This window comes from Triticum aestivum, chromosome 7A (genome assembly GCF_018294505.1).
Source record: "Triticum aestivum cultivar Chinese Spring chromosome 7A, IWGSC CS RefSeq v2.1, whole genome shotgun sequence".
In the NCBI taxonomy this organism is placed as follows: Eukaryota; Viridiplantae; Streptophyta; class Magnoliopsida; order Poales; family Poaceae; genus Triticum; species Triticum aestivum.
The window spans coordinates 9422085-9494173 of record NC_057812.1 but is presented as its reverse complement, the minus strand read 5'-3'; the positions used below and the strand labels follow the sequence as shown (position 1 = coordinate 9494173).

The 72089-nt window shown below is 45.2% G+C and overlaps 1 protein-coding gene and 1 pseudogene across 1 annotated transcript; one reads left to right on the top strand and one right to left on the bottom strand.

The window, feature by feature from the left end:
• Nucleotides 1-40144: 40144 nt before the first annotated feature.
• LOC123152760 (BTB/POZ domain and ankyrin repeat-containing protein NPR1-like) lies at nt 40145-59633 on the top strand (annotated as a pseudogene).
• A 6213-nt stretch (nt 59634-65846) lies between these two features.
• On the bottom strand, nt 65847-68573 carry LOC123150979 (homeobox protein BEL1 homolog). Its single transcript, XM_044570775.1, has 4 exons — nt 67892-68573; nt 66889-67295; nt 66597-66657; nt 65847-66475 (listed from the first exon to the last, which is right to left on the bottom strand). Exons 1-4 carry the CDS (start codon nt 68399-68401, stop codon nt 66002-66004), a joined length of 1452 nt encoding a protein of 483 aa, XP_044426710.1. The 5' UTR covers nt 68402-68573; the 3' UTR covers nt 65847-66001.
• Nucleotides 68574-72089: the final 3516 nt, after the last annotated feature.

The window sequence follows — 72089 nt, the reverse complement described above, 5'->3', positions numbered from 1 at the left end:
GATAAAAGGAAGAAATTACAAACATAGGAAGATCAGTTTCCAGTGTAACAAATGTAGGTAAGGGAAGATTCATTTTCTGGAACTAGGAAGAGGAAAAGAAATATCGTTGAAGGGACGAATTGCCAAATGAATGTAACTGTGAAGCTAGAAGATGCAAAATGGCATGTTGTATCCTTATTTCTTGAGCATAACCACAGTCTTGTGAGTTCTCCATCATTGGCAAGGTTCTTCATGAGTCAAAGACATATGAATGAAGCCTTAGGAGACACAGCTTACTGGTTTGACAATCGGTTTCAGCAATGTGCCGGCAGTCGGCAAAAATGGAAAACCTGCAGAGCTGCTGATCTACACAGCCGTGTAGACGAGGGCGCTATTAATTGTGGGACTTAGCAGGGGCATTGGTGCAGCCGTCCTTGGGCTTGCACGGGCGATCTGGCGGCTAGCGCAGAGGTGGGAAGGCGGCGCCGGGATGGCGAAGGACCTGGGGCAGCACACGGCGTGGAGGATGGAGGGGCCTATGGTCTATGGATTAAACGAAATGACAAATCCTTGACCAAAATTACCACTCTGTCCTCAAGCCAAATTCTGTACTGATCTATATCAACCATTCGATCAGCCTAATACTACTCATCATATTAAGTAGTATGATGTATCGTAAAGAATCTCTAAATTTATGCATTTTTATGGCATGTTTGGCACCATAGGAATGACGCGATCTTCGCAAAAGGTAAAGTGAAAAATTCCCATTCTGCTAGATTTTTGCAAAACTACCCAGTAAACCTACGCATGATTGAAAGTGGAAATGCAGAGAACGATGGTAAAGGGAAAAGCCCTGTCATTAAACTGCCAAGAGTGGAACAACGGGGCCATACTAAGGAAAAGGATTGGCAAAAGCCTGGTCTAGGATGGGCCAAGGTCAATGTTGATGGAAGTTTCTTGGAGAAGAGTTGCAGTGTTGCGTGGGGAGCTGTGGTTCGAGATCATCATGGAAGAATTATTTTACCTACCTGGGACTATATCCTGCGATGCAAAGGAGCACATTTCACAGAAGGTGCTGCTTGTCTTGAAGGACTACGAAAAGTGATGTCATGTACTGACCTCCATTTAGTTGTCGAGACAGACAAACAACTCGGTGGAGAAGGTGCTCGACCTCGCATGTGTGGATAGATCGGAAATTGGAATGATTCCGAAGGAATTTCATGTCATCAAGCATGGAAATGGAGAAGTTAAAGTTTGTCAAGTAGATAGAAAGGTCAATAGTTTAATTAGTTCATAGTCTTGCCCAGCTTCACTACTAAGGAAAACCTTATACACAGAATTTTAGCAGCAGCGAGGTTTAAAAACAGACGCTACTGCTAATTACCAGTAGCGAGCTTCAGAAGACCGCGCTACTAATAGCCCAGTAGCAATAGCGCTCTAGGTCGAAAGAGCGCTACTACTACAATTGCCACGGCGTTGCCTCCAAGCTAGATATAGTAGTAGCGCCCTTCTCCTGGACGCGCTACTGCTAAAGTACTTAGTAGCAGCGTTTTTCTTCAACACCCGTTGCTGCTAAGTATCATCCCTTCTTGCAACTAATTAAGTTTAGTCCCATACTGCTAAGAGAACAAGGTGTTTACCACCTTAAATATGTTACTTCTCAAACTATCTCGAGCACTTGGTTTTCATTGAACTGTATGTGTAGGATTTGTGGCTGCAATATGAATCTTCACCTGTGCCTATACAGGTACGGTGAGGATTCATATTGACTATTTAGATTCTACACAAAAAGATCAATGATGACCAATGTATATTTTTATGTTTTTACATGCTTAGCCTTAGCAGTAGCATTTTTCAGGACAAAGTGCTACTGATATTGGGCTTAGCAGTAGCGCGCTCCCTGTACCCGCGCTACTAGTACAGCAAAAAAAAACACGCGGCCCTGCCCCCCGCACGCTCATCTCTCAATCGTCCCCCTCCGCCCGACGCCGGCAGCTGTGGTTAGGGTTTCTCCTCCGCCACTGCGCGCCACCGCCACCGCCGCCACAGGTAATGCTCCTCCCCCTCTCACCGCCCCTCTACTGCTCCTCCACCCTCTCGCCGCCCACTCTGTCATCGCCCGCGAGCTCTGGTCGGGCGCCTTTGGCCGACCGCCCTCGATCCCCTCGCCGGCCGCTATCCTCGCCCCCTCTCGTACGAAAGTCACCGGCCTTCCCCTCGTCAGCACCCCCGACCGAGGTCACCATGCCACCCCCTCCTTGTCAGCACCCCCCGAGGGCTGCCCTAGCTAGATGCAGCGAGGGCTTGCGAATTTCATATGGATAACTAGATGCTTTTGTTTTTCTGTAATAAGTTATTTGTTGCAAAATGTAGGTGCCAATTTAGTTGAAATGCTTTGGTAGGTGGTATCGTGATCTGCTAGATGTTGGTTTTGATACAAGTATTTAGTTTGCAAGTGCTAAGTTAATCCCAATTAAATTTGCCACTTATTTTTTTAATCAGTTATCTTAGGAAATAGGGGCCAAATTAGATGAAATGTGTCTTTGTAGGTGGTACCTTGATTTGGTAGAAATTTGTGAAAAGTTGGTTCTATTCTAGAAGGTGTTAGTAAGCTAATTGAGAACTTGTTGGATGTGAGTCTTGTTGGCTGATTTGGCATTTGCCTGCTAGCTGTTGGTTCTATTATAGAAGGTGTTAGTAAGTTAATTGAGAGCTTGTTATTTACTTTTTGGGATCGGGTTCCACTATGAAAATATAACTGAGGAAGAACCAAAAATATCACATGCTACTGTTTTTGTTTCTTGTGAAGTGGATCATTAATCCTTTGCTCATATTTCTTTAGGAAAATGGCGCCACCACCACCACCACCATGTCAACTGTGCAAGTCAAGGTGCGCCAGTAGCCTTGCAACTGGCAAGCTATTCGGCATCTACTTCCAGCTGAGTTTTCGTCATGTGGCGGTAAGAAATTATATGAAATGTAACAACTATTTTTATTTTTAGTGTTGGCATTACTGCATTGTGTCATTTTGCTTTTTTTTACACAGATCGTCCCATGCAATGTGAGGTTGAAATTCAACAAGCTGACAAGAGACACTGTGACATTTGAGGCACCTAGGGGGGCGTACACTATGGAGGTCGAGAAAGGACGCAATATGTCGCAGATTGGAGATGGATGGGCCCGTTTCCTCGCCCGCATGCGTCTTACTGGTGGTGAGTTGATCAGCTTCTCCTTCAGAGCAAAAAGACCCAAGCTGGCTATCATTTATATCAAACTGGTGGAAGATGATGAAGATAAAGAAGATGATGAAGATAATGACCCACTCGATGAAGATGATGAGGACCCACTTCATGAAGCCATCGTAGCTCAAAGAATGAGGTTGAGCAAGGAGGAGGTGTGCAACCTATGGGACATAATTCCTCCACGTGATGACTTTGTCGGGGTGCCATTCGTGACCTGCCTGACAAGTACCATGGTCGATCGGCATGATATGGTATGTTATACTTACAAATGCAAATTACCGATGATATGCTTAGTGTAGAGTCCAATGATATGTGTGTGGATCTAGTCGATGATATGCTTTAGTGTAGAGTCCGATCACATGCTTATTAGTGTAGAATCCAAGGAACTATTAATAGTGTAGATAATCCATATATACTTATTAGTAGAATTCATGCTTAGTACAAATGTGTAGTACTGTGTCTTTTGATAGTGTATAAATCTATACTTAATAGAAATATTTTGCAAAAGTATGTGCGAGGCTATTTATTAATTGATATGTTTTTCTTATTCAGAAATTGCCAAAGAGACTATCTGTGAGTTGTGGTATCGAGCCTGATGAAGAAGGCTCAGCTGGACTACGCCTTACCACAAGGGGCTCCGTCACCACCTGTACTTACCGCATGGACACGGACAGTCGCACACACTTAAACTCGGTTGGATGAAAGAGATTCCTCGTTGGCAAGAATCTGTTGGGGATCGTTGCAGAAATTAAAAAATTTCTACGCATCACCAAGATCAATCTATGGGGAGACTAGAAACGAGAGAGAGGGGAGTGCATCTTCATACACTTGAAGATCGCGATGCGGAAGCGTTGCAAGAATGCGGTTGATGGAGTCGTACACGTAGCGATTCAGATCGCGGTTGATTCCGATCTAAGCGCCAAACAACGGCACCTCCACGTTCAACACACGTACAGCCCAGGGACGTCTCCTCCTTCTTGATCCAGCAAGGGGAGAGGAGAAGTTGAGGGAGAGCTCCGGCAGCACGACGGCGTGGTGGTGGAGCTTGCAGTTCTCCGACAGGGCTTCGCCAAGAACTACGGAGGAGGAGGTGTTGGGGAGGGGGAAGGGCTGCACCAGGGGAAGGGTGCGGCTGCCCTCCCGCCCCCTCACTATATATAGGGGCAAGGGAGAGGGGGCCGGCCCCCTCAGATCCCATCTAGGGGAGGGGCGGCGGCCAGGGAGGGGAAACTTGCCCCCCAAGCTATTGGGGAACGTAGCAGAAATTCAAAATTTTCCTACGTGTCACCAAGATCTATCTATGGAGAAACCAGCAACGAGGGGAAGGAGAGTGCATCTACATACCCTTGTAGATCGCTAAGCGGAAGCGTTCAAGTGAACGGGGTTGATGGAGTCGTACTCGTCGTGATTCAGATCACCGATGATCCTAGTGCCGAACGGACGGCACCTCCGCGTTCAACACACGTACAGCTCGACGATGTCTCCCACGCCTTGATCCAGCAAGGAGAGAGGGAGAGGTTGAGGAAGACTCCATCCAGCAGCAGCACAACGGCGTGGTGGTGATGGAGGAGCGTGGCAATCCTGCAGGGCTTCGCCAAGCACCTACGGGAGAGGAGGAGGTGTCACGGGAGGGAGGGAGGTGCCAAGGGCTCAGGTATAGATGCCCTCCCTCCCCTCCACTATATATAGGGGCAGGGGAGAGGGGGGAGGCGCAGCCTTGCCCCTTCCTCCAAGGAAGGGGTGCGGCTAAGAGGGGGGAGGAGTCCATCCTCCCCAAGGCACCTCGGAGGTGCCTTCCCCCTTTAGGACTCTCCCCTTTTTCCTATATCTTGGCGCATGGGCCTCTAGGGGCTGGTGCCCTTGGCCCATGTAGGCCAAGGCGCACCCCCTACAGCCCATGTGGCCCCCCGGGGCAGGTGGCCCCACCCGGTGGGCCCCGGGACCCTTCCGGTGGTCCCGGTACAATACCGATGACCCCGAAACTTGTCCCGATGGCCGAAACAGGACTTCCTATATATAAATCTTTACCTCCGGACCATTCCGGAACTCCTCGTGACGTCCGGGATCTCATCCGGGACTCCGAACAACATTCGGTAACCACATACAAACTTCCTTTATAACCCTAGCGTCATCGAACCTTAAGTGTGTAGACCCTACGGGTTCGGGAGACATGTAGTCATGACCGAGATGTTCTCCGGTCAATAACCAACAGCGGGATCTGGATACCCATGTTGGCTCCCACATGTTCCACGATGATCTCATCGGATGAACCACGATGTCAAGGACTCAATCAATCCCGTATACAATTCCCTTTGTCTAGCGGTATGGTACTTGCCCGAGATTCGATCGTCGGTATACCGATACCTTGTTCAATCTCGTTACCGGCAAGTCTCTTTACTCGTTCCGTAACACATCATCCCGTGATCAACCCCTTGGTCACATTGTGCACATTATGATGATGTCCTACCGAGTGGGCCCAGAGATACCTCTCCGTTTACACGGAGTGACAAAATCCCAATCTCGATTCGTGCCAACCCAACAGACACTTTCAGAGATACCCGTAGTGTACCTTTATAGCCACCCAGTTACGTTGTGACGTTTGGCACACCCAAAGCACTCCTACGGTATCCGGGAGTTGCACAATCTCATGGTCTAAGGAAATGATACTTGACATTAGAAAAGCTTTAGCATACGAACTACATGATCTTGTGCTAGGCTTAGGATTGGGTCTTGTCCATCACATCATTCTCCTAATGATGTGATCCCGTTATCAACGACATCCAATGTCCATGGTCAGGAAACCGTAACCATCTATTGATTAACGAGCTAGTCAACTAGAGGCTTACTAGGGACATGGTGTTGTCTATGTATCCACACATGTATCTGAGTTTCCTATCAATACAATTCTAGCATGGATAATAAACGATTATCATGAACAAGGAAATATAATAATAATCAATTTATTATTGCCTCTAGGGCATATTTCCAACAGTCTCCCACTTGCACTAGAGTCAATAATCTAGTTCACATCGATATGTGATTAACACTCAAGGTCACATCCCCATGTGACTAACACCCAAAGAGTTTACTAGAGTCAATAATCTAGTTCACATTTACCATGTGATTAACACTCGATGAGTTCTGGGTTTGATCATGTTATGCTTGTGAGAGAGGTTATAGTCAACGGGTCTGAACCTTTCAGATCCGTGTGTGCTTTACAAATCTCTATGTCATCTCCTAGATGCAGCTACCACGTTCTATTTGGAGCTATTCCAAATAACTGTTCTACTTGGAGCTATTCTAAATTGTTGCTCCATTATACGTATCCGGTATCTCTACTCAGAGCTATCCGGATAGGTGTTAAGCTTGCATCGACGTAACCCTTTACGACGAACTCTTTTACCACCTCCATAATTGAGAAAATTCCTTAGTCCACTAGTTACTAAGGATAACTTTGACCGCTGTCCTGTGATCCATTCTTGGATCACTCTTGTACCCCTTGACTGACTCATGGTAAAGCACACTTCAGGTGCGGTACACAGCATAGCATACTGTAGAGCCTATGTCTTAAGCATAGGGGACGACCTTCGTTCCTTTCTCTCTATTCTGCCATGGTCGAGCTTTAAGTCTTAACTTCATACCTTACAACTCAGGCAAGAACTCCTTCTTTGACTGATCCATCTTGAACACCTTCAAGATCACGTCAAGGCATGTGCTCATTTGAAAGTACTATTAAGCGTTTTGATCTATCCTTATAGATCTTGATGCTCAATGTTCAAGTAGCTTAATCCAGGTTTTCCATTGAAAACACTTTCCAAATAACCCTATATGCTTTCCAGAAATTCTACGTCATTTCTGATCATTAATATGTCAACAACATATACTCATCAGAAATTCTATAGTGCTCCCACTCACTTCTTTGGAAATACAAGTTTCTCATAAACTTTGTATACACCCAAAATCTTTGATCATCATCAAAGCATACATTCCAACTCCGAGATGCTCACTCCAGTCCTCAGAAGGATTGCTGGAGCTTTGCATACTTATTAGCATATTTCAGGATAGACAAAACCTTCCGGTTGTATCACATACAACCTTTCCTCAAGAATCGTCGAGGAAACAATGTTTTGACATCCTATCTGCAAGATTTCATAAATAATGCAGTAATTGCTAATATAATTCCAACAGACTCTTAGCATCGCTACGAGTGAGAAAGTCTCATCGTAGTCAACTCCTTGAACTTGTCGGAAAACATCTTAACGACAAGTCGAGCTTTCTCAATGGTGACACTTACCATCATTGTCTGTCTTCCTTTCAAAATCCATCTGTACTCAACAGCCTTACGACCATCAAGTAGTTCTTCCAAAGTCTACACTTTGTTTTCATACATGGATCCTCTCTCGGATTTATGGCCTCGAGCCATTTATCGGAATCCGGGCCCACCATCGCTTCTCCATAGCTCGTAGGTTCATTGTTGTCTAGCAACATGACTTCCAAGACAGGATTACTGTACCACTCTGAAGTAGTACGTATCCTTGTCACCCTACGAGGTTTGGGAGTGACTTGATCTGAAGTTTCATGATCACTATCATAAGCTTCTACTTCAATTGGTGTAGGTGCCACAGGAACAACTTCCTGTGCCCTGCTACACACTTGTTGAAGTGACGGTTCAATAACCTCATCAAGTCTCCACCATCCTCCCACTCAATTCTTTCGAGAGAAACTTTTCCTCGAGAAAGGACCCGATTCTAGAAACAATCCATATTGCTTTCGGATCTGAATTAGGAGGTATACCCAACTGTTTTGGGTGTCCTATGAAGATGCATTTATCCGCTTTGGGTTCGAGCTTATCAACCTGAAACTTTTTCATATAAGCGTCGCAGCCCCAAACTTTTAAGAAACGACAACTTAGGTTTCTCTAAACCATAATTCATACGGTGTCATCTCATCGGAATTACGTGGTGCCCTATTTAAAGTGAATGTGGTTGTCTTTAATGCCTAACCCATAAACTATCGTGGCAGTTCGATAAGAGACATCATGGTATGCACCATATCCAATAGGGTGCAACTATGACGTTTGGACACACCATCACACTATGGTGTTCCAGGCTGTATCAGTTGTGAAACAATTTCCACAATGTCTTAATTCTGTGCCAAACTCGTGATTCAGATATTCATCTCTATGATCATATCATAGATCTTTTATCCTCTTGTCACGACGATCTTTCAACTTCACACTGAAATTACTTGAACCTTTCAATAATTCAGACTCGTGATTCATCAAGTAAATATACTCAACATCTACTCGAATCATCTGTGAAGTAAGAACATAACGATATTCACTGCATGCCTCAGCACTCATTGGACTGCACACATCAAAATGTGTTACTTCCAACAAGTTGCTATCTTGTTCCATCTTACTGAAAACGAGGCTTTTCAGTCATCTTGCCCATGTGGTATGATTTGCATGTCCCAAGTGATTCAAAATCAAGTGAGTCAAAACGGTCCATTTGCATGGAGTTTCTTCATGCATATACACCAATAGACATGGTTCGCATGTCTCAAACTTTTCAAAAACGAGTGAGCCCAAAGATCCATCAATATGGAGCTTCTTCATGCGTTTTATACCGATATGACTTACGTGGCAGTGCCACAAGTAGGTGGTACTATCATTACTATCTTTTGGCATGAACATGTGTATCACTACGATCGAGATTTAATAAACCATTCATTTTAGGTGTAAGACCATTGAAGGTATTATTCAAATAAACAGAGTAACCATTATTCTCCTTAAATGAATAACCGTATTGCGATAGACGTAATCCAATCATGTCTATGCTCAACGCAAACACCAAATAACAATTATTTAGGTTTAACACCAATCTCTTTGGTAGAGGGAGCGTGCGATGCTTGATCATATCAAGCTTGGAAAAACTTCCAACACATATCGTCAGCTCACCTTTAGCTAGTCTCCGTTTATTCCGTAGCCTTTTGTTTCGAGTTACTAACACTTAGCAACCGAACCGGTATCTAATACCCTGGTGCTACTAGGAGTACTAGCAAAGTACACATTAACACAATGTATATCCAATATACTTCTATCGACCTTGCCAGCCTTCTTATCTACCAAGTATCTAGGGTAATTCTGCTCTAGTGGTTGTTCCCCTTATTACAGAAGCACTTAGTCTCGGGTTTGGGTTTTACCTTGGGTTTCTTCACTAGAGCAGCAGCTGATTTGCCGTTTCATGAAGTATCCCTTCTTGCCCTTGCCCTTCTTGAAACTAGTGGTTTCACCAACCATCAACAATTGATGCTCCTTCTTGATTTCTACTTTCGCGGTGTCAAACATCGCGAATACCTCAAGGATCATCATATCTATCCCTGATATGTTATAGTTCATCACGAAGCTCTAACAGCTTGGTGGCAATGACTTTGGAGAACCATCACTGTCTTATCTGGAAGATCAACTCCCACTCGATTCAAATGATTGTTGTACTCAGACAATCTGAGCACAAGCTCAACAATTGAGCTTTTCTCCTTAGTTTGCAGGTTAAGAAAGTCATCGGAGGTCTTATACCTCTTGACATGGGCACGAGCCTGAAATCCCAATTTCAGCCCTCAAAACATCTCATATGTTTCGCGATGTTTCAAAAACGTCTTTGGTGCCTCAACTCTAAACCGTTTAACTGAACTATCACGTAGTTATCAAAACGTGTATGTCAGATGTTCGCAACAACCACAGACAACGTTCGAGGTTCAGCACACTGAGCGGTGCATTAAGGACATAAGCCTTCTATGAAGCAATGAGGACAATCCTCAGTTTACGGACCTAGTCCGCATAATTGCTACTATCAACTTTCAACTAATTTTTCTCTAGGAACATATCTAAACAGTAGAACTATAGCGTGAGCTACGACATAATTTGCAAAAACCTTTTGACTATGTTCAGGATAATTAAGTTCATCTTATGAACTCCCACTCAGATAGACATCCCTCTAGTCATCTAAGTGATTACATGATCCGAGTCAAACTAGGCCGTGTCCGATCATCACGTGAGACGGACTAGTCATCATCGGTGAACATCTTCATGTTGATCGTATCTTCTATACGACTCATGTTCGACCTTTCGGTCTCCGTGTTCCGAGGCCATGTCTGTACATGCTAGGCTCGTCAAGTTAACCCTAAGTGTTTCGCGTGTGTAAATCTGTCTTACACCCGTTGTATGTGAACGTTAGAATCTAACACCCGATCATCACGTGGTGCTTCGAAACACGAACTGTCGCAACGGTGCACAGTTAGGGGAGAACACTTCTTGAAATTGTTGTAAGGGATCATCTTATTTACTACCGTCGTTCTAAGCAAATAAGATGTATAAACATGATAAACATCACATGCAATCAAATAGTGACATGATATGGCCATCATCACTTTGCTCCTTTTGATCTCCATCTTCGGGGCTCCATGATCATCATCGTCACCGGCATGACACCATGATCTCCATCATCATGATCTCCATCATCGTGTCTTCATGAAGTTGCCTCGCCAACTATTACTTCTACTACTATGGCTAACGGTTAGCAATAAAGTAAAGTAATTACATGACGTTTAAGTTGACACGCAGGTCACAAATAAATAAAGACAACTCCTATGGCTCCTGCCGGTTGTCATACTCATCGACATGCAAGTCGTGATTCCTATTACAAGAACATGATCAATCTCATACATCACATATATCATTCATCACATCCTTTTTGGCCATATCACATCACATAGCATACCCTGCAAAAACAAGTTAGACGTCCTCTAATTGTTGTTTGCATGTTTTACGTGGCTGCTATGGGTTTCTAGCAAGAACGTTTCTTACCTACGCATGAACCACAACGTGATATGCCAATTGCTATTTACCCTTCATAAGGACCCTTTTCATCGAATCCGATCCGACTAAAGTGGGAGAGACAGACACCCGCCAGCCACCTTATGCAACTAGTGCATGTTTGTCGGTGGAACCGGTCTCACGTAAGCGTACGTGTAAGGTTGGTCCGGGCCGCTTCATCCCACGATGCCGCCGAATCAAGATAAGACTAGTAACGGCAAGCATATTGAACAATATCGACGCCCACAACTACTTTGTGTTCTACTCGTGCAAAGAATCTACGCAATAGACCTAGCTCATGATGCCACTGTTGGGGAACGTAGCAGAAATTCAAAATTTTCCTACGTGTCACCAAGATCTATCTATGGAGAAACCAGCAACGAGGGGAAGGAGAGTGCATCTACATACCCTTGTAGATCGCTAAGCGGAAGCGTTCAAGTGAACGGGGTTGATGGAGTCGTACTCGTCGTGATTCAGATCACCGATGATCCTAGTGCCGAACGGACGGCACCTCCGCGTTCAACACACGTACAGCTCGACGATGTCTCCCACGCCTTGATCCAGCAAGGAGAGAGGGAGAGGTTGAGGAAGACTCCATCCAGCAGCAGCACAACGGCGTGGTGGTGATGGAGGAGCGTGGCAATCCTGCAGGGCTTCGCCAAGCACCTACGGGAGAGGAGGAGGTGTCACGGGAGGGAGGGAGGCGCCAAGGGCTCAGGTATGGATGCCCTCCCTCCCCTCCACTATATATAGGGGCAGGGGAGAGGGGGGAGGCGCAGCCTTGCCCCTTCCTCCAAGGAAGGGGTGCGGCTAAGAGGGGGGGGAGGAGTCCATCCTCCCCAAGGCACCTCGGAGGTGCCTTCCCCCTTTAGGACTCTCCCCTTTTTCCTATATCTTGGCGCATGGGCCTCTAGGGGCTGGTGCCCTTGGCCCATGTAGGCCAAGGCGCACCCCCTACAGCCCATGTGGCCCCCCGGGGCAGGTGGCCCCACCCGGTGGGCCCCCGGGACCCTTCCGGTGGTCCCGGTACAATACCGATGACCCCGAAACTTGTCCCGATGGCCGAAACAGGACTTCCTATATATAAATCTTTACCTCCGGACCATTCCGGAACTCCTCGTGACGTCCGGGATCTCATCCGGGACTCCGAACAACATTCGGTAACCACATACAAACTTCCTTTATAACCCTAGCGTCATCGAACCTTAAGTGTGTAGACCCTACGGGTTCGGGAGACATGTAGTCATGACCGAGATGTTCTCCGGTCAATAACCAACAGCGGGATCTGGATACCCATGTTGGCTCCCACATGTTCCACGATGATCTCATCGGATGAACCACGATGTCAAGGACTCAATCAATCCCGTATACAATTCCCTTTGTCTAGCGGTATGGTACTTGCCCGAGATTCGATCGTCGGTATACCGATACCTTGTTCAATCTCGTTACCGGCAAGTCTCTTTACTCGTTCCGTAACACATCATCCCGTGATCAACCCCTTGGTCACATTGTGCACATTATGATGATGTCCTACCGAGTGGGCCCAGAGATACCTCTCCGTTTACACGGAGTGACAAAATCCCAATCTCGATTCGTGCCAACCCAACAGACACTTTCAGAGATACCCGTAGTGTACCTTTATAGCCACCCAGTTACGTTGTGACGTTTGGCACACCCAAAGCACTCCTACGGTATCCGGGAGTTGCACAATCTCATGGTCTAAGGAAATGATACTTGACATTAGAAAAGCTTTAGCATACGAACTACATGATCTTGTGCTAGGCTTAGGATTGGGTCTTGTCCATCACATCATTCTCCTAATGATGTGATCCCGTTATCAACGACATCCAATGTCCATGGTCAGGAAACCGTAACCATCTATTGATTAACGAGCTAGTCAACTAGAGGCTTACTAGGGACATGGCGTTGTCTATGTATCCACACATGTATCTAAGTTTCCTATCAATACAATTCTAGCATGGATAATAAACGATTATCATGAACAAGGAAATATAATAATAATCAATTTATTATTGCCTCTAGGGTACATTTCCAACACAAGCACTACTAGGGAAAAGGCTAGCAGCAGCGCGGGTACCCGCGCTACCAATAAGGCGCTACAGCTAACTCTTAGTAGTAGCGCTACCTGTACCCGCGCTACCACTATTGACTATAGCAGCAGCGCTTTTCAGGAATGCGCTGCTATTACTTAGCTGAAGCGATTTCCCGGTCCAGCGCTACTGTTATATCTTTCACCATTTCCCCATTCCGGCTTCGATAAACTGCAATTTCCAGATAGTAGGTACTACTAGATATCAATTTCATAAAGCATTATAGGTACCAGGTAGTACTCCCTCGGTTCGAAATTACTCATCGTGGTTTTAGTTCAAATTTGAACTCAAACCACGACGAGTAATTTGGAACCGAGGGAGTACTAGATAACAATTTCATATATACTCAACATGAATCCTCAAGCAGTACAAGGTGACATCGACGACAATCATCATATTTAGTTCTATATGATATCGACGACGATCATCATATGTAGTTCTACATGATATCGACGACGATCATCATATGTAGTTCTAGATGATATAGCCACATACACATATGTAGTTCTAGATGATATCGACGACGATCATCATCCTCAAGCCTGGGCGGTGGGTGTTCCTGATAGTAATTAGGATGGCCTGTCTAGCACGAAGATTCTTGCCAACGAGGAATCTCTTCCACCCAACCGAGTTCAAGTGTGTGCGACCATCTGTGCCCATGCGGTAAGTACATGTAGTGACGGAGCCCCTTGCGGTAAGGCGTAGTCCAACTGAGCCTTCTTCATCAGGCTTGATACCACAACTCACAGATAGGTTCTTTGGCAATCTCTGAATAAGCAAAACATATCAATTAATAAATTGCCTAAGCATGTGATCAGACTCTACACTAAAGTATATCATCGACTAGATTCCACAAAGCATATCATTGGACTCTACACTAAGCATATCATCGGATTCACTAAGCATATAATCAGATAATTTGCATTTGTAAGTATAACAATAAAGCATATATATATCATCAAATTACTACATGCAGTACGTATAACATACCATTTCATGTCGATCGACCATGGTACTAGTCAGGCGGGTCACGAATGGCACCCCGACTTGGGTCTTTCTAAATCACGAATGACAACCAGCTTGGTTCTTTCTGCTCTGAAGGAGAATCTGATCAACTCACCACCAGTAAGACGCATGCGAGCGAGGAAACGGGCCCATCCATCTCCTCCAATCTGCAACATATTGCGTCCTTTCTCAACCTCCATAGTGTACGGTCCCCCAGGAGCCTCAAATGTCATAGTGTCTCCTGTCAGCTTGTTGAATTTCAACCTCACATTGCATGGGACGATCTGTGTAAGAAAAGCAAAATGACACAATGCAGTAATGCCAACACTAAAAATAAAATAGTTGTTACATTTCATCTAATTTCTTACCGCCGCATGACGAAAACTCGGATGGAAGTAGATGCCGAACAGCTTGCCAGTTGCAAGGCTGCTGGTGCACCTTGACTTGCACAGTCGACATAGTGGTGCTGGTGGTGGCGCCATTTTACTAAATCAACTAAATCAAAATGTTCTAAATCAACTAGCCTACTAAATCAACTAAATCAACTAGCCTACTAAATAAACTAAATCAAAATGTTCTAAATCAACTAAATCAACTAGCCTACTAAATCAACTGAATCATATCAACTAAATCGACTAAATCAACTAGCATACTAAATCAACTAGCATACTAAATCCACTACCATACTAAATCAACTAAATCAAAATGTTACATATGAAAGCCTACTAAATCAAAATGTATCAGGAAGGAGGGACAAGGAGGGGCGACTCGAGGAGGGAGAAGATAGTAGGACGGAGGAGGAAGGCGGAGCGAGGAGGGGCCGACCGGCGGCGAGTTGAGGGAGGACGGATCGAGGAGGAAGGCAGAGCGAGGAGGGGGAGGCCAGCGGCGAGTGGAGGGAGGACGAAGGAGGAGGCCGGTACCGAGTCCAGCGAGGAGGATGAGGCGACAGCGGCGCAGATCGGGGGAGGGGCGACGGGGGAGGACCGGGGGCGCGGGGGGTGAGGTGGAGACCGTGAGTGTGTGTGAGTGTGATCTGTGGATGAGGCTATAGTGAGATCTGTAGTTAATTTAGCAGTAGCGATTATTGCCTGAATGCGCTGCTGCTACGTTACGTAGCAGTAGCGTTGTCTATTTTAATGCGTTGCTGCTATAACTGGCCTCGCGGCGGCGTCGTGGGAATTTTAGCAGTAGCGCCGCTTGGAGTGCACGCGCTACTGATAAACTTGTTTCAGCAGCGAGTTTCCACAGACTGCGCTACTGCTACTTAGCCGCAGCGCCTGATTTTATAGCGCGCTGCTGGTAAGATTTTGTGTATAGGCTTTTCCCTAGTAGTGAAGCCAAGGGGGGCGCCCCCTTTAGGGTTTCCCCTCAACCCTAGGCGCATGGGCTCTAGGGGGGAATGGCGCCCAGCCCACTTAGGGGTTGGTTCCCCTCCACATACAGCCCATAGGGCCCTCCGGGGTAGGTGGACCCTCCCGGTGGACCCCCGGAACCCTTTCGGTGGTCCCGGTACAATACCGGCAAACCCCCGAACACTTCCGGTGACCGTATGAGGACTTCCCATATATAAATCTTCACCTTCGGACCATTCCGGTGACCGTATGTGATCGCAGTCGGCACGCTACCTCTACATCTACCTTCGGGATTAATATTAGACCTAAATAATTGTTATTTGGTGCCAGCGTTAAGCATGAACATTATATCTGGATCTTGTTTGATGCGAGATGGTTATTCATTTAAATCAGAGAATAATGGTTGTTCTATTTACATGAGTAATATCTTTTATGGTCATGCACCCTTAAAGAGTGGTCTATTCTTATTAAATCTCGATAGTAGTGACACACATATTCATAGTGTTGAAACCAAAAGATGTAGAGTTGATAATGATAGTGCAACTTATTTGTGGCACTGCCGTTTGGGTCATATCGGCATAAACCGCATGAAGAAACTCCATACTGATGGACTTTTGGAACCACTTGATTATGAATCACTTGGTACTTGCGAACTGTGCCTTATGAGTAAGATGAAAAAAACACCGTTCTTCGGTACTATGGAGAGAGCAACAGATTTGTTGGAAATCATACATACAGATGTATGTGGTCCGATGAATGTTGAGGCTCGTGGCAGATATCGTTATTTTCTCACCTTCACAGATGACTTAAGCAGATATGGGTATATCTACTTAATGAAACACAAGTCTGAAACATTTGAAAAGTTCAAAGAATTTCAGAGTGAAGTTGAAAATCATCGTAACAAGAAAATAAAATTCCTACGATCTAATCGTGGAGGAGAATATTTGAGTTACGAGTTTGGTGTACATTTGAAAATTGTGGAATAGTTTCGCAACTCACGCCACCCGGAACACCACGGCGTAATGGTGTGTCCGAATGTCGTAATCGTACTTTACTAGATATGGTGCGATCTATGATGTCTCTTACTGATTTACCGCTATCGTTTTGGGGATACGCTCTAGAGACGGCCGCATTCAGGTTAAATAGGGCACCATCAAAATCCGTTGAGACGACGCCTTATGAACTGTTGTTTGGCAAGAAACCAAAGTTGTCGTTTCTGAAAGTTTGGGGCTGCGATGCTTATGTGAAAAAGCTTCAACCTGATAAGCTCGAACCCAAATCGGAGAAATGTGTCTTCATAGGATATCCAAAGGAAACTATTGGATACACCTTCTATCACAGATCCGAAGGCAAGACTTTTGTTGCTAAATTCGGAAACTTTCTGGAGAAGGAGTTTCTCTCGAAAGAAGTGAATGGGAGGAAAGTAGAACTTGACGAGGTAAGTGTACCTACTCCCTTATTGGAAAGTAGTACGTCACAGAAACCTGTTTCTATGACACCTACACCAGTTAGAGAGGAAGCTAATGATGATGATCATGAAACTTCAGAACAAGATACTACTGAACCTCGTAGATCAACCAGAGTGAGATCCGCGCCAGAGTGGTACGGTAATCCTGTTCTGGAAGTCATGATACTAGATCATGATGAACCTTCGAACTATGAAGAAGCGATGGTGAGCCCAGATTCCGCAAAATGGCTTGAAGCCATGAAATCTGAGATGGGATCCATGTATGAGAACAAAGTATGGACTTTGGTTGACTTGCCCAATGATCGGCAAGCAATTGATAATAAATGGATCTTCAAGAAGAAGACTGACGCTGACGGTAATATTACTGTCTACAAAGCTCGACTTGTCGCAAAAGGTTTTCGGCAAGTTCAAGGGATTGACTACGATGAGACATTCTCACCCGTAGCGATGCTTAAGTCTGTCCGAATCATGTTAGCAATTGCCGCATTTTATGATTATGAAATTTGGCAGATGGATGTCAAAACTGCATTCCTGAATGGATTTCTGGAAGAAGAGTTGTATATGATGCAACCAGAAGGTTTTATCGATCCAAAGGGAGCTAACAAAGTGTGCAAGCTCCAGCGATCCATTTATGGACTGGTGCAAGCCTCTCGGAGTTGGAATAAATGCTTTGATAGTGTGATCAAAGCATTTGGTTTTATACAGACTTTTGGAGAAGCCTGTATTTACAAGAAAGTGAGTGGGAGCTCTGTAGCATTTCTGATATTATATGTGGATCACATATTACTTATTGGAAATGATATAGAATTTCTGGATAGCATAAAGGGATACTTGAATAAGAGTTTTTCAATGAAAGACCTCGGTGAAGCTGCTTACATATTAGGCATTAAGATCTATAGAGATAGATCAAGGCGCTTAATTGGACTTTCACAAAACACATACCTTGACAAAGTTTTGAAGAAGTTCAAAATGGATCAAGCAAAGAAAGGGTTCTTGCCTGTGTTACAAGGTGTGAAGTTGAGTAAGACTAAATGCCCGACCACTGCAGAAGATAGAGAGAAAATGAAAGATGTTCCCTATGCTTCAGCCATAGGCTCTATCATGTATGCAATGCTGTGTACCAGACCTGATGTGTGCCTTGCTATAAGTCTAGCAGGGAGGTACCAAAGTGATCCAGGTGTGGATCACTGGACAGCGGTCAAGAACATCCTGAAATACCTGAAAAGGACTAAGGATATGTTTCTCATTTATGAAGGTGACAAAGAGCTCATCGTAAATGGTTACGTTGATGCAAGCTTTGACACTGATCCAGACGATTCTAAATCGCAAACCGGATACGCGTTTACATTAAACGGTTGAGCTGTCAGTTGGTGCAGTTCTAAACAAAGCGTCGTGGCGGGATCTACGTGTGAAGCGGAATACATAGCTGCTTCAGAAGCAGCAAATGAAGGAGTCTGAATGAAGGAGTTCATATCCGATCTAGGTGTCATACCTAGTGGTCCAATGAAAATCTTTTGTGACAATACTGGTGCAATTGCCTTGGCAAAGGAATCCAGATTTCACAAGAGAACCAAGCACATCAAGAGATGCTTCAATTCCATCCGGGATCTAGTCCAGGTGGGAGACATAGAGATTTGCAAGATACATACGGATCTGAATGTAGCAGACCCGCTGACTAAGCCTCTTCCACGAGCAAAACATGATTAGCACCAAGGCTCCATGGGTGTTAGAATCATTACTGTGTAATCTAGATTATTGACTCTAGTGCAAGTGGGAGACTAAAGGAAATATGCCCTAGAGGCAATAATAAAGTTATTATTTATTTCCTTATATCATGATAAATGTTTATTATTCATGCTAGAATTGTATTAATCGGAAACATAATACATGTGTGAATACATAGACAAACAGAGTGTCACTAGTATGCCTCTACTTGACTAGATCGTTAATCAAAGATGGTTATGTTTCCTAACCATGGACAAAGAGTTGTTATTTGATTAACGGGATCACATCATTAGGTGAATGATCTGATTGACATGACCCATTCCATTAGCTTAGCACCCGATCGTTTAGTATGTTGCTATTGCTTTCTTCATGACTTATACATGTTTCTATGACTATGAGATTATGCAACTCCCGTTTGCCAGAGGAACACTTTGTGTGCTACCAAACGTCACAACGTAACTGGGTGATTATAAAGATGCTCTACAAGTGTCTCCAAAGGTACATGTTGGGTTGTCGTATTTCGAGATTAGGATTTGTCACTCCGAATATCGGAGAGGTATCCCTGGGCCCTCTCGGTAATGCACATCACATAAGCCTTGCAAGCATTACAACTAATGAGTTAGTTGCTAGATGATGTATTACGAACGAGTAAAGAGAATTGCCGGTAACGAGATTGAACTAGGTATTGAGATACCGACGATCGAATCTCAGGCAAGTAACATACCGATGACAAAGGGAACAACGTATGTTGTTATGCGGTCTGACCGATAAAGATCTTCGTAGAATATGTGGGAGCCAATATGAGCATCCAGGTTCCGCTATTGGTTATTGACCGGAGATGTGTCTCGGTCATGTATACATTGTTCTCGAACCCGTAGGGTCCGCACGCTTAAGGTTTTGATGACAGTTATATTATGAGTTTATGCATTTTGATGTACCGAAGTTTGTTCGGAGTCCCGGATGTGATCACGGACATGACGAGGAATCTCGAAATGGTCGAGACATAAAGATTGATATATTGGAAGCCTATATTTGGATATCGGAAGTGTTCCGGGTGAAATCGGGATTTTACCGGAGTACCGGGAGGTTACCGGAACCCCCCGGGACGTATATGGGCCTTAGTGGGCTTTAGTGGAAGAGAGGAGAGGTGGCCAGGGATGGGCCGCGCGCCCCTCACCCCTAGTCCGAATAGGACAAGGAGAGGGGGGCGGCGCCCCCCCCCCCCCCCCCCTTCCTTCTCTCTGTCCTCTTTCCCCCTTCCTGAATCCTATTCCAACTAGGAAAGGGGGGGGGAATCCTACTCCCGGTGGGAGTAGGACTCCTCCTGGCGCGCCCTCCTCCTGGCCGGCCGCACCCCCCCCCCTTGATCCTTTATATACGGAGGCAGGGGGCACCCCATAGACACAAGTTGATCCACGTGATCATATTATTAGCCTTGTGCGGTGCCCCCTTCCACCATAATCCTCGATAATATTGTAGCGGTGCTTAGGCGAAGCCCTGCGATAGTAGAACATCAAGATCGTCACCACGCCGTCGTGCTGACGGAACTCTTCCCCGACACTTTGCTGGATCGAAGTCCGGGGATCGTCATCGAGCTGAACGTGTGCTAAAACTCGGAGGTGCCGTATTTTCGGTGCTTGATCGATTGGGCCATGAAGACGTACGACTACATCAACCGCGTTGTGCTAACGCTTCCGCTGTCGGTCTACAAGGGTACGTAGATCACACTCTCCCTCTCGTTGCTATGCATCATCATGATCTTGCGTGTGCGTAGGAAATTTTTCGAAATTACTACGTTCCCCAACACTCATCGGATGAACCATGATGTCGAGGATTCAATCAATCCCGTATACAATTCCCTTTGTCCATCGCTATGTTACTTGCCCGAGATTCGATCGTCGGTATTTCCTATACCTCGTTCAATCTCGTTACCAGCAAGTCTCTTTACTCGTTCCGTAATGCATGATCCCGTGGCTAACTCCTTAGTCACACTGAGCTCATTATGATGATGCATTACTGAGTGGGCCCAGAGATACCTCTCCGTCACACGGAGTGACAAATCCCAGTCTCGATTCGTACCAACCCAACATACACTTTCGGAGATACCTGTAGTGCACCTTTATAGCCACCCAGTTACGTTGTCACGTTTGGTACACCCAAAGCATTCCTATGGTATTTGGGAGTTGCATAATCTCATGGTCTAAGGAAATGATACTTGACATTAGAAAAGCTTTAGCAAACGAACTACACGATCTTGTGTTATGCTAAAGATTGGGTCTTGTCCATCACATCATTCTCCTAATGATGTGATCCCATTATCAATGACATCCAATGTCCATGGTCAGGAAACCATAACCATCTATTGATCAATGAGCTAGTCAACTAGAGGCTCACTAGGGACATGTTGAGGTCTATGTATTCACACATGTATTACGACTTCCGGATAACACAATTATAGCATGAACAATAGACAATTATCATGAACAAGGAAATATAATAATAACCACTTTATTATTGCCTCTAGGGCATATTTCCAACAGTATCTTCGTGTTGGACAGGCCATCCTAATTACTATCAGGAACACCCACCGCCCAGGCTTGCGGATGATGATCGTCGTCGATATCATCTAGAACTACATATGTGTGTGTGGCTATATCATCTAGAACTACATATGATGATCATCGTCGATATCATCTAGAACTACATATGATGATCGTCGTTGATATCATATAGAACTACATATGATGATCGTCGTCGATATCACCTAGTACTACTTGAGGATGCATGCTGACTATATATGAAATTATTATCTAGTGCTCCCTCCGTTCCAAATTACTAGTCGTGGTTTTAGTTCAAATTTGAACTAAAACCATGACTAGTAATTTGGAACGGAGGGAGTACTACCCAATACCTATAATGCTTTATGAAATTGATATCTAGTAGTACCTAGTATTTGGAAATTGTAGTTTATTAAAACTAAAATGGGGTAGGAAGCGTGGGGGGGTGATGAAAGATATAGCAGTAGCACGGGGCTAGGAAAGCGCTACAGCTAACTAATAGTAGCACGTTCTAGAAAAGCGCTGTTGTTATAATCAATAGTAGTAGCACGTGTATAGACCACGCTACTACTAACAGTTAGCTGTAGCGCCGTAGTAGTAGCGCGGCTGCCCACGCTGCTGATAGCCTCAAAACCCATGCTACTACTAGGGTTTTCCCTAGTAGTGCTTGGGCGTAGAGACTTGCGTGGTGGTGTTATGTAAGGACAATGCCTGCGTGTTGAACGTGGCCTTGCAAGATTGTAAGAGCAATTTTTTTCTTTTTTAATTAATACAACTCCCTATTTAAGAAAAGAAGAAGGCGGACAGTTGATACATGCACAACAAACAAAAGCATATAAATGCAGCACCCCCCCCCCTAGTAGAAAACAGGGCTTTGGTCCAGGTCGGGTCAGCCCATTAGTCCCAGTTTAGTCCAGAACCGGGACCAATGGGGGCACTGGACCCGGTTCGTGAGCCCAGGGGGCCGGCCGGGCCACGTGGGCCATTGGTCCCGGTTCATCTGGACCTTTTGGTCCCGGTTGGTGGGACGAACCGGGACCAATGGGCCTCGCTCCTGGCCCACCACCATTGGTCCCGGTTGGTGGCTTGAACCGGGCCAAAGGCTCCCCTTTAGTCCCGGTTCATGCCACCAACCGGGACCAATGAGGTGCCTATATATACCCCCTCGCGTAAGAGCAGAGCACACTGCTCTGTTTTTTTGTGGCCGAGGGGGAGAGGGCTTGGTGGTGCTCTAGCTCACCTCCTATGCACACAAGGTGTTCGATGGAATGCCCGAGCCACAGTACTTAAGCTTTCTCCTCTCCAAGCTCGACCTCCAAGCTCCATTTTCCACAATATTTGTCTAGGTTTAGCGGTTCGTCACGCCCCGACCCCGTCTTCACCGCCGTCGATCACCCGCGTCGAGCTCATCGCCGGCACCACCGTGGTGAGCCTCTTGTTCTTATCTTCTTTCTGAAAGGAAAAATATTTTTACTTGTATGTTTACATAGATACTTGTATTATTTTCTTACTTTTATTATTGCATCTTATATAGTGCGATGGTTTTGGTATCCGCCCCCATCGGCCCTCGTCCTGTCTATGATTCGGATGTGGTATATATATTATCTTTATAACTATTGGTTCATTTATTGTTTATGAAAATTATGCCGACCAACGTGACATAGATTTTATTTATGTAGGATGTATGTGAATCGGATATGCCAACCGACCCTATTGTCGAGAGGTTAAATTTAGTTGAAGAAGAAAACAATTTGTTGAAGGAAAAAATAAAAAAATTGAGGAGGAGAAGATGATATTGGAGTTGCATGTTGCGGATATCGTCGATGATCACAAGATCAAGATGGATGCAATGCGCTTGAAGATTAGAAAGATTAGAAAATATGCCATTCATACCGAGGCTTGGTATCATTATGCCGTTGGATCAATTGTTACCTTGGTTGAGATTATGATCGCATTTGTTTTTGCATTGAAATGTTTTACATAGTTTCAATGTATGGTTTAATTAATCAGATGCTCTGGAGAGCTATATGTTGTTAGATGAGAACTATGTATGCACTTTGGTTTTAATGTGATGATGAAATCTATCAATTTGGACACTTAATTATATATAATGCACGCAGATGAACCGGCAATGGATGTACGGTGACAGACACACCTGCGAGTACATTAAGGGCGTGCATGAGTTTCTCGATGCGGCTGAGGCAAACAAGCAGAATGGTTTTATGTGTTGTCCATGCACTGAATGTGGGAATACGAGGTCTTACTCTAATCGGAATATCCTTCACTCCCACCTGCTTTACAAGGGTTTCATGCCACACTATAATGTTTGGACGAGGCACGGAGAAATAGGGGTTATGATGGAAGACGGCGAAGAAGAAGAGTATGATGACAACTATGTGCCCCCTAAATACGGTGATGCTACAACGGGGGGAGCTGGTGAAGATCAAGAGGAACCAGACAATGTGCCCAATGATGCTGCAACGGGTGAAGCTGCTGAAGATCAAGAGGAACCAAACGATGTGCCCGATGATGATGATCTCCGCAGGGTCATTGTCGATGCAAGGACGCAATGCGAAAGTCAAAAGGAGAAGCTGAAGTTCGATCGCATGTTAGAGGATCACAAAAAAGGGTTGTACCCCAATTGCGAAGATGGCAACACAAAGCTCGGTACCGTACTGGAATTGCTGCAGTGGAAGGCAGAGAATGCTGTGGCTGACAAAGGATTTGAGAAGCTACTGAAAATATTGAAGAAGAAGCTTCCAAAGGATAACGAATTGCGCGACAGTACATACGCAGCAAAGAAGGTCATATGCCCTCTAGGATTGGAGTTGGAGAAGATACATGCATGCCCTAATGACTGCATCCTCTACCGCGGTGCATACAAGGATCTGAACGCATGCCCGGTATGCGGTGCATTGCGGTATAAGATCAGACGAGATGACCCTGGTGATGTTGACGGCGAGCCCCCAGGAAGAGGGTTCCTGTGAAGGTGATGTGGTATGCTCCTATAATACCACGGTTGAAATGTCTGTTCAGAAACGAAGAGCATGCCAAGTTGATGCGATGGCACAGTGAGAACCGAAAGAAAGATGGGAAGTTGAGAGCACCCGCTGACGAGTCGCAGTGGAGAAAAATCGAGAGAAAGTACTGGGATGAGTTTGCAAAGGACCCAAGGAATGTATGGTTTGCTTTAAGCGCGGATGGCATTAATCCTTTCGGGGAGCAGAGCAGCAATCACAGCACCTGGCCCGTGACTCTATGTATGTATAACCTTCCTCCTTGGATGTGCATGAAGCGGAAGTTCATTATGATGCTAGTTCTCATCCAAGGCCCTAAGCAACCCGGCAACGACATTGATGTGTACCTAAGGCCATTAGTTGAAGAACTTTTACAGCTGTGGAATGGAAACGGTGTACGTACGTGGGATGAGCACAGACAAGAGGAATTTAACCTAAAGGCGTTGTTGTTCGTGACCATCAACGATTGGCCCACTCTCAGTAACCTTTCAGGACAGACAAACAAAGGATACCACGCATGCACGCACTGTTTAGATGACACTGAAAGTATATACCTGGACAAATGCAGGAAGAATGTGTACCTGGGCCATCGTCGATTTCTTCCGACCAACCATCAATGTCGAAAGAAAGGCAAGCATTTCAAAGGCGATGCAGATCACCGGAAGAAGCCCGCCATGCGTACCGGTGATCACGTACTTGCTATGGTCAATGATTTACACGTAATCTTTGGAAAGGGTCCCGGCGGACTAGCTGTTCCGAATGACGCTGAGGGACACGCACCCATGTGGAAGAAGAAATCTATAATTTGGGACCTACCCTACTAGAAATACCTAGAGGTCCGCTCTTCAATCGATGTGATGCACGTGACGAAGAACCTTTGCGTGAACCTGCTAGGCTTCTTGGGCGTGTATGTGAAGACAAAAGATACACCTGAGGCATGGGAGGACCTGCAACGTTTGCATGAAAAAGACGACATGCCTCCAAACCAGTATAAAGGTCCTGCCAGCTACGCTCTTACGAAAGAAGAGAAAGAAATCTTCTTTGAATGCCTGCTCAGTATGAAGGTCATGACTGGCTTCTCGTCGAATATAAAGGGAATAATAAATATGCCAGAGAAAAAGTTTCAAAACCTAAAGTCTCATGACTGCCACGTGATCATGACGCAACTGCTTCCGGTTGCATTGAGGGGGCCTCTACCGGAAAACGTCCGATTAGCCATTGTGAAGCTATGTGCATTCCTCAATGCAATCTCTTAGAAGGTGATCGATCTAGAAATCATACCAAGGCTAAGGAGTGATGTGGCGCAATGTCTTGTCAGTTTCGAGCTGGTGTTTCCACCATCCTTCTTCAATATCATGACGCACATCCTAGTTCATCTAGTCGACGAGATTGTCATCCTGGGGCCCGTATTTCTACACAATATGTTCCCCTTTGAGAGGTTCATCGGAGTCCTAAAGAAGTATGTCCGTAACCGTGATAGGCCAGAAGGAAGCATCTCCATGGGCCATCAAACAGAGGATGTTATCGGGTTTTGTGTTGACTTCATTCATGGCCTTAAGAAGATAGGTCTCCCTAAATCGCGGTATGAGGGGAGACTGACTGGAAAAGGCACTCTTGGAAGTGACTCAATAATATGCAGGGACGGATATTCTTGGTCTCAAGCACACTACAAAGTTCTACAGAACTCTACCTTGGTGACCCCGTATGTCGATGAACACAAGAACAGTCTGCACTCCAAACACCCGGAGCAGTGCGACGACTGGATTACATGTGAACACATCAGGACTTTCAGCAGTTGGTTGGAAACACGTCTCAGAGGTGACAACACTGTTTGTGATAATTTTTACTTGTTGTCCAGGGGACCATCTTTGACTGTATTGACTTACAAAGGATACGAGATAAATGGGAATACATTTTACATGATCACCCAAGATCAAAAGAGCACCAACCAAAACAGCGGTGTCCGCTTTGATGCAGCAACCGAGAGCGGAAAGGACACATATTATGGTTACATAGTGGACATATGAGAACTTGACTACGGACCTGATTTTAAGGTCCCTTTGTTGAAGTGCAAATGGGTCAATCTGTCAGGCGGCGGGGTACAGGTAGACCCACAGTACGGAATGACAACAGTGGATCTGAAAAATCTTGGGTACACTGATGAGCCGTTCGTCCTAGCCAATGATGTGGCACAGGTTATCTATGCGAAGGACATGTCTACCAAACCGAGAAAAAGAAAAGATAAGGAAGAGAATACATCATACGATGAGCCAAAGCGCCACATAGTTCTTTCAGGAAAAAGGGACATCCTGAGAGTGGACGGCAAGACAGACATGTCTGAAGAGTATGAAAAGTTTCATGAAATTACTCCCTTCAATGTCAAGGCTGACCCAAGCATCCTGATAAACGATGAAGATTATTCATGGTTACGGCGCAATAAGCAAATGACACAAGCGAAGAAAAAGTGAACACTTTCTCCCGCAACTATTATGATACCATGCCAACTTTGTAACACACGAGTATGCTATGCCAACTTTTCCAGAGTTCATTTGAAAACTATGAATTTAGGTCGAATTTTCTCTACTTGTGATTCACACAAATTTCAAAGAATTCAAATTTTAACTATTCAAATTTGAAAACTAATGGCACTAACAAAAAGTTTATAATTTTTCTAAAACTAATGGCACTAACAGAAAGTTTATAATTTTGCTGACCTAAAAGCAAAAAGAAATAAAAAATAAAGCAAAAAACAAAAGAAAATAAATAATGTAGAAAACAAAACAAAAAATCTGGAAAACAACAAAAAATAGCAACAATAAGTATTTTTTTGTCAATAGAAACAAAATAAAATAAATAAAGCAACAAAGAAAACAAAAAAACTAAAAAAGTGTTTTCAAATTTGAAAACTAATGGCACTAACAGAAAGTTTATAATTTTTCTAAAACTAAAAGAAAAAAGGATAAAAAAAATAGAGCAAAAAACAAAAGAAAATAAATAATGCAGAAAACAAAACAAAAAAACTGGAAAAAATAGCAACAATAAGTATTTTGTTGTAAGTAGAAACAAAATAAAATAAATAAAGCAACAAAGAAAACAAAAAAACAAAAAAAGTGTTTTCAAATTTGAAAACTAATGGCATTAACAAAAAGTTTATAATTTTTCTAAAACTAAAAGCATAAAGAATTAAAAAATGAAGCAAAAAACAAAAGAAAATAAAATAAATAAAGCGACAAAAAAACAAAAAAAGTGCCACCTACTGGGCCCCCATGGCCTGAATACGACTAGAAACCCATCCAAGGGCCAGGATTCAGGCCCGTAGGAGGCCCAGTAGGCCCACAGGCATAGCAGTGACAATTAGGCCCGTAAGTCTGCAATGGAGAGAAGCTCGAGAGGGGTGCGGCAGTGGGGCTTATAAACCACTGTGCACCCCTCTCAACTAGCGAGGTGGGACTAAACTTTCGACGCCGCAGCAGCACAAGGCCTTTGGTCCCGGTTGGTGGCACCAACCGGGACTAAAGGGGGCATTGGTCACGGTTGGTGCCACGAACCGTGACCAATGCCCCCCTTTAGTCCCGCACCAACCGTGACCAATGCCCCCTTTAGTCCCGGTTGGTGCCACCAACCGGGACCAAAGGCCGCCGCTTCCCGCCTTTTGGGCTGCTGAAAAGAGGCCTTTGGTCCCGGTTGGTGGCACCAACCGGGACTAATGCCCACCTTTAGTCCCGGTTGCTGCCACGAACCGGGACTAAAGGCTCTGCTATATAAGTCCACACTTAGGAAATTTTCACTCTTATCTTGCAGTTGCCGCCCCTGACGACGCCGACGCCGCCAGGCTGCCCCGACGCCGCCCGCCCCGGCCCGCCCCCGTCGTCGCCCGTGCCCCTGCCCCGATGCGCGCCGCCCTGGCCCGCCCCCGTCATCGTCGCCCGCGTCCCTGCCCCGACGCGCGCCGCCCTGGCCCGCCCTCGCCGTCGCCGGCCCCTTCCCCGACGTGCGCCGCCCCGCCCCGGCCCGCCGTCGCCATCGCCCGCGCCCCCTACTCCGAGCGCGCGCCCACTGCCCCGTCACCATCCTCGCCGCCGACCACGCGGTCCTCCTGGTCCGGCCGGCGCCCTCCCTAGCTAGCATTTTTTCATATATATGCTTTTTTCCTTATATATGCTTGTTTTATATATATATGTATATATGTTCTCTGTGTGTATATATATGTTCATGTATATATGCAAAAGATAGTTTTTTTAGAAAAATTAGGATTTTTTTCTGTTCATAGATTTTTTTGGTGATATTAATTATTGTAAATATGCAAATGTTTGTATATTCATATGAACAATGAATTAGGCAATACTACTTCACGTATTTTTAAGAAGGAAGAAGAAGAAAAAGAATGAGAGGAAAAAGGAAATAAGAAGAGGAAGAAAGGAGAAGAAGAGGGGAGAGGAAGACGAGGAGAAATAAATAAGAAGAAGAAAAAAGAAGAAAAAGAAGAGGAGAAGAAGAAAGGAATAGAGGAGAAGAAGAGAAAAATATAATATATATTCTATTTTCTCTTTTCTCCTCTATTCCTTTCTTCTTCTCCTCTTTTTTTTCTTCTTTTTTTCTTCGACACGTGGGGGGGGTCGATATACCCCCTCCCGATAACTTCAACACGAGGGGGGTCGATATACCCCCTCCCCGATAATATTATTTTCCCATGTACGTATGTCGTGTCGATATAAACTCCCGATAACTTCAACACGAGGGGGGGTCGATATATATACCCCCTCCCCGATAATATTATTTTCCCGCATGTACGTATGTCGTGTCGATATAAACTCCTGATAACTTCAACATGTGGGGTGGGGTCGATATACCCCCTCCCGATAACTTCAACACGTGGGGGGGTCGATATACCCCCTCCCGATAACTTCAACACGAGGGGGGGTCGAACATGAGAGGAACTTTCTTCTCCTCTCTTTTTTTCTTCCTCTTCTTTTTCTTCTTCTTCCTCTTTTTTTTATCGGGAACGAGGGTCGTCGAGGGTCGCCGAGCGGTAGAGGAAACCCTAAATAGCAAGTATCGTCGGTGTGAGATACATGTGGCCGTCGGTGTCGGACAGTACATCCACGTCCCACAAGTGACGCGGGCTTCGACGCCCACGTCACTTGTGGGACGTGGATGTAGTGTCCGACACCGATGGCCACATGTATCTCACACCCACGATACTTTCTATTTAGGGTTTCCTCTACCGTTCGGCGACCCTCGACGACCCTCGTTTCCGATAAAAAAAAGAGGAAGAAGAAGAAAAAAAGAGGAGAAGAAAGATTTCTTCTTCTCTTTTTTTTCTTCTTCCTCTTTATTTTATCGGGAACGAGGGTCGTCGAGGGTCAGGGTCGCCGAACGGTAGAGGAAACCCTAAATAGCAAGTATCGTCGATGTGAGATACATGTCGCCGTCGGTGTCAGACAGTACATCCACGTCCCACATGTGACGCGGGCTTCGACGCCCACGTCACTTGTGGGACGTGGATGTAGTGTCCGACACCGACATCCACATGTATCTCACACCCACGATACTTGCTATTTAGGGTTTCCTCTACCGCTTGGTGACCCTCGACGACCCTCGTTCTTGATAAAAAAATAGGAAGAAGAAGAAAAAAAGAGGAGAAGAAAGAATAGAGGAGTTCTTACTCCCCTATTCTTTCTTCCCGTCTTTTTTTTCTTCTTCCTCTTCTTTTTTTATCCTTGAAGCGTTGTCGAGGCCACCCCAAACCCTAGAGAAGCAGCGTCGAGGCCACCCCAAACCATAGAGAAGCAGCGTCGAGGCCACTAATTAATATTAGTTCTACATTTGCCACTAATATATCCATCTGTCATGTTTGAATAATAATTGCCATGTTGTAAATATTTGTAGAAACTACGGACACGCCCGAGACGAAGTACAAGAAGAGTTGTTGGGGGACATAATCGCACGAGGAAGTGATGCCGTCTGCTCATTGTTTCTCAACGACACCGATGGTCTGGAAGCAGCTGGCTATGATTATGATGGCTCCGGTGACCTAATGCCGGTGCAAGAAGGAGACCATGAGGACGGCTCCGGTGACCCAATGCCGGTGCAAGAAGGAGACCGTGATGACGTCTCAGGTGACCGAACCGAGTCCGGCCAGGTATATATATTAGTTAAGCTTCTGCTGACTAGCTAATTGATGCATTCATTGTTTTGGTATGTACACATATTAATTAAGTCTTTGTTCTTTTTTCTAGCCCTTCGGATCGAGCACAACTTCGGTAAAGAGACGAGGCCCGAAGAAAAAGTTGAGCTCGGATGAAAAGTTTGAGATCATAGCAATCGCGCCCGACGGCCAACCGATTGAACCCCTCCGGACAAAGAGCGCATTTGTTGCTCAGTGCGGGGTTTTGGTTAGGGACAAGATCCCGATCAGCATCCAGCAATGGTTAAAGCCGGCTACAGAAGACCCTGAGGTTTCTTATGTCAATGATATGCAGAAAAATGATCTTTGGACTGAGCTGAAGTCAAATTTCACCCTACGGCCAGAGGATGATCCGGAGAAGCCAGTTAAAGAGCAATTAATCAAGTCTTTTGCTCTTAAGAGGATGGTAGAACTATTCAGGAGGTGGAAGAAAGAGCTGAATAAGTTTGTTGAAAATAAAGAGACACCAGAATTCAAGGGCAGATATGAGAAGATCAGAGATCACTGGCCCGCATTTGTGGCCCACAAGACATCGGAAAAGAGTAAGAAGATGTCGGCGACAAAAAAGCAAGATGCTGCGAAGAAGAAGCATCACCATCGCACGGGGTCAGGTGGCTACCTCGTAGCCCGGCCTAAGTGGGCCAAGACTGAGAATGATCTGGTTGATAAAGGGATCGAACCAGAGACAATTAACTGGCCAGACCGTTGCCGGACTTGGTTCTTCGGGGCTGGCGGAACCTTGGACCCTGTATCAGGGAAGTGCATTTGGACGAATGATCAAATGGACATACCAGTCAAGAAGCTTCAGTAGTATATCGAAGCAGCGCAGCAAGGGACGTTCTTTCCAGACAGAGAGAACGACGAGCTCACAATGGCCCTCGGGAATCCTGAGCACCCTGGACGGACACGAGGCACGCCAGGCTCCATTCCGTGGAAGGTTGGGTTTCCGGACGCAGGCGGTTACAAATGCCAGGAGAGGAGGAAAAAAGTGCAGTAGACCCAAATGCAGGCGCTGCAAGCAAGGGTACAAGCGATAGAGGAACGAGAAGCAAATCGCAGCAAACGAATTGCCGAAGCTTCCCTCGAAGCTACCCCGCCATCTCAGCGGAGAAGCAGCGTGGCTTCCACCGAGCTGCTTCAGCCGGAGCATGTCTTGACGGCTCCTGCCAGCTATCCCGTGGATGCTATCATGGAGTCTCAAAATTGCCACCTTATGACGCAATGGATGAATTTGAAGGTCAAGGCGGCTGTTGGCTCTGTTTATCCTACTGAACCCGGTGCAACTTTTCACTGTCGGCCGATTCCAGAAGGATATGCTAGGGTGATGGTGGATGAAATAACGGAGGGATTTGAGGACCTCCAGCTTGACCACCCTGCCGGTGAAGGGGAGACTAGGTTGGGTTCTGCTCTGAAGACTCCATGCCTATGGCGGAAGGAGCTCATCAACCTTCCGAACTGGACGCCTCCTCCTCCTCCTCCGACGAGTCAGGGCACTCCGCCTCCTCCACCGCCTCCTCCTCCGGCGAGTCAGGGCACTCCGCCTCCTCCACCGCCTCCTCCTCCGGTGAGTGATGATCAGGGCACTCGGCCGGCTCCTTCTCCGGCGCGTGGCGGCACTCCAACTCCTTCTCCGCCTGCGCCGGCACGCCCGAGCAGCCAGCCTCCTCCTTCTCCACCTCGTCAGCAAGGGCGGAAGAGACCTGCCGCTGCTCTGGGTGCTCCGGTGCGTTGTAGTCCTTCTCCTCCGCCTCTTAAGCAAGTAAAGAAAACAACCGCTCCGTCTGCTCTGCCGGCGTCTAGCAGTATAGCCAGAGGCGGGAGGACATACAGATTCGGTCCTTCTCTGAAGACTCCAGAGAATTATCATACGAGAGGACCCCGGAGGAGAATGCCGAGATCGCGCGAGAAGAAGTGAGGAACTTCTTTGAAGGGGTGAAAGCAAAGAAACATCCACCTCCGGAGGAGAAGGTAGATTCGGTGAAAGCGAAGCGCACTCTGGCTGCCCTGACAAAACCACCCAAGTCTCCGCCGAAAGGAAACTATGAGCGCATTATTGGAAAGGAATTTGTCGAAGCGGAGCGGTCGGGAAGTATTGTCAGTGATCAAAGGCTGAAAGAACGACGAGCTGGGAAACAAATTGCACAGCTCGGCGAACAAGCGAAGCAATCGTGCCCCCCGCTCAAGGTGCCTAGCGACATCGTCACTAATGATCCGAGGATGGTGCCCGATTATAGCAATCTTGGAGATTACTTGCCCGACGATGTACATTATGATTTCATGGAGGTGCAGATACAAAGATACGAGTACGGGAAGCCTCTCGTCAAAGATGAAAGATCTCTATCAACGATGATGCAAAGATTGCATGATTGGTACTTGAAAATCTGCAGAGAGTCTGGGGGGAGCAATACTTTGTATGTGAGAGTTAAAAAGGAGCATGACCTCGTTGGAATTGATCTGTTGTCTGTTCCATTTGAGGAGTTCTTTCAGTTTTTCAATCAATTGACCCTCGATAAAGCAACGGTCACCTGATACTGTCTGTAAGTAGTACTACTTCTATCATTAAGTCTCTCTATATAGCTCAACTCTTTCATTGCATGTATTTATAATTATCCTTACTATATTATGCAGATTGAAGATCGCCGAATTGAAGAAAAGACAAGTCGGTGATATTGGGTTCATTAACACATATCTCATAGATGAAACTGAGGTTAAATTTCATCCCGCAGATACCGAGGCCAACTTGCTACGATCGTTGGTAATAAATGAAAACAAAGATATAATACTTTTTCCTTACAACTTCAAGTGAGTGTTACTGTCTTGTGCGTATTCGGTTTCCCTTATATATTAGTCAAGGTTATAGTAATGTAATTGATGAGTTATGCATGCATGTGCAGTTTCCACTATATTCTCCTAGAGATTAAGCTTGAGCAGGGACTAGTAACCGTCTTAGACTCAAGACGAAAAGATCCCCGGGACTATGCGGACATGACTCAAATGCTCGAGAAGTAAGTTAAATTGATCATTATCCACCACATCAGCAACTTTGTTCATTTCCTGATATATCAAGTAATTGTTTTCTTTGTCTGGCAGGGTTTGGAAAAAATTCACCAAAAAAGCTCCGGGACTCCCGAAGAAGGTGCAATTTAGACACCCGAAAGTAAGTACTATAGTAGCATGTTCCGCGCATCTCCTATCGATTCAAGCGCTAATTTCATCAATACCATTTGGCAATCTTACTTATCAGTTTGATTGACCTCTATTTCTTGTAAAGTGGTTGTGGCAGGAATAAGGGAATAATTTTTGTGGATACTACATTTGCGAGTCCATCCGCCACATGACCTGTGAGCGGGGCTACTCTGACGAACAATATGAAGTACGTAAATAACAACATTCATAATTTTATTTTATTACCATCATTTGTGTTGAGTTTCATTCATTCATATATATATATATATATATATATATAGACGGTCTATTCTGCTAATATTAGCAGAATAACTATTCTGCACACCACTTCGGCACTGCACGCTCAACAGAAGCGCACTGCATCATTTTGACGACGAGCTCTCCAATAGAGACTATTGAACTTCTCGTCGGAAAAAACTGCATGCGTTATTTTTTTGGTATTGTTTTCGCTCTAATTTTTTAACCGTTTATCGGAATGAGGCGTGTAATATACCATTGAAAAGCTATGGATTAGGTGCAACTTCGACATGTTGAACACTTTCCGAGATTCCACACGGTTTAAGAGCAGTTTTCAAAATAGTGTGGCGGATGACAAGTGGCAGCGAGCGTTTTTTCGTGTTTTTTTCTAAACCGCTTGTTGGAATGAAGCAAATGATACGCCGTTGGATAGATATCGTCGAGGCGCATCTTTTTCATATATAAATCTTTCTCTAATTCATTACGGTTTAAGAGCAGTTTCAAATTTACTAAATCGCGGAACTCTGTTTTTCAAAAAATTTAAAATTTTCGGTACTGTTTTTGCTCCAGTTTTCTAACCGTTTGTCGAAACGAGACATATGATACACCGTTGGAAAGCTACGGACAAGGCGCAACTTTCATATGTTGAAATGGTTTTGAGATTCCTTACGAATTTTAGTTAATTTTGAAAATCGTGCGGCTGACTTAGAGAGGCAGCGGCTGTTTTTCGTGAAATTTTTACGAACGGCTGGTCAGAATAATTCAAATCATACGCTGTTGGAAAGATATCGACGAGACGCAACTTTTTCATGTAGAACACTCTCTCTAATACCTTACGGTTTAAGAGCAGTTTCGATTTTACCGAAAAGCGGACACTCTGTTCTTCGCGAGACCAAAATCGTCATATTTACTGCATCGGACAGAAGAACGCACTGCTTCAGACGAAATACCGCACTTCATTAGATGGTCAAGGGCACTGCATGGTTTCTTTTTGTTTAGACGTATTTTTTCTCGGACGGGGAAAGAAGAACGCACTGCTTCAGGCGGAATACCGCACGTCATTAGATGGGCAAGTGCACTGCATGGTTTTTTTTGTGGGACGTAAATTTTTCCAAACGTGGTGGAGTGCACTTCGTGTCGAGCGTTGGTACTGCAGGGACGAGATGAGTGCACTGCATCAATTTTTCTTTTTCCAATATTCTTTCTACTGCACACAACAACAGAGTGAGCTGCATTAAAAAAATCAACTTTTCCAATTTGCTTTTGCACTCGGCAACATAGTGAACCACTCGGAGAGAGAAGATCACTGCAGCAATGAAACAAGTGAGCTGCACCTAAACAATTTTTTTGTTGTTTTCTTCAATAAATGTTTCCCAGAGAGCTGCGATCTGTACATATCTGGACTACGAGCCGGGGCGAACGAATTACAGTGATCCTCTTTTTAATCCATAGTACAAACACACACAAATTACAATGACGAGGAACTACTACAACAACAAAAAAAGAACTCCACTTTTTTGCACAAACCGAGCTGCACTGGAGTGGCACCAGAAACTGCAACACGCCATGTAGAGCACCTCCTCTCTCACTCCAGCGATGTGCAAAGGACAGCGTGGCCAACCACACAGAGAGCGGCCGCTGGCACATCCACGACACCGCACCAAGATCATAGGCGAACTGCAGACAAGCAAAATCTGAAGAAAAAGAAGGTCCCAAAGTGCAATAGAACGACGGTGACACACCGCACCACAGCGTGGGGAACCAAGCGAACTGCAAGCCGGCGGCGCCCTATCCTCAACTGAATGCCGGTTATGGGAGACAAGATTGAGATGCCCGTGGCGGCACCTGCGGGCATAAGGGAGATGAAGTTGCAGCCCACCACCACCACACCCCCAGCGGTCGAAGTCCAGCGGGCCGCGCGTGGCATGGCGCGCAGGCCTGGTTGCCCGGATCCAGGGGCGCGCGGTCAGGAGGGGCAGCATGAGACGGACGGCAATGGAGGATGGTGGTCGGGGTCAACACGAGATGCACTGAAACGCATGCACTCACCGAACGCACTGCACGCACGAGCGCCACCGAGCTGCACCACAAGCGCCACCGAACTGCAGAGAGTCCTCTCGCCCAGGAGCCACCGGAGGCATGAGCGACCTGGACCCATCAGCCGTCAAGTCCAGGATGGGGAGGAGGCCGGACGGGGGAGCTACACCGGCCGCAACAGCGGGGGTCCAGGCGGGACGCGATGGAGGCGGACCCCACCGGATCCAGCACAGGGAGAGGTTGCTGTGGCGGGGCGATCGCCATGGATGGGGAGGAGGCAGTGGTGCTGGCCGGAGGGGGCGGACCAGAGGGGCTGGATCCGGCGGCGGGGCGTCGCGGGTGTCCGGCGGGGCATGGATCCGGCGCGGCGGGATGGTGGGGCGGGGATCCGATGGCGCGGGGTTGGAAGGGGAGAAGGTCGGGGGTGGTGGAGCCGTGGCGCGGCGGGGCTCGCCGGGGTGGGCGCGATGGAGGAAGGTGGGGACGAGGCGGGGGAAAGGTGGGAGAAGGTGAGGTGGTGCTCTGGCGGCGCCGGCGCCGGTAGAAGGTGGAAGGAGGTGGGGGTTTGGATCGGGGGAAGAGGAAGGTGGGTGTCGTGCGGGAGCTGGGGGTGGGCTTTGTTAGTGGCAGTGGGGTGGTTCGGTTTGCGGTGCGGTAAAAGGTCTCCTGCCTGGACTCCGCGCACAGGCCACGTGGAGGCCCATCTATCCCGGTTCTGGATTGAACCGGGATTAAAGGGACAGGGCATTAGTACCGACCCTTTAGTCCCGGTTCAGGAACCGGGACAAAAGGCCCTTACGAACCGGGACAAAAGGCCCTTTTTCTACTAGTGCCCCCCCCCCCCACACACACACACACCCACACACCCACACCCACACAAAAATGTAACAATAATATTCATCTAATTTTTTTAGGTGTGTGTGAATGAAATATCGCAGCGGCGTACTTTTTTTATGCGCTTTCTGTTTCTTATTTGGGATTTTTATTTTGATAGTTTTGGCTTTGCTGCTGATGACGTGTGTCTGAAAATTGATGATAATTTTTGTTGAGATGCTACATGTAACAGTGATTGTCGTATTGTTTTGCGTGACGTTAGGCTCTTCTTTTCAATGCAGCGGCATCTCCTTGATGTCCGATGCCACGAACTGTTCCCCGGCGTCGTCTTCGCTCGAGGCTGCTCAGGGGCGGCTCCTCTAACCCTAGCGCGCCGCCGCCAGTCCTCCACTCACCCATCCCCCCCCCCTCCCCCCGCGGGCGGCCGCGGAAGACGCCGCCAGGCATTGCTCATGCGGCCAATGGAGGCGACGGGGCTTCTCCTTGCGGTTCCCCTAGGTCTGTGGGCGGCGGTTCTCAAAGGGATCCGGCGGTACTCCGGGTGCGTGTGTGTCTACCGTCAGCCGCCCGGCTGGTGCTCGGTTGTGAGTCATGTTCGGCCATGCCGAGTGTGTCTGGCGAGACGGGTCATGGCCAGGGCGACGGGGCATGTGGCGGACGATTTGCTGACGTGCGCGTACTCACCTTTGGCGGCGCCCAGGGATGGCAGATGGGTCATCGAGCCTTGCTTGGTTTAGTGCCTTCATTCCGGTGGGCTGGACAAGATGCCTTCATTCCCGGTGGTTGCTACATAGGGGAGGATGTGAGGGGAGTTGGGGAAACCCTGTGTTGGTTTAGTGCCAGTAATAGTGAGGACGATGCTTCTGGGAGTCGTAATCCTTGCCGAAGGCGTCGCTACACTGCTCCTTTCCTCCCCTTGTGGTCTTTTCTCCGAGGAAATCCTTGCTCCCCTCTTGTTTCAGACAATGGCAGCGATATCTTCGTCATTTTCCTTCTTGGAGGCATTGTCTTGGAGCTGACTTGATCACCAGGGCCCGAGGTGGCTTGTTCATTGTTGCTCCAGAGTGAGATCTATGGATGGGCTTGATGCAGAGGACATGCATGTGCAATAGTGGCAGTGGATTTCTATTCAGGCCGGCAGTCTCTGGTTGTGAGACATCGGTGGTCACAATCCCTTCTGCAGGGGACTGCGTCAACCTGTTGTGTCATGGTATGGCGGTTCTCCGCTCGGACTCGTAGGCGAAGGCATGATCATGCGCTGCTAGGTGATTGCCATGATGGGACCGGAACCTTGGATCTTCAATTTGTTTTGCTACCCAATTCTGCCGCTGTGGATGAGGACGGTGCGAGGCTGTTGGAGCATCCCATTTTGGGATTTGATGGTGTCAGTGACCATCCTCCCTCGATCTCCATTGCAAAAGTGTGTCGGCGACCTTCGCTGTTCGGAGTTGCTGGTGGCGAGTGGCTATTGTCGCGTTTTGATTGTCTGCTTGTGTAAGTATGGTCTACACTTGCGAGCCACGTCACGTCAAGACTGTGCTATGCATGTAGTTGCTGGAGTTGTGAAAAGTGGTGGCGACATCACAACAAATGTCAAGTGATGGTTTCTTTTTTTTAGAAAAGAAGGATGACCCCCGGCCTCTGCATCTGGGCGATACATACGGCCACTTTATTAATTATTATCACAAAACCTTACAAAGCCATACAACAGCAAGACTAAAGTCACCGTCTAAGCAACAACTGTCGCTACACCTATCCAATTGATGAAGGGGCGCAGATAGTCTAGGCCTAATACCAAACAGACATCGCAGCCAAACCTAAACATCTAAGACCTGAGGTCCCAACCAGGACGCCTGCCGGGTATGGGGCACCTACCAGTCCGGCGCACTCCTCAACCAGGACGCCTGCCGGGTATGAGGCCGCCGCAGCCACCTGCCACAAATCCATCTTCAGAGCTGTACTGTTGCATGTACCGTGCCAGGACTCTCTGCCATCGACGCCACCACGACGCCCGATAGCGCCGTCCTCCTGCGCGAGTCCATCCTCCCACAGCGAACTCCGAATCTGCACTACGCCACGCCGTCAAGATCCGTCGCCATCAGTGTGTAGGATGAAGCATCGCTCCACCAAAGAATCCGTCCTCTGGTCCCTCGATCACGTGTGTACCTCCAAACATGATGCCCCCAAGGGAGGAACGACACCAGAGCGCCGCCGTCATCCGATCATCCGATCTAGGGTTTCCCCCGGAGGTAGCAGAGAGTGGCCTTGAACTTCTCCACGGCGATGCCTTCAAGAAGGGAACGACGCAGATAGCGCCGCCACCGTCGGCCTTAGCAGAAGCCGAAGGCAAGTTTTCACCCAGATCAGTTCGAAGGACTCCAACTCTCGTGCACGGGCCGCCGTCACCACTAGCACCACCAGGCAGACCCTGGAGTACCGGCAGATCAGTGAGCCACCGGCACCACCGCATCCAGATCGCCGGCCACGCCGGGCCGCCGCCATCCCCCGCGCCGTCCGGGTCAGAGACGAAACTGCCGACCGCGCACAGGGACCGCCGCGGCCTGCACACGCCGGAGCGCCACCGAGATCCCAGCGCCCGCCACCGCTTGTCGACGCCAACCGCCGCCCGAGCACTGGCGCCACCGTGGAGCCAACAGATCGGGGAGGGAGACGTCGCGTGCCGACCACCCTCGCGGACCCCGCCGCACGCCCGAGCGCTGGCGCCACCGCGGCGCCATCAGATCGGGAGGAGGAGGAGCCCGCGCCTCGCCGCCCCACGCAGACCACGCCGCCGCCATCACCGCAGCGCCACCAAAGGGGAGCCCCGCAGATCCGCCGGCGACCCGACCTGCCACCGAGCCGAGCGCCGCCGCGAGGGCCGTCCGTCCCGCGCCGCCCAGGAGCCTCGCGAGGAGGGAGGGAGCCCCGCCGCCGCCGACGCACGCGCGGGCTTTGCCCGGCGGCGTCCCCTGGCGGCGGCGAGGGAGAAGGAAGGCGAAGGAAGGGAGTGGCGGCGGCGATCTAGGGTTCGGCCCGGGCCGCTCGCGGGAGCGGCACGGGGGACCTCTCGTCAAGTGATGGTTGATGTGGGTACGGTTACTGTTGTAGATTGTTGGTCACTGTTTTGATTGTTTTAGAGTTTCTTTTTTCCTTTTGCTCGACTAAGGCATAGCTTCGGTCATGTTTGACTTTGTTAGTTGCCGGTGTGGGTTTTTTTTCGTTGGTTGGATATGTGCATCCTGACTATGCTGAGGCCGGACGTGTGCTCACTGTGTTTGTATCACTCGATGCTCCATTTTGAGCTAATCAAATCCACCTTTTGTCGAAAAAAATCTCCTTGATGTCCTTGATGATGTTGAAGTGGAGAACCTTCCATTGATATTAATTATCTGTTGCAAACGTGTGCAATAAATATTGTATGAAACTGCTTGACAGATGCCTTGAGATGGTAGTCTCGTCAAATCTTGACATAATTACTCTTGAGAAAGCATTGCCTCCAGATGTTATGAAGCCAATTGTAGATTCTTGGCTGACTCTTGGGTTAACTTCACCCAAAGACAAGGGATTTCCTAATGAACATGTAAGAAGGATTGCCAATACTCTTTATTATGTTGATGTGGAGCTAGTGAAGAAGCTGCTCAAGGAAGACTGTGAAACAAAGATCACAACAGAACTTCTTGACATCGCACTTGCACATGTTAATCATAGAAATCAAGAAGGTTATACTATTCTTCACATTGCTGCCAAGCGAAGAGATCCTAAAACTTTTGTCTCTCTTTTAGTCAAAGGTGTTCGGTCTTTTGATCTTACATTTGATGGAAGAAAAAGCAGTTCAAATATCGAAGAGACTCACAATACACACAGGGATTACTGAAGAAGGATGGTATACTAAATATAGGTTCTGCCTTGAGAGATACTAGAGCCAACTGAAAGAAGGGGTCCACAACTTGAAGAAGCATTGGTTTCTCTTGCAATGGCTGGAGAATCTCAACATTTAAGGTTGTTGTACCTCAAAAACCGAGGTAATATTCATCTACAAATTGTGTGGTGTTCAAAATGTTCTATTTGCTATGGTTTCAAAATGGCAGTACTCCTATTTTGCACGTGAAGTGAAGTTCTCCATGTGCACAACCTGCCATTGTGCTATTTTTTCTTCTCTTGGGAGCTGTGTTTTCACTAAATTATATTCAAGATATGTAGTTGCTTTGATGAGGATAATGTTTGGAATTGAGGCAAGAATAGCAACCGGCGTTGCTCAAGTGGATGATACATTGGAATTTACCCTTGGTTCTAGTGCAAATCTACATCTGAAGATACAGCTTGCAGCCATTGATCTAAGTACAACTCTTTTCAAAATGAGCGATGAACACTTGGCTCAGACGAGAGCCCTCTCTAAAAAGGTAAGGCATAGCACTGTCGGATCAACCACAAATTTTGAGGGTTATCGACATGACAATTCTGCATGACCAAAACGGTCGGATCTTGCAAAAGATGTCGGAGTTGGCCACTGGAGTAATTCTCCTGAACTCACGGAATTTCATCCAGATCCGACACTGTCTCGGTATATCGGCGACTGTCGGAGATTCCACTATTGGATGGCGATGAAATTTTACAAGGTCGTTGTAAACTCAACTCCGCATAATCCCACCAAAGGAATCGTTGAAACGATGCTCGATGAGGCAGGACAGCGAAAACGAATCTGTTGTCCAAAAAATTATGTGCGTAGTGCAATGGCAAAGTTGACGTTGAGCCCCCGAGCTCCATGGACGAATTTTTCCATGATCTCGGTTGAGATTGGAGATGATGTCGATGAAGACGTCTATTAATCTCTGAAAGATCCGACATGGGATGTAGTCCTCGACTTGGCCGAGGTGACCAGTTGACTCGGCGACGAAGAAGATTGCGCCGAAGACGAACTGACCGGGCAGAAAGATTGTGTCAGCCTTGATCTACTTGGTCCCCGTCGTATCGCTATGACTTCTTAGCGGGCATGATCCACCAATGACGGAGTCAATTTCGGCAGATCTCGAGTAGGGACCGAGCTAGTAACCTAGATATGATGGTAACAAGACAGGAGATTTTACCCAGGTTCGGGCTCTCCAAGAAGATAAAATCCTACATCCTGCTTGCATTGTATTGATTTGGGATGGAGTATAAAGTACATGTTGATCTACCACGAGATCGTTGTGTGTTTAGATCGGGTGATCTGAGTTGTCATGGTGTAAGATGTTGGTATCGACTAGCCCAGCTCTGGTTTATATAAGTTACCAGAGGCCTAGGATTACAAGAGTCCTAGTTGAATAGGTCGGTGTGGAGAGGAGTCCTCCACAGATTAGTAGTCCTTATTTTGAATAAAGGCTTCTTGATTTTCCTTGTAGATCGTCATGGGTCGTCCAAAGTGACCTATGATGAAACCGAGGAGGGGTTCCTCTACCCAGCCCACCTAGCTGGGAGTCGACATGGTGAGAGCGCCCTAGCCAGGACACCGTTAATGTACCATGCCAAATTTAGTATATTCTTCTCATGCCAATTTTCACTTTTTTTCAACCATGGCAATTTAGGTGATACTTTCTTTTATTTTGAGCACCATGGAAATTGGTTTTTATGTAGAATGGTGATTTTGCATCATTTTTTTGCCATCATGCAAAAAAAATGACATTAAATTTTGTAATCCTCACAACTTTTCACACATTTTTCTGCATTTAATGTTGCTTCTTCTAACCATCACGGGAAGCATCACATATGCATCATGGAAATTTTACACCACTTTGGGACAGCATGGCAAACTTATAGATTATTTGTGCCACTAAATGCGCATTTTTAGGACATGACAAATTTATTTCGTTTCAAAATGGAAAAAAAGTACTATTTATTCGACCATGGCAAATTTAGGATATGGCCCATCATGGCATTTTTAGTGTAATGACCACGTCAAATTTTTTTGAACAATTTCAAAATTTAATTGAAAGCATGGCAAATTTACTTTTTTAGCACGGCAATTTTACCTTTATTTTGTTGGAGCACAGCATTTTTTATCCATTTTCTAACGTAGACCATGAAAATTCGGTAGTCGTCCTCTATCATGACATTTTTCTTTTGTTGTCAGTATTTTTGTGTGTGGTAGTTTCAAAACGGAATAACATTGCAGTTTTATCTGCTAATCCACGGCAATTGTTATATATTTTTTCAATATCTATTTTTTTCATATGTTTTTCTAGTTTTTGTGGCATTTCTATTGCAAAGTTTTTTCTCAGGTATTATAGTTGGGTTCTCGGCATTTTTCCGTCACTATCTAGCGAGCTACGCGTCAAATAGGAGCTACCGTAGAAGAAGGCCACCTATAAAAAACGGTAGAAGAAGCCGTCGGATCGAGTAAATGGGCCAGGCGCTCCGGATCGGATCGGAGTTTTTTTTTTCTTTTTTTTTTATGTGATGATGCAGCGTCGGCGGTCGAGTACGCCCGCGCGGGGACGGCCGTCGGCCGGGGGTTCACCTGACCTGGACCTGGTGTCAGCTCCCCCGGTCGACCACACACCGCCGCGCACGGCAGCTGTTCGATGAAATGCCGCAGCGGATCCTCTCTCACTTTCACCTACGGATCGGGTTGTGTTCTTCACCGGCAAATCGATTCAGGTCTGCAGTCAGAGGACGTTCGCATCGCACACAGCTAAGAGACAAACAAACACAGCCCGCACACAGCTCAGGCTCAGACAAAGGTGAGCGAGGCATCCCCATCCTCTCTCGTTAGTATACTCCTGACTGACTGCCTGTATTAAGACAGACTTCATTTAGTTTTGGATTCATTGCTGGACCACCACAGCTAGCAACTAGTAGTATATCAAACAAAAGAATTCATAACTGGAGCTTGGCGCTTGGCAGGGAGCGGCCAGTTCGATCCTTTGATTCGTTATTATTCAGAAAGAATGTCCTGCCGTTTCTCGAATACTTTTCATGAAAGCAAGCATATGTGAAATCGACGTGAAGTAAATTGATTGTGTTCTATCCTAGTACTCCCTCCGTAAACTAATATAAGAGCGTTTAGATCACTATTTTAGTGATCTAAATGCTCTTATATTAACCGCTATTGCGGCGCTATCCCTGCATGAAATCAGCCCCGCGATTTGTTTCCTTACCAGAATTGCGGGAGATCGCGCCGCAATCGCCGGAGATCGCGCTGTTTCTTCATTAATTATCGCGTCAAATTTTCTTTCCGCGATTTCGGTTCGCCCGCGATTTAAATCTATGGTTGTGAAGCAACCTACTCCCTCCGTTCGGAATTACATGTCGCAGAAATGGATGTATCTAGATGTATTTTAGTTCTAGATACATCCATTTCCGAGACAAGTAATTCCGAACGGAGGGAGTATGATTGATTGTCTTCTATCCTATTTAGTTACTGCACTATTGTTTATGATCCCAGTTGCGAAATATATATGGAGTTTGAACAAAGGGTCCACCGACCGATGAGTTTTGGATTCATTCCCAAATATTCTCATAGAGCTAGCTAAAGCACAGCCAACTTGATGTCACTTTACAGTTTGTCAATGTCTATCACGTTCAGATGTGCGGGTGCAGGCTCCCTTAATTAATTACTAGGACCTCAATCAATCCCCACTTCTTCTTATAGCTAATTCTTGCTTAACAGTTAAATAATCAGGTTGCTTGATTCAGATCTGCATCCACATCTGCCCAAAATCAGTTACTTTTTATTAGGGACCTTACAGCCGGGCTCTCCTGTGAAGCCACCATCTGCTGCCTGCTCTTCAGTTCAGAACTTCAGACTAGGAAGAAGCATTTGCCTCCTTCACAGTCCACTCATAGTCGAGAGGGGATAGAAAAGCATGGAAGCAACGGCGGTGAGCGTGGGCAAGGCCGTGCTGAATGGAGCACTGGGCTATGCCAAGTCCAAGGCCACGGAGGACGCCTTGCAGCTCGGCATCGAGCGCGATGTGACCTTTATCACGGATGAACTGCAGATGATGCAGTCATTCCTGATGACGGCCGACGAGGAGCAAGGGCAACACAAGGTACTCATTACCTGGGTGCAGCAGGTCCGCGACCTGGCCTACAAGGTGGAGGACAACCTCATGGATTTCGGCCTCCACACGGAGAAGAAGCCTATCTGGGGATGCATCCCCCGTGAGCTATGTGATCGACGCCACATCGCCATGGAAGTGAGGGATCTAAGGGCAAAGGTTGAGGACGTCAGCAACAGAAACCTGCGGTACCGCCTCATCAAGGAAGGTTTGTCTGGCTGCAAGCCTGCTGCCGCTGCAGAAGAGCAGGCCAACCTTGCCTGCACGGCAATGTTTGGCATCAACGAAGCAAGGCTTGCCGCCATTGAGGAGGGAAAACCCAAGGTGGATCTCCATCAGCTGGTCACCTGCGGACAGGAGGATCTCGGCGTCATCGCTGTGTGGGGAACCGGAGGTGATCTTGGCAAAACAAACTGTAGAAAATTATGAGATGGATGTATATTGTGTTGTTTCTGTTGTATTGATCTGACCCAAGTGTGGGGTATATATAGAGTACATGAGGGGTAGAGGCTCGGAGTACAAGACAAGTTACATGTTGTTTAAACATATTCTATCTCTATCTCCTAATCTCTAACTTAAACCCAATTATATTTCTAACATTCCCCCTCAGTCGTAGCGGGAGTGAAGCGGACGATTGCGACTGAATTTGAAGTCTTGCGCTTCCGCTGTCTTCTCCACTGCGCCATCATCAACTGCGTCTCTGATGAGTTGGCAGTTAAGGCGGTGATTGCGTCCCCTTCTGGTGCCTTCCTGCCTTCTCCTCTATTCCCTCCCGCAGTCACGGCGGGAGTGTCGTGGACGCAAGTGACGAGGCGGACGCTGTTGACTGGAGTTGTAGCCGATGAGTTGCTGTAGACGTAGCCATTAATGTCAAGCTAACCGATCATGATGATGTAGCCATGGTCAAGGTAGTCATGGTCGATGGTGTGGTCGTCGTGGATGATGAAGCCGCACAAAGCCGGAGGCGCAAAAAAAATGCACTATGACGGAGCTGCAGACGTGGACGATATGCACCTTGCGGATGTCAGAGGGTGCCATCGGCGATGAGTCCACCAATTTTGCCAAGACCGGAGGAAGCCCATCGAGCACACATCAGTTTTGCCAGAACCGTGTGGCCGTGTAGGGTCGTCACTGTAGTGACGCCGTGTCGATGCAGTCGTGCCGTCGTGGATGACGCGGAAGATGCCGTCGTCGTGACGCAGTCATTGCCATCGTCGAAGTCGCGCCTTGCAGAAAAGTCTGTCAGAGGACGCTAGGTGTCCATCTTGTGGACGAGGCGGCGGCGGCGGTGTGTTGACGATGATGCTGGTGAAGACCATGTTGATGGAGACCTTGGCGATGAAGTATCGGCTATGGCGTTGCAACAGCGTGTCGACGATGATGTCGCTTGAAGGCGTCCCTTGCAGCGACGGTGTGTCGACGCTGTGTCGTGCCGGAGAAGTCGATGAAGAATTGCATCTCTTTCCACACCGGCCTGGCGTGTGGACGAGATTTTTTTTTCCGACGATGTAGTCGTACAACTCGGTGTAGGTTATGCAGTTCGGCTCGGTGGAGGAGTCGATCGCTCGGTGTAGATGTTGATGTAGTTGCAGTCCGGCTCGGGGTAGATGTGTTCCGCTGGTGCATAGTCCCGTGCGCGGACGAGCCCAGACCGGCTGATGCATGACGACGCAGTCGCTTGGGCAGATGGCTGGAAGCTACGGGAGATAGGTACATGACTGGATACATATGCATGCCCATACCTGGACCCGTGCGTGAACTGCTGCTTCTTGATGGTGCGTGCGTGAGAAGCTGATGCTGGAGAGTGCGCCGGTCGATGAACCTGGAAAGTGGAGACGCGTGCAGATTGCCGCGTCAGTGTCCGCACCGCCTGTGGCCCTCTGGCCGGACGCTCGCATCCGCTGTACTCAGCAGTGCGTTCGGAGGTTGATGTAGATCGGATCTAAGGCCGGTCATTGCCGCATGTTGTTGGACTCGTTTGCTGCGATCGGTGCAAGACTGGAGGTGAGCTGGCGTTGGAGATCGGATCGAACGAAGCCGCCGGTGCTGCTTGATCAAAGCCTTCTGTCGGGGCTGGCCCTCCTGGCCTGCGCCCGTGGAGTTCCAACTTGAAGCCGGCCACATGCAGCAGCGCCTGGTTGAGCCCACCATGATCGCCGCCATGAACTTGCACTGATTTTTACTGGAATATAAGGGCTATGAGATTTATTTGGTGACTAAAAAAATAATCTACTAGATGGAGATTGGGAATTCGAAAATTGAATCTAATCTAATGAACCGATCTATCTTTGATGATCGGATGCCGCGCCCCCGGGGAGAGAAGATTAATCTCCCCGGGGGCGGCGCGCTGCGGAAGTGGTAGAGGAACTTAGGATCGGCGTCGCGAGACTAACCGCTCTAATACCATGTAGAAAATTATGAGATGGATGTATATTGTGTTGTTTCTGTTGTATTGATCTGACCCAAGTGTGGGGTATATATAAAGTACATGAGGGGTAGAGGCTCGGAGTACAAGACAAGTTACATGTTGTTTAAACATATGCTATCTCTATCTCCTAATCTCTAACTTAAACCCAATTATATTTCTAACACAAACGAGATCAGGAAGGTCTATGAGAACAAACAAGTGTTTGACAAGTTTGGATGCCGTGCTTGGGTTAGGCTGATGCATCCTTTCGACCCGAAAGATTTCCTTCACAGCCTTGTGAGGCAGTTCTATGAAAATTCTCCAGAGGAAATCGGAAAGTTACAAGAAGGAGCAACTGTAGGGGGTAATGTCCTGATGAAGATGGAGAATATGGGACAAAGTGATTTGATTCGTGTGTTCAATGCTCAAGTTAGTCACAACCGATACCTGGTTGTGATTGATGACTTATCCACTATTGTCGAATGGGATTGCATCAATAGTTTCTTCCCAAGAAATAGGAGAGGTAACAGAATCATACTCTCAGCGCGCCAAGCAGAAATTGCGAGTTTGTGCCCGGACCAACCCCTCCAAGTAACAGAGCTTAAGCAGCTGTCATCAGATCAAGCACTTTATCTGTTCCACCAGGAGGTAATACTTCATCAAGTGACCAGTATACACTCTTTCTTATCAATTCATGTTTTATGCAAAATGGTTGCTTGTATAGCTGCTCAGTGATCCTCATAAATTAGACATATCTTTATGTTAAGGTGCACTGCACGATGCACATCTGAATCCAAAGGTGCTTAGTAGAGGCTAAAAGATGGAGAAATTGCTTAAAGTGGGTCCTAATAAATGTTCGAGTAGTTGGGCAGATGCTAAGGTCAATAAGCTTAGTACCAAAACATTTATCAGTGATATATCACACTTCATAGATCTGCTTTATCTGTAGGTTACGTCTGCATCAGATGTTGCAGAGACCGGTTCAGGCACGGAAAAAGTTATCGCCACTGAAAACAACCAAGCAAAGTCCACAAGTGAAATAGATGAGGAAAGTCAATGGCCAAAGAGTGCCGCTGGAGAAACAGTTAATGATTCTGCTCCGGTAAAGATGTTTGATCGCAGCATCACAAACACACTGATTGAGGAAGTGTTCTTTGGGCGGGAAGCAGAGCAAGATTATTTTACCAATTTAGTTGGTGGACCAGAACAAAATCAAGAAACTAAGGTGATCTCAGTGTGGGGAATGGGAGGTCTTGGGAAGACCACTCTCGTTCGAAACACGTACCGAAGCCAACAACTTGGTGGCTGGAAGCGTGCTTGGGTCACTGCACTGCGCCCGTTCAACCCAGAAGTGCTCATCAGAAGTTTAGCTTTGCAACTACCGAGTGATGTGCTAGAAGATCCGTATGGAGCAGGAAAACAAAAGGACATGGCATCAATGGGACTTCACGATCTAGTGAAAGAATTACATCGCGTTCTAAATAAAGAGTTCCTCATTGTTCTTGATGATATATCAACCACTGCAGAATGGGATTTGGTCAGAAGTTGCTTGAAAAATGCCGGAATGGTCATAGTCACCACAAGGGAGAAAACTGTTGCCAAACATTGTTCAAGAGAAGACACCAACATGTATCGTCTTGAAGGTCTGAAAGATGCGGCTGCACTTGATCTCTTCAAAAAGAAGGTACTTTCTTAAAAATCTGATGTCTTTTCTTTCCTTATGTACGAGTTTTCTTTTGGCGGTATTCTTTTGCATGAGTTTGCCATCCGACAATATTATTAAGATCTTTTTGAGATGTCTCAAACACATTCCTGATCATTCGTTTACCATTTGCATTGAGACATAAGATTGAGATTACTAGAATTACGCTCCATAACTCCATTTTACGTCGAGGTGGGTTCTGATATATCCTACAGTATTACTTAGTGGTTGGCTATCTGCTTATATTTACAATAAGCAAATACGCACGTGCTTTTGTTGTGGAAGAAAAAAGGTGAAATGTGAGAGGGCAACCATAGTCAATCAGTGTTATCTGCATTTAAAAGTATTGATAAAGAAGAGCATGCAATAGACAGTCTTCCAGTTCTTGTCTACAACAGCGTTGAAAAAAGCACGTAATAGCACAGTTTAACAAGCATAAATTGAGCTTATTAGGGGCAGGTCTTCTTTCAGAAGCCACAAACTGAAGCGAGGTTGAAAAATGCATTATTTCCCCTCAAACAGTTAATTCTTTAATCCAAACTTACAAATCTTTAAATGTATCTGTGGCAGGTGTTTAAGGACAAGAGAGGAAAGGTTGATTTGGTCCTTGATATGGAAGAACAGGCAAGACTTATCTTAAAGAAGTGTAATGGTCTTCCCCTTGCAATATCAACTATAGGTGGATTCCTAGCCACTAAGCCTAAAACTGCTATTGAATGGAGGAAGATGCATTACCGCATTAGTGCTGAGTTGGAGATAAATCCAGAGCTTAGGACTATAAAGACGGTACTTATGAGGAGCTATGATGGCTTACCCTCTACCACCTCAAGTCATGTTTCTTGTACATGTCCATATTCCCGGAAGACTGCATAATTAAGCGCAAACGTTTGGTGAGGCGATGGATCGCAGAGGGTTATTGCAAGGAGATGCAGGGCATGACAGCAGAAGAAGTGGGTGACAACTACTTTGATGAGCTTTTAGACAGGAGTATGATTCTGCCAGGAGAAGGTGTAAACCATCATAGTGGGAAAATTGATTCTTGTCAACTTCATGATATCATTCGTGAAATATGGATCTCGAAGGCTAAGGAGGAAAATCTTGCTTTCACACTTGAGGAAGGATGTTGTTTGAGTAGTACACAAGGTCCAATACGTCATCTTGCCATTAGTAGCAACTGGAGAAGAGATAAAGATGTGTTTGATAGTATGCTGGACTTGTCGCACGTGCGATCACTGACCGTGTATGGAGAGTGGAGACCGTATTTTATCTCTGAAAAGATGAGGTTCCTCCGAGTGCTCGACTTGGACGACACATTACGTCTCAGAAATCACCATCTTGACAAAATTGGGCAGCTCCGTCACCTCAGATACCTCTCTATACGAAATTGTGTCTATATTTGGTACCTGCCTAATTCTATTGGGAATTTGAGCCACCTCCAAACACTGGATATCAAAGGCACGCGTATATTAGAACTGCCAACACCTATCACCAAGCTTCGCAAGCTACAGCACCTCCATACAACTGGTCGTTTTATTAGTACAGAAAAGGAGAATGACATGTTTTTTGAGAGTCACTGGGTGTTGTCAATGTTTCAAGGGGGAAGGAAAAGGTCCTAAAGGAGCTCAGTGTCCTCACCCAGCTGCGTAAGCTAGGTGTGACTGGTATCAACAAGGGAAACAGGAAAAAGTTTTGGTCTGCCATTGCTGCTCACAACCAACTTTGTTATTTGACAGTGCTTGGCGATGATATAGATGGTTGTTTGGGTGGCGATTTGTTGCCACCAAAACACCTGGAGAGCCTCAAGTTGGTCGGCCGCCTAGACAGAGTACCGCATTGGATGCACCACCTACAGAGTCTATCAAAGTTGGATCTCAAGTACAGCAGTTTGGACGAAGCTGTTGACATACAAACCCTCGGGGATCTACCAAATCTCGCAGTTTTAAGACTGAGCACCTGGGCAACTGAAATGAATCAGCTGGATTTTTTAGGCTCATCTTTCCCGAGCCTCTTGGTGCTGGAGCTTTCTGGGTTAAGAGAGCTCAACTTGTTGACATTTGAAAAAGATGCAATGCCTAAGCTCGAGCTGCTACAAACTGACATATACCTGGGGATGATGGGGCTACAGTTTCTCAGGAACCTCAAGGAAATTCGTATGATTGGTCATGACATCAGTGAGATGAAGATACACTTACAGAACCAATACGCGGAGCATCAAAATCTCAAGAACGTTAGTTTGAAGCTGATGTAGCACCTGACTCTTCCAGCTGACACAAATCTGCTGGATTGGATTGGCAGCATGACTGACTCTGTCATCAGTCTGTGGAGCCTTGGCAAGCTGAAGTACCTGCCGGATCTTCATCTTAACATGTCGTGTACTGCTTCATTTCTGGGCTTGGAAGCTCTGGCTCATTTCATCAGAGGACATGGTACCCTGAAAACTATAGTACTGTCTCATGGTTCCTGGCGCCTCAAAAGCAATCATTTCCTGGGATGACTTGGAACCTCTCCGCCTTCTCCGGAGATTTGAATGCTTGCCGCACAGGTGCGTCATATTTTCCCAAATTCCTAAGTGGGTTAAAGAACTTGGTAATCCATGCATTTTGAAGATGCAGTGATGGAACTGCAGATGAATTGTGTTGATACTCTCAGATGGTTGCCTATCCTCACTGGTCGTCTGTCGCTGTATGTGCGGTGGGCACCCGGTGAAAGGATCGTTTTTTACACGACGGACGAGTTCTCAGTTCTCAAGTACTTCAAGTTGTGGTACACGAGTGGTATAGCGTGGCTAAAATTTGAGGCGGGTGCAATGCCTAATCTACTGAAGCTCAAGCTAGGTTTCAATACCATGCCCCAAATGGACCAATACTCAGTTGGAGACTTTGGAACCTTGTTGGCCTTTTTGTTTATTTGGTTAATAAGATGGCCGTATGCATCACTCTGATGCAGAGGCTGGGGAGCCCCCCCTTTTTGAAAAAAAAAATGGACCAATACCAACTTATGCGAATCGACCGTATGCCAGGCCTTAAAGAGATATCTCTGTAAAATTTAGGGGTGTAGCTGCTCTTATAGAGTATGCCGTGAAGACCGTCATTTGTAATCGTCTGAGAAATCCTACAGTCCACGCATTTTGTGACTTCTACTTCCTATGGTGATGAAAGCACAAAACAGAGCCTTCCCACCAACTCGGCTCTCGAGTAGTGAATGGCCACTGCAATGCCAATGGAGACTCCAACTAGCCACGTCACCACAGCCTTCTCGCACTGCGAAAGTGTAGGGTGTCGCAGCTGCCGGGGACGCGGATATGGAGACGCTCCACCACCTTCCCAAGTCGGAATGCGTCTGCGTCGATGTGGACGGCTGCGCCCACATTGGCTGCCACCTCGCCATCTCGTTCATGGTGCAGGTCATCTTTGCCGCATCCACCTTCCAGGTCGCCGATCTCATCAACCTCTTCCAGGTCTGCCTCTTCCTCTCCTTCTCTGTCGCCATAATTTCTTCATATCAGACGTTTATTATGCTTGCCGGGATGTGTATTGCTCAGACATTTCAATGCTACATTTTAGCCAAATGGGATATGTTGTGGAACACACACCTAATCAGAGAGGAGTCGAAGGTGAGAGAAGGGGAAGACACTGGAATTTCTGGTCGGGGCAACCTCATCCATTCATCCTCAGGACAGATATTTATAGAGTTTACACATAAGACTTCTAGCTTTCCTATTATACAACAAGAGTACCGACACTCCCCCTCAAGATGGGGCGAAGATGTCAATAAGCCCCATCTTGTTACAAATCCTCATAAATGATACAACACCTATCCCTTTTGTTAATACATCTACAAGCTGATCTACTGACCTAACATAACTAATTTGGAATAACCTTTCATCTAATTTCTCCCGGATAAAGTGCCTATCTATCTCAATATGTTTAGTTCTATCATGATAAAAAGGGTTGTTCACTATGACTATGTTAATTGTGGCCTGATTATCACAATATACCTGAATAGGTGCACCACTGCACAACTGCAACTCCGTTAGCAATGTTTTTAGCCACATCAGTTCACACAACCCTGAAGCCATTGACCTAAACTCCGCTTCCGCTGTCGAGCGAGCTACCACACTCTGCTTCTTACTTCTCCAACTAACCAAATTTCCTCCGACAAACATGCAGTAGCCTGAAGTTGAACGCCTATCATCTAAGCATCCAGCCCAGTCTGCATCTGTGTACCCCTCGATTCTCAGATGTCCATGATTAGTGAACAGGATTCCCTTCCCAGGACAACTCTTTAAGTATCTTAGAATTCTATTCGCAGCATCTAAGTGGCTAGTTCTAGGGTCATGCATGTATCTGCTTACAATACTAACAGCATATGCTATACCTGGTCTCGTATGTGACAGATAGATTAACCGCCCAACTAGCCTTTGGTATTGGTACCTATCAACGGGATCACCACCATCTGTAGAGATCCGATGATTCTGTTCTATTGGTGTGACTGCAGGTTTGCATCCTAACATCCCTGTCTCCTCAAGTAAATCAAGCACATATTTTCTTTGTGAGAGATAAATACCTTTTGGGCCATATGCAACTTCGATTCCCAAGAAGTAGTGGAGATATCCCATATCCTTGACTTCAAACGACTTTGCTAACATCTTCTTCAACTGAGATATCTCCACCTCATTGTTACCTGTAATCACAATGTCATCTACATAAACAAGAAGTATAGTAATGTAATCGCACTGGCATTTAAAGAATAGGGTATGATCTGCATTGCTTTGCCGATAACCCATGGAACAGATTTCCTTTCGAAACCTTCCGAACCATGCCCTAGGAGACTGTTTTAGTCCATACAGAGACTTTGTTAACCGACACACTTTACCCTCTGTTTCCCGGCTTCTAAACCCAGGAGGAATTTCCATATAAACCTCCTCTTGCAGATCTCCATGGAGAAAAGCATTTTTAACATCCATCTGGAACAATTTCCATTTCTGATTTGCAGCTATCGAGATTAAAGTCCTGACAGTACTCAATTTCGCCACTGGAGCAAACGTTTCATCATAATCCACTCCGTAACTTTGACTATACCCTTTTGCAACTAGCCTAGCCTTATATCTTTCCACCTTACCATCTGGAGTTTGTTTAACTGTAAATACCCATTTACAACCCACAACTTTCTTATCTACAGGGAGAGAAGTAAGTACCCATGTTTGGTTCTTATCAAGTGCTGCCATTTCCTCTAACATTGCCGCCCTCCATTCTGGGTATTGCTTCGCTTCCTGCCAGTCACGTGGTATAGGTAAAGTTGAATGCAAGGAAGCTATAAATGACTTATACAAAGGCCCAATAGAACTGTATGTAACATAATTAGAGACATCATATGGGGCTAATTTAGAGGGCAATTTTCCAGCAATAGTGCGAGGCTGCTTTCTAAGGGCAATGGGAACATTTAAGTCATCATAAGCAAGAGGAGGTATACCATCGCTTGTGGAGACCGGTAGTGGAGTATGAGATGAAGCTGATGGTTGTGAACTGGAATCATGCCCGTCGGATTGAACTTGAGCTTCTGAATCATCCTCCGCTGGACTAATTTCCTCCCCCTGCACATGTTCTTCCTCATTTTGATGTCTCCCCGTATACACCCGCAGATTTTGTTCTTCATTCGGTCTTGCCCACCGCATAACTTTAGTTGATGTATTTTGTCTCTCCCCTTGCATAGTTCGCCCTGGTTCTCCTTCTATAAGATCCACATCTATATTATCATTTCTGTCTTCCAATGGTATTACTCCAACCACCATTTCTCTTGATGGTGTAGAATTGCTCTCTTCTCCTTCTTTTTCTCCCCCCTGTCCCGTTGTCCAGATCTGAAACATCACTAGAAAACAGATCAGGAAAGACATCGGTTAAATCATCAGGTTCCCCATAAAATGGTACTTGTTCCTGAAGATTACATCCATGCTCACAAACATTCGTTTTTCTGATGGACACCAACACTTATAGCCTTTCTGCTTCCCAGAATACCCCACAAACACACACTTCACAGCCCTTGGATCTAACTTTCCAACAGATGGCCTGTAATCTTTCACAAAACACACACACCCGAACACCTTTGGTGGAACCACATATGTAGTCCTACCTGTCAGACACTCTATTGGAGTTTTGTAACCAAGAACTCTAGATGGCATTCTGTTCATCAAGTATGCAGCAGTCATTACTGCCTCACTCCACAGAAATTTTGGAACATTCATGGCCATCATGATACACCGTGTAATCTCTAAGAGATGCCTATTTTTTCTCTCAGCCAAGCCATTCTGTTCAGAGGTACCAGGACAAGTAGTTTGATGAATAATTCCAAAGCTTGATAAATATTCGTCAAACTCCTTATTCACATATTCCGTGCCATTATCAGTACGGAGTACTTTCACGCATGCATTATATTGGGTCATGATTAAATTATGAAAATCCCTAAAACATTCAAATACATCACTCTTGTTTTTCAACACATAGACCCAAGTAGTCCTAGTGCAGCAGTCAATGAATGTGACAAAAGAGCGATATCCATTAAGAGATAATACTCCGCTAGGACCCCATACATCCGAGTGGATGGTCTGAAGCGGTACAGTACTCCTATTATCAGAAGATACATAAGTACTCCTAGTCTGTTTCCCATAGTGGCACGCATCACATACTAGATTCTCTTTGTTAATTTTATTATACAGGTTTGGATAAAGCTGACCCAAAATGACAAAAGACATATGTCCTAGCCTGCGATGATGAAGAAGAAATTCCTCCAGTGGAGAGTGAGACAACACAGCAGCAACAGTAGGTGACATGTTATCATCTAAGTAGTACATGCCATCACGCATGCTCCCTGTCCCAAGCCTTCTTCCAGTCCCAAGTTCCTGAAATAAGCACCATGATGGGAAGAAGATAGCAACACAATTAAGCTCGTTTGTAATGCAACTAATGGATAGCAGATTAATTGGGAACGAGGGAACATGCAGAACAGATGAAAGATGCATATTAGATCCACACTTGACTGTTCCTGACCCCAGAACAGTTTGAGAGGAGCCATCAGCCAATTTGACACTTTGCCTTTTTAAATCAGGAGCATAGTCAATAAAATTTCTATAAGAACCAGCCATATGTCTAGAAGCCCCAGAGTCAATTAACCATGGTATATAAGCAACTTCATAATTCATAGTGCAAGAATTTTTACCACCAAAGTTGGCAGATGCAGCAGAAGTGGATGCAGTAGAAGCCTCGATAGATTGCTTATCCTCCAAACACATTCCCTTAAATTTGCTCCACCTCTCCCAGTCATCGACTGACATCTCCACTTTCATAGTTTGTGGGGCTTCTTCAATAACTGATGAGATATTTGCCCTGCCTGTAGGTCGCACACCACACCCCCGGTTACCTCCACGTCCATCAAATACACATCCACGACCCCTGCCACGCCACTCTTGTCCCCTACCCCGGCCTGCTCCAACTAATTCAGGACAAGAGACTCGCAAGTGTCCTGGCTGGCCACGTTCAAAACATTTCTTCTCATATATACTTGCTCCTGATCTTTGAAAATTTGCCCCTTCTGTAGCAAGGAAGGCTGAGCGCCTCTGTGCGACGCCTTGTGTAGACGATCATGTAGCCTCCAGCTTCAACCGAGTTTCCTCACTAATAATTGCAGATATTGCTTGCTCCAGGTTAGGTAGTTTCCCACTACCATACAATGCAGCCCTTCTGTTTTCAAACTTAGAATTAAGTCCATTTAGAAAATCCCTAACACGCCTCCTCTCGGTCCATTTATTGTATTTTTCAATGCACTTGCCACACTCCATCTCAATTGGATCATAATAATCCAAATCGCTCCAAAGTCGTTTCAGCTCAGAAACATAGTCAACCACTGTCTTCTCGCCTTGACTCAGGTCCTGCAACTCCTTCTGAATCTTGCAAGCAAGCATTTCATTTCCTACTCCTGAGAATGTCCCTTTCAATAATCTCCAGATTTCAGAAGCTTCTTTAATCCTTTCAATTTTCTTAGCGATCTGAGGTGATACTGAGCTCAATAACCAGGCCCTCACAAGTGCATTTGTCGCCTTCCACTTCTGGCCTTCTTTGGAACTCTCATCTGCAGGCTTCTCCACCATGCCTAAAATATAACCTTCAAGCTTCCTAAAGACCAAAATGGTCTCTGTATGCTCTGCCCAACTCACATAACTCTCAGGCCCTTCTAATTTTACATGGGGCATTTGCAAAGGATGCACCTCTTCTTTTATCTCCACTTCTGATCTTGAGTTCCCTGCTTGCTTGTTAATTGCATCAAACAACACCCGATACTTCTCATCCATCGCCTGCAAAACAGCAGCAAGCTCCCCCGCTGTGACTCCTGCTGGGGCATTTTCATTGCCTGCCATACCTTCAGTTCCTCCACACCCAGCACACACACCTCAGACTGAGTACCCAAATGCCTGACCTGTTCAGCTCCAGTAACGAAGGGAATGCTCAAATCGAGTCACCGCAACGGCTGAACCTCGTTTCCTGTTGACGTCCGACGCGCCCTTGCTGACCAGCGCTGCGCCTCAACTGCCGCCAGTCACACTCCTCCGCCACAGCCGACCAACCCAGCCCCGATTCAGCTCTCCACCACCGCAAATTAGGCCCCCCAAGCCACCCTGCTCTGATGCCATGTTGACACACACCTAATCAGAGAGGAGTCGAAGGTGAGAGAAGGAGAAGACACTAGAATTTCTAGTCGGGGCAACCTCATCCATTCATCCTCAATACAAATATTTACAAAGCTTCACTTTTACACATAAGACCTCTAGCTTTCCTATTATACAACAAGAGTACGGACGGGATAGAACCCTATCATATGACTTCAGCAAAAAATATTTAATTTCAATGCTTTTACAAAATAGTGATAATCATTACGTTTGTGTTGAGTATATGGTACTCGATAAGTTGGTAAGGTTTTCGAAGGGCTCTAGGATATGTTTTAGTTATTTGGAGATACCTACTAGCTAGGGTGCAACAACCACTTAGGTTCAAGAATCAAGATTCATTCCTAATCCTAACTCAGTTTGACGTAGACGTGGAAATAAACCTACACTCTCAAAACTCATGGCAAAGTTTTTCAAGCTAAAACAGTTTGAACAATGTTCTTATATTATGGGACGGAGGGAGTAGTACTTAGATGGGGGGGGGGGGGATTTTTTAGTTAAATAGTCATCAACGTGTGCATATGTACAAGCTAGAAATTTGAGACGGGGCCTTAATTAAATCGTTGCCTTTCCATACTCTTATTTGGAATTTGTATTTTGATTGTTCCGACTTCGCTGCAGATGACTTGTGTGTCTACCATATGATGATAATTGTTGTCGAGTTGCAACTAGCCAGTGTGCTATTTTTTCTTCACTTGGGAGTTGTGTTTGCACTAAATTATTTTCATGACATGTAGTTCGCTTTGACGAGGATAATGTTTCCAGTTGAGGCAAGAATAGAAACCGACGTTGCTCAAGTGGATGGTACATTGGAATTTATCCCTTGGTTCTAGTGCAAATCTACCCCCGGAGATACAAGTTGCAGCCATTGGTCTAAATGAAACTCCTTTCAAAATTAGTGATGAACACTTGGCTCTGATGAGAGCCCTCTCCAAAACAGGTAAGGCACAGCTTGCCTTTGTATAACCAGGGTTCTTATATACTTCCTTTGTAAAAAGCCTACCAAAAACGTCTTATAATTTGGACGGAGGTAGTAATATTTATATTTTCAATCTAACAATACATTTGTTTAGCTAAGCTGTTGTAACATTCTTAATATGAAAGCTTGTGTAGCGGAAGTTGAAACATAAGATCTTATCTGTGTCCTCCTGTTAATAGGTCCGCTGTCAAGTGCCTTGAAAGGCCTACACAATCTTTGCATCAAATGGAAGACCATAATTCTTGGCTTGACATCAATTTGTGAATGATGGACGGTTGGGGCTCTTTCGTGCTCATTAGGAATGATAATCCATTATGATCTAAAGAACTGAAGGGTGAAGACAAGATATGTGATCTTCCGGTTCTGTAGTTCTGTGCTCATTTCCTCCTATGTGTTCTTTCGTTTCTGTAGTCGCATGTGTTCTGCGTGATCCAGTTATCCTACGATCGGCTTTGTAAGAGGGATGCCCCTCCACCTTGTATCGTTCGGCCGTGTACTTTTTTCAGTTGTTGCTTTATATATATAGCAGGGCGAAAGCCTATTTTGAGGAAGACAAGATAAGTAGACCAAATAAGTGCACTTGTCTATAATGATCATACAAAATGCTAATCGGGGGGGGGGGGGGGGGGGGGGGGTTGAATTGCTAATGATTAGTCTTGCACCTTTGTGAAGGGTGACGTGCAGTGAGTTGTGCACTTGCGCATTAAGTTTGTTTGGGATTCAGTTCTAAATCATATTTTACTGAGTCTATGGATCTGGACTATTTGCAAGCTGAATGTTTATACCAGTCAAACTCAGAAAGTGCTTCTTCCCGCGCTGCTCAAATATGCTGGACAAGATAAGGGATGAGGAACCGGAACCTGAGCTGGCTTCCCTCGGATCCACCGAGAGGAAGCGGAGGTTCCATGACCTGCAGGACGCGCTTCTAAGGGCATTCAGTGTGGACAATGATGAGTTTCGCAGCTCTGCCCTGATGAGATGAAAACCTTGGCCCCATTATTCCATACTCAAGACTTAAGAGATCTCAGCGGAATTTGGGGGTCTAACTGCTGGTCTGGATTATGGATCAAGGACAGGCGTTAGTAATCATCCAGGAAATCCTACGATCAACACGCAATTGGTGGGTCATGATTCCAGTGTTGATAGGAAGCAGAACACGGAAACAGCAATCGAATGACAATCTGAAGGATGAATACGACTAGAGATTGGAGAGACCAGCTGATAAAAGGTACCAACGACAGTTGCAAAAACCAGGAAATAGATACGCCCTACTGTACTTCGACTTAACCTGATTTAATCCTTCATGTTCTAACAAAGCTAGATGGTCGTTGTAATCAGGATTTCATGGTCGCCGGGATCCTCTTCGCATTTGCAAGTTTCAGGTATGCTTTTCTGTGAACTTGTTCTGATAGAGCAGTTTTGCCACCAAGTTAGTAACTTAACTAATGAAGTTACTTCAGCACCAAAGAAGATGCAGTAACCGGCTGCCAATTTTTGCAGAAATTTGACCTATACTGAAGGCAATCTTAGCCATGCTAGGGCACTAGCAGACATGTCGTATTCATCCTCAAGGGGCGTCAAATAGAGTACAACAGGTATAGATCAACATGGAGGTAGCAGGTAGCTAGCTGCTTCTGATTTTCTGTAGCAGTTACTACTCCTACTGTATACATTAATGTAAGACATTTTTGCAGTTCATTTAAACTGCAAAAAAACTTCTTATATTAGTGTATAGAGGTAGTATTAGGTTAGCTCAACTTACCGAAATCTGCTACTACTCATATACCAGTGGCCACTTCAATTCGGCACGGTAGTCCAATTATAATTGTTGGTATGTGGTACTAGTATTTCAGTTAGATGGCACTTGGAACGTATTGTATGGACCGGACTAAAATATGAGATAATTGCATCTAAAGTGCATGAACTTGCAGTCGATGTACAAATTCATATAGCAACTTGTACAATGACTCATATTGGTCACACAACTTAGATTTTGGTTGCATTTTGATACATTTCCGTCACTTGTCGTTAGCACTCATGTAGGTGGCATGCCAGCAGGCCTATGCCCATGTGGGTCACACTGATCAGTGGGGGACAAAAATAAAGAGAGGTGAAACGAGCACGCTCGCCGGTTAGCCAACCAAAACCAGCCCAGTTATTGTTCTATGGAGAGATGGATTTGTTTTTATCCTTTATGTGTTCGGTGCGGATCCTACCTGTCAGTGGGAGAGAAAGAAAGAAGAATTAAAAAGTTGTGAGCTGCGCGCGGGACTCGAGAAGTGGCATTGGCTTTGTAATAAGCACAGGCGAGATAACCAACCCACCAGTGCAAGATTTTTTAATTTTCAGATGCAGCAATGCATGATTTAGTTTAATGTTAGACATACATATTTTTTAGCCCAACCATAATATGGCAGAGCCGGAGTTGCAAGTGGATGAGGTTGATCGACGTGTTGGGACCGTCCTGTTTTCAGGCCAGCAAGAAATCTTTTGGGGCTCTAGAAATTTTCTCTATTTCTTTTTGGGTTGGTTTTGTTTCAGGGTTTTAATTTTTTATTATAATGTTTTGTAATTCTTGATATACTATTAAAATTTGGATCATTTTTCAAATTATATAACATTTTTTACACATTCATGAACTTGCTTTGAATTTTCAGAACACTTTTTTAAAATTGGAACATATTTTTCATTCATAAAACTTTTAAATTCGTGATCATTTTTTAATTCATATTTATTTTCTAAAATTCCTGATTTTCTAAATTATAAATATTTTAAAACTTCAGAAAATTTTATTATGCAGTTTTCTGTTTTTAGCAAGCTCAAGAAAAATGATAAAAAAACAGCAGAGAAGCCCATATATATAGCTAGCTATCCCTATGTAGACCGGCCCATTTAGCACAGTGAAGGGAATATTTTCGAATACACACTACAAACTACGTTGGTATTTTTATTAGACAGTGAAAAGATTTCTAATATAATTTGAGCTTTCTTTAATATATGAAGAACATATTTTCGGCATATTTGAACAAATTTTTAAACTAATAGTAAAAATCAAGATTTTGAATTAAAGTTTTTAATAGGGTTTTCCATATTCATGTATACTTTTTGAAAATCTGAACATTTTTCAAACTTGTGAAAAAAATCGAACTTCTAATAATTTCAGTTTGATGAATACTGTTCTTGCAATTGGAAACATTTTTTAAGTCTTTGGACAATTTTCAAATTTAGGAGTATTTTTTAAAATCCAAGATTTTTTTCTAAATTCATGGATATTTTTGAAATTTGGAGAAATTTAGAATTCTGGAAAAAATGATATTTCTTAATATTTTTTGCATTATGGAACAGTTTTAAAAAAATCAGGAACACTTTTAAAATTTTGAATATTTTATAGATTCCCAAACAATTTTTAAAACTTTAAACAAAAAACTCGTGCAGAATTAGCCCATGACATTGGCGCCTGCGTTAGGTGTCACCTGCATTGTTTGATGCCAATAGGGGTCGAACAAGAGGTATCGCAATGGGTACCCGATTGCTCGCCCAAAACGTGGAGGTTGGGGAGTATGAGCACTCAAAGCATCTCTAGCAGATCCTGTAAAAAAACTCGTCCGCTAAAATAACCGCCAATATAGCGGACAGGGATGTTTTTTCCGCCTGGAACAAATCTGGTATAATCAGCCATCCTCTAAACTTTTTGCGGGGTCTGGCAAATTCCGGGCCGAATCCACCATATCTATGGTTTCTCTCCCTCTTTTTGCCGGTTCCTCTATCCCTCCCGCTTGTAGGCGCGAAGGAAGTTTCAACTCGCGCGCCCTTCCCCGCCGCAGCCGCCGCCGCATCTCCCAGTCGTCTCTTGTTGACCTCGGATGTCCCGCACCATCTAGTAGCTCCAGCACCCACCGCCGCACCTTCTCCACCAATTTTGGAGGCCATGGTGCCCATTTTCCCCCCGAGGGAGAGCAGCCGCTGCTGGCGCCATGGATCCGCCCTGGAGCTTGCCACGTGGCCTTGTAGTGGGCAGATCCGATTGGTTCCGACGCCGGTGAGCCTTGAAATCGGCCAACGGACAGCCGCGCGTGCCGGTCTGGCGGATTTGGGCCCGCGGTGAAGAAGGGGCTTGGCCGATTTGCTTGGGCCGGCGTCGGAGAAGAAATGGGTGGCAGCTCACTGGATTCTGGCCGGCGGAATTGCATCCGGGGAAGGTAAATTCAATGTAATTTATTGATTCAATTTTGACCAACAAGATTTAAGAAAAATTATAGGCGTGCATTCATTTTTTAGAGGGATGCTTGGAGTTCGTCGTCATCGTCTTCATTGGATGATTCTAACATAGAGGGGATGATTTTAGACGATGATGTTGACAACCTAGTGTTGTTGCATCTAGTGGACATATTTGAAAAGGCCCGAAGAGAAAGCGCCCTGAATCCATAGTTGTTCGGCTTTGCATTCTGTGCAACCGTGCTCTTGGCGACAACATGCTATGAAGGTCAACTTCGCCGAGGTGCCGACATATCCACCTCAATTGTTCCACAGGCGATATTGAATGCTAGGTCCCTTTTCGTTCGCATTGTTGAAGATTGTGAGCAAATTTACCGTTTTTCACTCGCCAAAAGATGCCACCGGTTTACTTGGGTTTAGTGCATATCAAAAAATATCGGTAGCGATGAGAGTGACTGCATATGGCATTCCCGCCGACTATACCGATGAATATCTTCGCATTAGAGAAGAATTTTCAAAGCTCCGGTTGTGGTACCACGAGGCCTCCGGTGCGGAACAGATCCTGTAAACTCACCCCATAAATGCTTTACCAGATCTGTTCCGCCGAAGGCCTCGCGGTACCGCAATTTTTGATAGGCTAAATATGCTCTCACACGGATCTTGTGAGACGGTGTGTTTTACCGGATCTGCTAAATATGCTTCATAGGGTGATCTCCCGATGTGGACGGAGGAGATAGCGTTCGTTTATTTTTCTGTTGTATCCGTGGAGAACGAAGCATCACCGGGCAGATGCAGCCCACAACAACTAAGTCGAAACACTGCCAGCTAGTTAGTATACCTTCGATTGGTATTTTATACACTATAAAGTACACTAAAAAATGTTCTTTTTTTTCAGCAGCTGCTTTATTTTCCAGTCATAGTTGTATTAGCACATGTTCATAAAGAAAAGGTCTATTAGAACATGTTGTGAAAAATCATAGCCACGCGGTTTCTAAATTGTAAAATCCAAAACATGACGCATTTATATATTTTTGTCAGTCAATGATGCCATCTTCAAATTAAACTAAGAGCCCATGTAAATGGTATAAATCGGAGAAGCCCGGAACTGAGAACATGGCACAACTTTTTTAAACTGCAACTGTCCCCACTAGTAGAAAACAGGGCTTTGGTCACAGGGCAATATTCACATTAGTCCCTGGACTAATGTGAGCATTGGTCCTGGTTCGTGCGGCTAAGGCATTAGTCCCGGTTCACCTGAGCCCTTTAGTCCCGGTTTGAGACACGAACCGAGACTAAAGGGTGCGATGCCCTTTAGTCCCAGTTTGTGTCTCAAACCGGGACTAAAGATTAGACCTTTAGTCCTGGTTTGAGACACGAACCGGGACTAAAGGGTGCGATGCCCTTTAGTCCCGGTTTGTGTCTCAAACCGGGACTAAAGGTCCCATTTTCAAACTCTACCCCCTCCCCCCTGGATCGCCTTTTTTGTTTTGAAAAAATCAAAAGAAAATGATTAAAACTTGAAAAAATAGGTAGTTATATTACTACATCTACTAGTTAGGAAAATTTAAAAACTTAAATTTGGACATGTTTTGCAAAAAATGTAGGGAAAATGTAAAACGGCTATAACTTTTGTATACGATGTCGGAAAAAAACGTATAATATATCAACATGTTTAGAACGAAAACCCGCTTCCGATTTTGACAGCCTACGGCTTGTTTGCAAATTTTTAGAATCCTCAAATTCTAAAAGGAAAAAAAGTTATGCTCAAATTTCAGTTTTTTTTTGTATTTTCGTTAAATCTGGTCAAACTATGGTCAAACTATTTATTAGTGTTACTAAATAATTATTCAAGAATATTAGTGTTACTAAATAATTATTTCAGTTTTTTTGAATTTTTGTCAAATCTGGTCAAATTGTGGTCTAACAATGGTCAAACTACTTATTCAATAAATATTAGTGTTACTAAATAATTATTTCAGTTTTTTTGAATTTTGGTCAAATTTGGTCAAACTATTTATTCAAGAATTATTAGTGTTACTAAATAATTATTGTTTTGTATAATAATAGTTTCAAACTCGAACAGTGAAATGTGTGACTTCATGCTCAAGCTAAACTCCCGAGGGTTAATAGGATTGACATCTTACTATTGTCAGGAAAACAACAAGTGCAGACTTGGAAACGAAGGAGAATAGAACCTGAAAGTTAAGCGTGCTCGGGCTGGAGTAGTGAGAGGGATGGGTGACCGGTCGGGAAGTTAGATGATTTGGAATGATGAGGGGTGATTAGAGATTTGAGGTTAAATTGAGCGGTGATGAGGGGTGGGTGATTAGAGATTAAATTATAAAATAATTCGGAAATTTGAAAATCGAGAAAAAATTTCAAAAAAAATTACCTTTAGTCCCGGTTGATGTTACCAACCGGGACTAAAGGTGGAGCTGTTGGAGCTCTAGCCAGCGGCCACGTGGAGGGGGGGGGGCTTTAGTAACGACCCTTTAGTCCCGTTTCTAAAACCGGGACAAAAGGCCCTTATGAACCGGGACTAATGACTTTTTTTCTACTAGTGCCCTATGATTCGCGACAATTGAAAGGATGGCTAGAAAAAATTCTCAGTGCAAAATGAAACTTCTTAGAAAAATATTATATCATTTGTGCCGAATGTTCATCTATTTCAACCAAAAATATCCACCTGGATTCTGAAAATAGTTAACAAAATAAGAATTTTCAAGGAAAGGTTGAAATGGTTGCAATATTTTGTGAAGTATGTTATATGATCTCAAATTAATGCTTCACTAGATTTTGAGAAGAATTTTTAGCAGTCAAGAGAAGAAGCAAACAAAGCATATATATAGGACAAAAGAACGACAATCTAAGGTCGACGTGGCATCCAACCACATTTGGACATAGGTATTTTTACGTTGAGACCTCATTCATTAGTTCTTACTAATGCCCTAGGGCTTACTACAAGTTTCCGGGCACGAAATAAATAAATAGTGGTCATAGCCATTTATAATTAACTTTTTTACTTAAGTTGTACTACAATATACACATATCCAATCAATCGGTGCAAGTTGCCTAAGAATCTGGTGGCACCTATATGGGTTGTAGCATTAGATTATGTTCTTGTCTCCTAGGGTCCTAGCCTACGAAATCATGCAGCAGCTCAGACCCCATGAGGTTCCTGTACGGTAGCACCATGTCTTCCCCCTCAGCTCCAATCATGAGCGACGATTGTTGTTGCATGATCATCGCCGGTGAAGCAAACGCCTGTTGCTGCTGGAGTCCCAAGGTAAGCGACACCACGCCGCTGCCGCTATCACTGCGCAAACTTGGGTAGCCATGGAGAAATTTCCCGCCGTCCACAACCAGGGAGGATGGGATGAAGCAGTCACCAGGGTTGTTTCTGCCGCTAAGGCGATGGCAATTTTGATCTCCTGTTATCGTAACCGTCGTGCATGCTGCCAAGTTGTTGTTGTGATGATCCGTGGGAGCAGGTTCGCCTCTGCCACTGCTAGTGCCACCGTCGTCATGTTGTATGGTTTCTTCCGCGTACATCTCCTCTATCATGGGCTTCCATAGCCTAACCCTTGCATTGATGAACCAGTTGGAAACCTAGAAAATGAACTAGGTTCTACTAGTTAAGTGTAGAGTTATCATACATTCATATTCACAACAAAAAAAATTATGAAAAAGATTAAGGTAGTTCTATGGTGCTCATGTTTGAATAACAGACCTGGCTTCTTGATAACCCGGATTGGCGCGCCAGAATGTGCTTGTCTACGTCATTCGGATACCTGTTAATTCACATAGTTCTGTTCAATTCATTTTGCCAAGTACCTTCCCTTTTATAGTTTTCAGTTGGTTTTTTTTTAAATAACAGTCGCCTAAAATTGCACTCTTTGGAGTAGGGAAACTTTAGTGAGATGGTGGCACAACTTTCGTTTATAAGTTCTATAGAGTAAGTATTTGGACATGAGGATAGTTTGATGTTGAAGATGGAGAAAGATTGTTTGGAACACACGTACGGGTGGAGGAAGTGCTCGAAGAGCCACGAGCGGAGGACGGCGACGGCGCGCTCTGGCAAGCCGCGCTGGGGCCGCCACGGACAGCTCTCAATGGCGGCACCACCACCATATTGCTGGAACGCCCTTTGCCGCCTCAGGCATTGGTCCACAACCCTTAGCCTCGGCGTGTCCCCTTTTGATGCACCCGGTGCTACCAACATGCCGTCGGCATCCCTGCTCTCCCCCATTGACTTCTTCAAAGTTCGTATCTGCCCCACGAGCGCATCCCTCAGGCACCGGAAGTGGCGTGACATGGCACGCATCGCCATCTTCGTGTACACTTGTGCTGCCCCCACGCCGGCCACAGCCTCGAATGACATCTCTGTCGCCCGCATTTTCTCACGGTATCGCCAGTAGCACCTGTCCACCTTCATAATACATGATACCAGTTGAATTCATTGATAATGAAGCTAGGATCCTTCTTAATTTAGTTTAGGATAGTTATACTCTCTTGCTGTAGCTAGCAATTATCACTACAAATGTCATCTTGATTTCTGGCATTTACACATCACTAAATGTTTAATCATGTGGGTGACACAAAAAACAACACGACTACAATTTTTTTTACCAAAAAATACATAACCAGATGCAGCTCCGTAAACAAGAATCAGGACCAGGAAATTAATTAAGGTGAGAATACATAAGTGAATTTATTAGAAGTTGCTTTGTCAATTGCATATAGCAAGATGCCTAGATAGGATGAAAAGTTGTATATAAGAGTGATGATAGAAACTTCAGAAACTGTATCTATCACTTATGCAATGTATGCCAATGTCGACATATTTATGGGATTCGCTTCGGGGAAAAGTCACCAAAGTAAGTGCTCGCAAGAAAATAACAGACTCAAAAAGTTGCATGTCAGGGTGAGAGCTAGCCATGGCTCTGTAAATTAATCATAAGACCGACCGAGTAGGCAGTAACTAACTAGTAACAAGAACAATAGTAGGCTTGTGTGTGTACCAACCTCCTCAATCATGGACAGGAGCCTGGCCTTCCTCCTCTCGAGCGCCATGTAATCCATGGAGCTCACAGACGGATTGGCGCCCCATGGGCCACATGCCGGTGACGACGCCTCCACTTCACCGTCCTGCTTCGGAGCTCGCATCATCGCGCCGCCGTTCATGGCATCACCTTCGAGGTTGCAGAACTCGCTGAGCAGCTCCCTCGCGGGGCCCAGGTACCTGGAGCTATTTAACCGGAAGGGCGGCTGCTGCATGGGCATCATGGACGGCGGCGCCACCGTGAAAGGTTGCAGCTCATGCTGGCCGACCGTGTCGTAGAGAGAGAGCGTCGACGATTGCGGCAGCCATGACCTGTCATCGGCACCTCCGAATCGCGGAGGCATGTCCTCGTGGAGTGGGGCGAAGACGCCGTGGTGGTCGAAGGCCATGGCCATGGCGGCAGGGTTAGGAGTCACCGGCGACGAGGAGGAGAAGCCGAGGAGGTGGTGGTGGGGTTCATGGGACGCCATCATCAGTATGTAGCACAGCTGTAAAAGTATGCCTGTGTGAGAGAGAGCTAACTAACTACTACTGCTTGCAAGTATATATGTATGTATATCATAGAGTATATAGCATAGCTTTTGTGTAGACATGCATGCATGAAGAGGGGAGAATTGCAAGCTAAGGGTTGAGAGAGAGACAGAGAGAGAGAGGACTGCTCTTGCTTTACATTTATGCAGGCACTTGTGTGGTCTCGGTGGATCCTAGGAATAAGTTTGTATGGATATGCATCAATATCATCTACATGCACACCGATGTGCGTGTGAATGACAGAGGGTGCATCTTAGCTTTTGCCACTTTGATGAACCTAACTACTTTCATATCATCTTGGCCATACTTATGCTCTCGTTGTTCTGGTACTGCAAGTGTACTGATAATAGTGCTGAGAAAATTATATTACGGAACTAAAATGGGGATTTTCCATGGTCCGAGCAAAGTATGGTGGTACTAGTACCATTGTACATAACATGCACATATTTTTCCACTGAATTTATTCGCTTTCTGCATCAATGGACCAGTTCTCTTGCAGCTACTTGCAGCCTCTTGTGGTCCAAACATATTGGATTGCGACACAATGTATTTTTCTCCTCATTAAGCAGTAGGTAGGTTTCTCATCCCAATTAGTGGATGTGTCGTTATGTATATATGAGCCACATAATTAAGGAAAATCTTTCAAAACATTGAAAAACCATATGTCAATTGTCAAAGGTTCCTGTAGGCTCATAAATGATATTTTACTGTATACTGAAAGGATCATATAACTAATAATACGGTGCGGATTAATGGAGCAGTCATTACTCACTCTGTCCAAAATATAAGGCATGGTGTTATATTTGACGCTAAATTTTAGAATTTCTATTAATAATATATGCGGGAGTATATGGGTTGAGCTCCCTGTAAGATTAACATCATTGTATGTGTCATGCAAAACACATTTACGTCATATATCCCTTTACTGCTTTCTAGAATATAATAATTATGTGAGAATCATAAATTTGGAATTAACCGTATCTTGAAAATTTTGGAATGTCAAATGCACCTTATATTTTGAGACGGGGTTGTAGTTTACTTTGATTATTACTTCTTAAGGACAATTGGTCATTAGTCTCAGCAAACAACCTTCTCTACGTGGAGTGGGTTAGAGCCATAGAAAATGTGCTCCAAATTTCGGTGCAGATCGGCATCAATTGGTGTCCAAAAGGAATACGAAACCAGTGGGCCTTTCATTTCACACCATGAATGCTAATAAATAAATAATGTAATAGGTCAAACGGCTATCAACATTGTACTCTAAAGTTTTGAGAAAAAATGTGTACCTTTTGTTGTGCTTTGCACAATAAAATGTAGTATTCCTTCGTTCCAAATTACATGGCTTTCCAGATTCCCGTGGTCAAAATTTATTTGAACCTGACTACATGTATATCAAGGGAACTTATTTAGATCCATTTAGATTCATACTGAATATTTTTTCATTACATATTTTTTCTTGTTTTTGTAATGACATGATTTTGTTAAGATTTTTGTTGGAGGCCGTGCCAATATCTAAGACATCATGTGTTTCGGAGAAGAGAGATTAACCTTTTGGATATGTCAGCTATACTTCTAGAACTCGTCTGCTGAACTCTTATTTACATACCCTATAACATATTGTCTATAAACGATAATAGGCGTGAACAGAATATCCCGACACGTATATATTTTTTTCGTGCAAAACAAATCCAACACAGCTTAGTCATGTAGCCACGGGTTTTCAATTTCACCTTCGTAAACCGTCTTTTTCAAAGACGTTGCTTTGCACCATTATATTAGCAATAAAATTTAGTTGTGTCTATCCAAGAATGCAGGGCCGGTCAGGCCCTGTCCCTCCTTCCAAAATGAAGTTGTTAGTAAGCTTAAGATGTTTTTGAGTTAATTCTTTTTGGCTAAGCCGTTACACAACTAATGCCCCAGAAAGATACATGATGTACTGGACTGTTAGGTCCTTCCTAGTGCTCCAAGGTGTACAGGTGCTAAGGATGCCACATATGCAAAAAAGTGATGTGGCAAAGCAATTAAATAGGAGAGAGCATTATGGCGACATCGGGAAGAAACGGTGCTAAGCACGTGAATCTATGTAAAAAGACTACCAATCAATACACGAGGGAGTTTAATTATTAAACAATTCCATGAGAGAAGCTTAGCTCCCAAAGCTAAGCACCTATGCATTGTGAAAGACTAGTTGCTAAGATTTTAAATGCACTTAACATCTCATCTAAGCGCAATGCATTGGAAGAGGCCTTAGGCTAGTCATAGTGGGAGTAACGTAGATAGTAACATGCATGCCGCATAGGCAAGAAATATGATGTGGCAAGTAATTAATAAGAAGAGATGCAAATGGAGTAACATAATATTTACCATCATATAGCGGTTTCCAATGTGAAATGAGTCTAAAAAGTAATAAATTAAGCCCTTTATGTTACCACATGTATGACACTACCCACTATGAAGGTAGTAACATAAAGTAGTAACATATGCATGTTACTAGTCTAAGTTACTCCCCACTATGACTAGCCTTAGCGGTTTTTGACCACTTGTGTTGGTTGGGGGTGGGACACATGCAACAATCAATCAATCAATTAATGGTTGTACTATGATTCGTAGGTACTGAATAGACCTGCCAATATTGATAGGGGTTATTTCCATGTGCTGAAATTTGGTGCTTAGCTCAACCGCTGCCGACGCATTACATTGTACTACCCAAATATATTGGTACCCACATACAGGACCATACTTATTAGTAGCTACATGCCTGCAACCAACATGTTTGATCCAACGTTAAACCCAATCGAAACCTTGTAGCTAACTAGAGTACAAACTAAGAAGCAAAATTATGATCAGTGATTTGGCGTGTGATTTGATCAAGGATGAATGTAGGCATGTTTTGTTTGCGTCGCTGTCACCGCTTGAGAGGCCTTAATCTACCCACGTGTGTCTTAGGCTAGGGATCATCCCCACCACATATATATCTTTGCATATGCCTTGTAATATATCTTTTCCCTCATTATTCATTAATATGGTCGACGCCTTGGGGGCATGATGTGAAGCTTCACCTGCACCTTCTCCTTGTCTTGCCTTTCCCAAGGTTTATTGATAATAACTAGCAAGGTTGATCAAGCAAAACTAATAGAGTGTTTTTTTGGAAATGGGCGTACCCCGGCCTCTACATCATAATGATGCATGCAACCATCTTATTAAAAAGTCTCGAAGTAGCACATAGTCTCGAAGATAACCTGCAAAAAAGGATAGTGTTTTGTCTGTTAAAAATCATCTCATTTCTACAATTCCATATAGCCCAAAGAAGCGCACATATTCCGATCCGAATACGAGCCGCAGTAATATACTCAACCCCAGCTAACCACGTCTCAAACAACGATTCAATGTCAACTAGAGGATTAATGTTAAGGGCTATATGGATCATTCTCCAAAGCAATTTGGCGAGTGGGCACTCAAGGAATAGATGTTGTATTGTTTCATCATGATCACCAAAATAACAACGTGAACTACCTACCCATCGCCGCTTTATTAAGTTATCCTTGATGAGGATTACTTGCTTGTGAACAAACCGCATAAATATTTTAATATGCAAGGGCACCTTAACCTTCCAAATATGTAACGATCTCG

What these genes read in the sequence shown, in the direction of transcription:
- LOC123150979 (XM_044570775.1), bottom strand. Translation starts at nt 68,401, where the DNA reads ATGATGGCGTCCCATGAACCCCACCACCACCTCCTCGGCTTCTCCTCC. An exon ending in TTCGAGCACTTCCTCCACCC is followed by an intron (nt 66,658 to 66,888) that starts GTACGTGTGTTC and finishes GTGAATTAACAG; the next exon opens with GTATCCGAATGACGTAGACA. An exon ending in CCGGGTTATCAAGAAGCCAG is followed by an intron (nt 66,476 to 66,596) that starts GTCTGTTATTCA and finishes TTCATTTTCTAG; the next exon opens with GTTTCCAACTGGTTCATCAA.